Below are 72,089 nucleotides of genomic sequence, written 5' to 3' on the forward strand. Positions count from 1 at the left end.
TATGTTAATTATATATTAACTATGTTAATAATATATTAATTAATTATATATTATATTATATTAATTATACCATCTGTGTGTGTATGTGTGAGATATATATATCAAGAAAATGTGATATATATATAAATGAGATATATATATCAAGAAAATGTGATATATAAATGAGATATATATATATCAAGAAAATGTGATATATATAAATGAGATATATATATCAAGAAAATGTGATATATATATAAATGAGATATATATATATCAAGAAAATGTGATATATAAATGAGATATATATATATCAAGAAAATGTGATATGTATAAATGAGATATATATATCAAGAAAATGTGATATATATCACATTTTCTTGATATATATATCTCACACATACACACACAGATGGTATAATTAATATAATATATAATATATTATATTATATATTATATTATATATAATTAATATATAATTAACATAATATATCTCATTTATATATATATATATATATCACATTTTCTTGATCCATTCGTCACTTGATGGACATTTAGCATTTCTCCATAGTTTGGCTATTACAGATATTGCTGCTATAAACTTTGGGGTGTATGTATTCCCTTTGAATTAATATTTTTGTATCCTTGGGTAAGTACATAGTAGTATAATCTGTGGAATGGGAGAAGATATTCACAAATGACATATCTGATAGAGAGTTAGTATCCAAAATTTATAAAGAATTTATCAAACTCAACATCCAAAAAATAAATAATCCAGTTAAGAAATGGGCAGAAGACATGAAGCGATACTTTTTCAAAGAAGACATACAGATGGCCAACAGTTGCATGAAAAGATGCTCAACATCACTCATCCTCAGGGAAATACAAATAAAAACTAAGTGAGATATCACCTCACAGCAGTCAGAATGGCTAAAATTAACAACACAGGAAACAACAGGTGTTGTCAAGGATGCAGAGATAGGGGAACCCTCATGGAGTGTTGGTGGGAATGCAAACTGGTGCAGGCACTCTGGAAAACAGTATGGTGGTTCCTGAAAAAGTTAAAAAATAGAGCTACCCTATGATCCAGCCACTGCACTCTTAGGTATTTACCCAAAGGATGTATGCAGTTTTCTATCTCAGCACCCTATGCTCTTTGTCTAGAAGATGACATGCTGGACATTATTCCTTACATGCAGGAAAACATTCCTCATTAAAACTATAATACACGCCCTCTTAGGGAAAAGGCTGAATGCACAGGAATTCTTACAGGGATGTCAAGTAACATCACTTAAATGGGATCAGAACTATACAAAAAATAAATAGCTTTTTCTTGATTGCAAAATACAAATGGTAGCATGTCACTCTGTTAATAATGCCCATTTGCTACAAATCAAAACTACAATGAGGTATCACCTCAATTTGTCCGAATGGCTAAAATCAACAAGACAAGAAACAACAGATGTTGGTGAGGCTGTGCAGAAAGAGGAACCGTCTTGCCCTGTTGGTGGGAATGCGAACTGGTGGGGGTGCTCTGGAAAACAGTAGGGAGGTTCCTCAAAGAGTTAAAAACAGAATGACCCTACAATCCAGCAATTGCTTTGCTGTGTATTTACGCAGAGAACACAAAATACTAATTCAAAGGGACACATCACTCCAAGGTATATAGAAGCAGCAGCTACAACAGTCAAATTGTGCAAACAACCCAAGTGTCCGTAGACTGATTAATGGATAAAGAAGTTGTGTGTGTGTGTGTGTGTGTGTGTGTGTGTGTGTGTATCATTCAGCCATCAAATGAAATGCTGCCATTTGCAACAACATGGATGGAGCTAAAGAGTATTGTGCTAAAAGAAATAAGTTGGTTAGAGAAAGACAAACCCATATGATTTCACACATGTGTGGAAATTAAGAAAAATATCATTAAAAACATGAAATAAAAAATTATTTAATTAAAAAAAAAATCAAAAGAACCTGGAAGGGAGGAAGAGAGGGAGAGACAAACGAAGAACAGAAATTCAATTACACAGAAGAAATTAACAGTTGCCAGAAGGGAGGTGAGTGAGGTGATGGGTGAGACAGGTGATGGGGATGAAGGAGTGCACTTGCCATGATGAGAACTGGACACTGGATGGAAGTGTTGAATCACTATATTGTCACCAGAAACTAATATTACAGTAGGGAAAACTGAAGGGGAAGAAATCAGTGAGAGAGACAAACCATGAGAGATTGAACTCTGAGAAACAAACTGAGGGTTTCAAAGGAGAGGAGGGTGGGGTAGCAGGGTGATGGGTATTAGGAGGGCACGTGTTGTGATGAGCACTGGGTGTTATATGCAGTCAATGGAAAACTGAACACTACATCAAAAACTAATGATGTACTCGATGTTGGCTAACTGAACATAATAAAAAATAAAAAATAGTGATGAGTATTAAGGAGGGCACATATTGCATGGTGCACTGGGTGTTATATGCAAGTAATGAGTCATGGAACTTTACATCAAAAACTAGGGATGTACTGTATGGTGACTAACATAATATAATAAAAAAATAAAAATAATAAAAATAAAAAATGGTTTTTAAATAAAAACTTTAAAAAGTGAAAAAAAGTATAGAGTAAATAAATGATAAATAATTAAATAAAGTCCATTTGCTTGAATATTTATCTTTTTTTTTTCTTTCCTAGTGGTTATCTCCACCACATGGTACTACATAATGATACACAAATTTCAGAGTTTCTTCTTCTCAGATTTTCAGAGGATCCAGAAGTGCAGCCCCTCCTGTTTGGGCTTTTCCTCTCCATGTACCTGGTCACTGTGTGTGGAAACCTGCTCATCATTGTGGCCGTGAGCTCTGACTCCCACCTCCACACCCCCATGTACTTCTTCCTGGCCAACCTGTCCTTTGCAGACATCTGTTTCACCTCCACTACCATCCCCAAGATGCTGTGGAACATCCAGAATCAGAGCAAAGTCATCACTTTTGAAGGCTGCCTCAGCCAGATGTATTTTTTCCTACTGTGTGCAGAGTTAGATGACTTTATCCTGTCCGCAATGGCCTATGACCGCTTCATGGCTATCTGTCACCCCCTGCACTACACGGTCATCATGAACCCCCGGCTCTGTGGACTGCTGGTTCTGGTGTCCTGGGTCATCAGTGCTCTCAATTCTTTGTTACAGAGCTTAATGCTGTTGCGGCTGTCCTTCTGTACAGGCATGGAAATCCCCCATTTTTTTTGTGACCTCAATCAGGTAGTTGGGCATGCCTGTTCCGACACCTTTGTTAATGACATGGTGATGTATTTTGCAACTGTGCTGTTGGGTGGTGCTCCCCTGGCTGGAGTCCTTTACTCTTACTCTAAGATTATTTCCTCCATATATAAGATCTCCTCAGCTCAGGGCAAGTACAAAGCATTTTCCACCTGTGCATCTCACCTCTCGGTTGTCTCCTTATTTTATTGTACAGGCCTAGGAGTGTACCTTAGCTCTGCTGCTACCCAGAGCTCCCACGCAAGTGCAGTGGCCTCGGTGATGTACACGGTGGTCACCCCCATGCTGAACCCCTTCATCTACAGCCTGAGGAACAGAGACATAAAGAGGGCTCTGAAAGGAATCATTGGGGATCCAGTGATGTGAGGGCCCATTGTCCTGAGGCTTAAGAAGTGCCCATGTTTGAAGGACTCACAACCTCAGAGCTGGGAACTGTTATTCTTTGATCATATTATGGAAATAGAATCTGCTCCTCTGTTTATTTCCTGGAATTTCCATTTGTTTGAATTTAATTTCTTCATAAATTTAAGTAACTCACTTCCTTGAGCTTTTGCTCTGTCTCATATACAGTTTTCCCCTTTGTCCATTTCCCACTTTTCCGAAGTTTTCCCTAGCATTGATCAAATATATTTGGAAAGTCCCATTTATGTCATGGGGTACCATGGATTTCTTAAGAATACTTTCTACTCAAACAGCACATATCATCCCAAGTAATTTTTCTCTTGTTTTACTAAAAGGATAGCCATGAGTCATATTATTCATATAGAAAAACCACTTTTGGTAACCAAAGCCATTTATGTAATTCTACAATGAAGGAAAGCATGAGACCCCAATCATTCACTTTTGTGTCCATCAGTACTTTGTAGATCTCTGCCTTCATTGCTCATCCTGGTGATGTAGACTAACTTACCGTTTGTCCTATAGGGAGTCACTGAGCTTCATTCTCCTTATTATGATCATGTCCCCCTACGCAGCTGTGTCCACTATATCCACCACACTGATCGGAAAAGTGATTGCCAAGTACACTTGCCAAGTGGAGTCTGCGGAGATACATGTATTAGAATAAATAAACTAACTTCATATGGCCGCTGAGCCAGGGAAGATTGTAAATATGATGATGAAAAATTGAAAGTATACTTTGTATTAATGAGAAAAATATTTCATTTTACGTTGTCCAGCTACTCATTGAAGTATAGTTTGGTATCCCTGTACAAGAGTTGGTTTTGTTTTCCCAGTGGGATGAAGAATTGGTTGGCATATTTATGGTGTTCATATTGATTCATAATCACTTTCTGCTGCATAGACATAGGACTCTTTCCTCTACTCTAAATGAAATACCTCCTCTTTTCTAAATTTTGTCATAACCATGAAATGGGCAATGATCGAACAACATTGTTATCATCCATCATATGCCGTCCATATATATTCTCAAGATCAGAGGATGCCTCATTAGAGAGATTGAAATCCTGTTCAGTTCTGTGATTCAGGTCACATCTTTTGTGCAAAGAGGCATGTCCTTCCCATCTCTCTTGGTTACCTGGAAGGAACCCTAACTAAGACTCTCTATTACAGTCATCTCAGAAATGGATGTGTAGAAGCATTTTGTGGAGTCCAAAGGAAACATTCAAGGTTAGGAGTGTGACTATGTATGTGTGTGTGTACATCTGTACGCATCTTTTTCTCAAATAAACACATTCATACATGTTTATGTAGACACATAGAGACTTATTTATTTTTTTTATTTTTATTTATTTTTTTGATGTAATGTTCGATGATTCATTAGTTGCGTATAACACCCAGTGCACCATGCAATACGTGCCCTCCTTACTACCCATCACCGGTCTGTCCCATTCCCCCACCCCCCCCGAGACTGTGGACTCTGAGAAACAAACTGAGGGAGACTTATTTAAATACCATCTATTGTGTTGAAAGAAAACTTGAACGTTGGATGGGATACAAATGAAAAGAACAAACATTTGAATCAACATAAAATGGAAAGAAGGTAAAATTTTGACACAAAGATTTCCTTAATTTTAATAAGGAGTTGTTTTTCATCCCAAATTTTCAAAAACCTAGGGTCAAAACCACATTTACATTTATGCAGAGGGAAATGAGGCAGAATATCTCCAAACTAAAACTAATATTCTCCTTTGAGTTAAGATGGGATTTCAATACTAAATGCCTTTACCCAAGGGAAGTTCACTAAATGAGATGAAGGGCTCAAACTCCATTCCTACAAACAATAATTTTCTGAACAAATGTCTCTACTCGATTCCTACTCTTTCTCTTTTTCCCCTTTTTAATTTTTTTTTATTTTCAATTAGCCAACACACAGTACATCATTAGTTTTTGATGTACAGTTCAACGATTCATTAGTTGCATATAACACCCAGTGCTCACCACAACACTTGCCCTCCTTAGTAACTATCACCCAGTTACTTTATCCCCACACCCTTCCCTCTGGAATCCTCAGTTTGTTTCCCAGAGTCCAGAGTCTCTCATGGTTTGTCTTCCTCTCTGATTTTTTCCTATTCCATTTTCGCTCCCTTCCCCTATGGTCCTCTGCTCTATTTCTTACGTTCCATATATGAGTGAGACCATGTGATAATTGTCTTTCTCTGCTTGACTTATTTCATTTATCATAATCCCCTCCAGTTCCATCCATGTTGATTCCTATTCCTGCTGTAACAAACGACCACATGAGTGGCTTAAAACAAAGATTTATGCTAAGTTTCTAGAAGGGCAGAAGCTTGAAATGGGTCCTTTTGGGCTAAAATTAAGAGATCCACAGGGCTTCGATTCTTCTGGACACTCCAGAGGAGAATTCACTCCCTTTCCTATTTCAATTTTCAGTGGTTACCTGACTTTCTTGACTCATGGCGTTTCTTTCATCTTCATGTCCACATCATGGAGTCTGGAAGTGTTTCTCAGATTCCAATTATTTTCCTCCCTCTTCCATATTTAGAAGACTGTTGTGGTTACACTAGTCCTATGTGGATAATCTGGGATCATCAAGATCAGGGATTAGCAGCCTTATCCCATCTACCCTCTGCATTCTCCTTGCTAGGTAAAAAAAAAAAAAAAAAAAAAAAAAAAAAAAAAAAAAAAAAAAAAAAAAAAAAAACATTTTCAAAAGTTCTTTGGATTAGGATGTGGACATCTTTAGGAAGCACTTGTTCTGTCTACTACAAAGTCTTCTTGAAATATAAATTATGTCACTCAAGAGTCCTTATATATAAGACTTGAGCAGAGAATTTATCAAAACCTATAGAGTTATGTGGAAACCTCTTCTTTCAAAATTACACACACAGAAGATTCCTGATGGAGAAGACCTAAAACTACCTACACGTGACTCTAACACAGGAACACAGTCTTTTTCTCAAACTCTTGCCCACAGACCAAGAACTGCACATCAACGCCACCTGGGAGCCTGTTAGAAACGCAGAGTCCCTGGGCCCACAGGAGACCTAATGACTCAGAATTTCTATTTTAACTACAATCTTTGGTGAAGAAGTGCTGGTCTAGAATCGTATTTCTCACCTTCTCTCTGTAGAAACATGGGGCTGAATAAATATTTGTGTTAGGTGCTGTCTCAGGGATTATAAGTGTTCAGCAGCATCCCTCCAGCCATGGCCAAATATCCCCAGGGGCAAGATCATGTCCAGCTGAGAATCACTGTGACAGAGTTTGAGAACAGGATGCATCACGACAGAATTCCAATCAAGCTTTCATCCAATGCTACATATAAATGCACTATTGTGATTTATACTAAAAACATACATTTGGTCTTCATCCCCATTTCTGGGACAGAACAGAAGGGGGAATAAACCATGAGAGACTATTGACTCTGGGAAACAAACTGAGGGCTTCAGAGGGGAGGGGACTGGGGGAATGGGATAGGCTGGTGATGGGTAGTAAGGAGGGCATGTATTGCACGGTGCACTGGGTGTTATACACAAGTAATGAATCATGGAACTTTACATCAAAAACTAGGGATGTACTGTATGGTGGCTAACAATATAATAAAAATTATTATAAAAAAAAGAATTTCTAAAACTTCAAATTTCTTAAGTGATGAGAGCCATAAAGATGTCTTTTGTAGGTTAATGAGGTGACATTGGGAAAGCACCTAAGGAGAGGGGATGCTTGTCAAGGGGACCAACCATGTGATTAGAGAACTGGAACCTTACTTCTCATCACCTGACCACCTGGGAAGGGAAAAGGGCTGGAGATGGAGTCTAATAAGCAATGGCCAATGATTTAATCATTCATATCTTTTATGAAGCTTCCATGAAACCCAAAATGATGGTTCAGAATGCTTCCAGGTTGGTGAACACATGGAGACGGGTAGAGTGCATACCTGGAGAAGGCATGGAAGCTCCACACCACTTCCTCATACCTTGTCCTGTGCATCTCTTCCATCTGGCACCATCCCTCCTTTGAGGCAGCTCAGCTCAGGAGGGAAATACTCAAGAAGCACACATAAACTTGAGCATGCACAACCTCGCTTCTGGGAGTCCATCATGTGACCACCTAAGGTCAGTCCTGTGGGGAACATGAGGATTCTTGGTAGAGAAGGTTTAGAAACAACTATCCCTGACTCAAACACTGAACCACAGCCTTAGTACTCAAAGACTGTTCCACAGATCAGGGCTGGTGGCATCAGTAGCCTCTGGGACACAGTTACAATTATAGGCTCTCTGAGCCTCACACTTGTCCTGCCAAATCAGATCTGAATTTGAACAGGATCCTCAAATGATAAAATACACATTAATGTTAGAGAACTTCTGGTCTAGAATAGTGTTTCTCAACCTCTCACTGTTGACATTTGTGCTAAATAATTCTTTATTGTGGGGGCCCTCCTGTGCATTGTGGGATATGGAGCAACATCCCTAGTCTCAACCCACTAGGTGCCAGTAGCCCCTCCCTAGTTATGACAACCAAGATTTCTCCATTATTGTCAAGTTTTTTCTGGAGGCAAAATGGCCCCTGATTGAGAACCACTGACCTAGAGCATGAGAAATGGAAATATCTTGGTGGAGTTCCAGTCAAAGCTCATCCCTTCCTCAGCTCTTAACTCAGGACAGCTCACTCCAGACTTCTGAGCCCCACTTTTACAAGTGTCGAATAAGGTTCATTATAGTACAGACCTTACAGAGTGGAATTTTGTAAAAATGAAATAAAACAATCCACATAGGATTCTCACTCAGTGTATGGTGCATAAAATGATTTAAATATCTCATAACTAATGAACTTTTCAAAATGAAGCAGCAAATGGCAGCTCTGAATTTGTGTTATCAGCATGAGTCACCTAATTGATTAATCAAAAGCATCATGAAGACAAGGGCATAGTATCTATATGTTTATAGCAAATTAAGGTACCCCTCTCTCTTATTGATGTGGGGAGTAGCAATTTTCTAGATATATCAGGGGATCTTCTCTGTCATAAGATAGTACTTTGGAGGTCCATGAGACCTGGTTAGGCAGGTTCCTCAGTCTTAGATTGGAGAAAACATTAACTCAAAACTGGGATAAGATGTAAGGAGGTTGCATGGTGCACTGGGTGTTATACGCGACTAATGAATCATCGAACTTTACATCAAAAACCAGGGATATACTGTATGGTGACTAACATAATATAACAAAAAATATTAATAATAAAAAAAGATGTAAGGAGGTTGGAGCTCTTGAAGGCAGGCAAGATCGTGGAGAAGAAGTAAGAAAACCTAGATTCACCTGACTTCTAATCTGGTCTCCTGGAAACACAGAATTAGCAGGAAGAAATTTCCTTTCTGTCCAGACCAGTGGTCCATGGGGAAATAATATGCTCAGAGGTGAGGGTAACAATGGAAACAGTGCCTAATGAGCAGACTATAAACATCTCCTGTGCTACAGTCCCTTACCATGGTGCATCCTTGTGCAGGAAAGGACGTGGTTGTTGCCTTTGGGTTCCTAAGTCTGGCTGGGGGACCCATGCTTCACCGCTTCCTGCTGTCCTGTCTGGGAACAGGGCTTCGGTCTCCATCATCAACCATCCAGGGATGAATTCTGATCTCTACACACAGACTTTCATCTTATAGACCCCACCCACGAGGGTCTGAGAGTTCAGCAGGTATTTCAGGAAAGGATCGGTGAGAATGGAAACTGAGAACCTTTACCTGAGGTCCTCTGAGAGCCCAACCAGCCTATTCCAGAGCTGAGAGATTGCATGTTTGTTTGCTGGGTTGATGACTAAATTTAAAACTAGTTTATTTAATATATTTTAAAAAGTGGTTTTCACTGGACACAGCATTACAGGGATCATTGTTGACAATACATGGTGGGAACAGAAGTTCAGTTGGTTGAGACAGAGGAAGGACTGGGGGACATAAAGTGGTTCCAGTGAAATTAGAACATATTCAAGGAGCTTTGCAGCTAAGGGAGTAGGAAAACAGAGTATCAGACTTGGAGGTGTGAGCATTTTTTAATATGCTCAGACCGGGTACATTTAGCTTGTTCTGTATTTATTAGAAGGATTCAGGCCCATGGAGGTAAACGCTACCTTGTGATGTCAGTTTTTAAGACATACCCTTCACAGTATTGTCTCTCCCATTGATATTCACTGGGAAAAAATTACCTAATATGCGTGAAGGGATATGCCAAGGAACATTACTTTGCAATTTTATCACCAAGGCAGCTGAATATATTTTTAATGTTGTTGCCCTTTACTTAATATATGCAAATTGTTTCTGCAAGTACATTGCTTTTATGTACTGGGATTTGTATGTTTTTATTGTCTTTTGATCCCATTCTTTCAAAATAGAATGGCAATTTTTTTTCACCAACTTTGCTGTTTGCCAATTAATCCTTGTATTGTGTATAGATGTATGTACGGGATCTAGTGAAAGCCTACGTATTTTGTGAGGTCCCACCTGTCAGTTGGCCATATTGTGGTCTCCTCATTGCTTTTAAACATTGAAATTCTTCTGCATCCTTAGTAGTAAGAATTGCTTTTGTACATATTGCCATCTTATTTCACATCTAATTTTCTTTATTTCCTTTTTTTCTACCATTTTTTAAATTTTGGAATTAGATTCATTTTTTAAAATAACAATCCCCTCCTGTCATTATGTGAAACGTGTTCTTTTGTATTCAATGGAAGATCCCCTGCATCTTTCTCATAAGCATGATTGAGTCCAATTATGGTCACATATTATCAAATTATAACTTGAGCTACTGGTTCTAGCACTGTGTATTAAAAAGTATATTTTCCTATTCTTTTAGCCATTTCATCCTGAATTAGAGACCCACGTTGATGTGATTTTTGTTGTTGTGTATCTTTTCTCTAAGATGTTAGTATTAGATTATTGTTCAGTTTTGTTGAAGACAGTTATTTAAATTCACCATATTTAACATGAGTTTATTTTCCCCACCATTCCTTCTATTTAATGAATTCTCATTTTTAAAAAGCTTGTTTCTATACAAACGTGCACCTTTGTGAGCACAAGGAGTCAAACAAAGCAGGGGAGGCCCTGCTCCTTTGGATCATATATCAGAATGGAGAGCAGGGAACTAAGTGATCATATGATACAGGGTCTTCAAAGATAAATCATATACAGAAAGGGATAGATTGTCACGGAACATGCCAGATTCTGCAGAGTATGGTCTGGGAAGGCTTCTACATGGCAGACGAGGAACAGAGAACCAGAACAGGCATGTACCCATTGGATTTTGTGTCAAACAAAGATCAAACCCCAAAGCCCAAGGCAACAAAGGAATGAATGCCACCAAGGAAAGTCAGAGAAGAGCCAACCTCATCCACTCTTGGGCCACATAAAAACATGTGTGATCAAATAAACAGGGTATAGGGACAGAAATGACACTTAGATCAGGGGCCTGAGGTGGACCCCATTTGAGGCCAGTGGAGCAGTCAGCACAGGCTCCCTGGAGTCTGATGTGACATCAGCACCCATGCTGACCTCTGCAACCTCGTTTTCTGTAAACTCCTCATCCATACTGTTTCTCCCACGTTAGCAGCCACTGGCCATATATTAAACCATTTTCTTCCTTTACTGCAGTGGATTCCAATTTTTTTTTGTCCACAGTAAACATGTGTTTTATATTATGATCAAAAATGTGTGCACATGCAAACACATAAATGTATGTACACACACACACACACACACACACACACACACACACACACACACAAACATGACTGACCAGAGAATAACCATTCATATACTAACAGGAAGGAACTATGCTCAACTTTTTACACATATGGACTCAATCTGTCGACCACCCCGGGAGGATGGTACCACTACCCCCAGTATTCTGGTGAGAATGTTAACATTTTATAATGAATGTATTGTCTTCTCAAATTCAGACAGCGAACGTGTGGTAGATCCAAGGTTCAAAACTCATTCACAGATTCCAAAATGGTGATTTAATATCATTTAGTGGAGTCTTTTACCATTTCATCTTGGTAAATCCCTGCTATTTTTGCACATCGTGTATTTCCTTTGGTCAGTTGTGGATTTAGTCCTTTTTGCTCATATTTCTAGCAGATGTTCGTACATTAAGGTGACCTGACATCATAAATACATCACTCTTCTCTCTTTTGGAGAAATTGGTTTTTGCTGTTTTATTAGGTATTTTGGGCATTGAAGGGATATACCTAGCATTGGAATGCAGCCAGAATCAGGGAACGTTTCTTGTCATCACGATCTCTCAGGGACCATCAGGGCTTACAAGAACTTTCTCCCCTCTGTTCCTTTTCTCTTCCTTCTGAGTTTTTTATACCTCTCTAAATGCAGGACAAAATGTTCATATTAAAATGGAGCACCAAGTTCCAAGTTCATGGGAGTCTTACCAACTGGAATTTGTGTATTTTTCTATATTCATTAGGGTAATGATAATTTGATGTTGAGAGCATAACTAGTACATTTCTTTCCTAAATATTGTAGCTGGAGGTGTGAAGAGCCTGCCAGACACAGGGCCCCAGGAGTCTGTAGTGTGCCAATATGGGACCCTTAAAATACAGACACCAGGATGTTAACCAACACCTGGAAATAAGGAAGGGATCCATTTCTATTGACAGGATTCCTTGGACACAAATTAATGAAGTGCAAGGAACACCATGTGAATGAAGGACTCCCTGTGTCTTGACGTCTCACCTGCAGTGGGGAGGCCACCTCATTCCTCAACATTCCCTGACACCACTTCTCATCACTCTCCCTCTTGCTGCTGTCCTGACAACACTGGCTCCATTGTGAGTTCTGGATATCTGTCCAAATCAGGTACCTTTCTCAGGGCCTTTTCACTGGCTCTTTCTCCTGAAGGACACACATGTACCCAGATAATCTCCTGTCTCCTGTGCAGTCTTCCCTGAGATCTCTCTTCAACTGTCACCTTGTTTTAGGTCTTCCAGATCTTCCAGAAAAAATAATACCCCATCCACTTTCCTTCATGTCTGCTTATTTTTCCCCACGTCATTGGTAATTTTAGCATTTATGCCATGTTACTAATACCCAACTGTGTTAAAATTAATCATTTTTTCCTAACTTCTAGTCATCACAACAACCACATGGGACCAGGCAATGACACCCAAATTTCAAGATTTCTTCTTCTGGGATTATCAAATGATCCAGACCTGCAGCCCCTCCTATTTGGGCTTTTCCTCTCCATGTACCTGATCACTGTGTGTGGAAACCTGCTCATCATCCTGGCCATCAGCTCTGACTCCCACCTCCACACCCCCATGTACTTCTTCCTGGCCAACCTGTCCTTTCTAGACATCTGTGTCATCTCTACCATCATCCCAAAGATGCTGGTGAATATACAGACACAGAAAAATGTTATGACCTATCCAGGATGCATCAGCCAGACCTATTTTTCCACACTCTTTGCAGGCTGGGATGACTTTCTCCTGGCTGTGATGGCCTATGATCGCTTCGTGGCCATCTGTCACCCCCTGCACTACACGGTCATCATGAACCCCCACTTCTGTGGACTGCTGGTTCTGGTGTCCTGGATCATGAGTGTCCTGAATTCCTTGTTACAGAGCTTAATGTTGTTGCAGCTTTCCTTCTGTTCAGAGGTGGAAATCCCCCACTTTTTCTGTGAACTCCATCAGATGATCCAACTTGCCTGTTCTGATATCTTTCTTAATGACACAGTGTTGTATGTTTCCACTGTGCTGCTGGCTGGTGGTCCCCTTGCTGGGATCCTTTACTCTTACTCAAAGATTATTTCCTCCATACATAGAATCTCATCAGCTCAGGGCAAGTATAAAGCATTTTCCACCTGTGCATCTCACCTCTCAGTTGTCTCCTTATTTTATTGCACAGTCCTGGGAGTGTACCTGAGCTCTGCTGCTACCCAGAGCTCCCACGCAAGTGCAGTGGCCTCAGTGATGTACACGGTGGTCACCCCCATGCTGAACCCCTTCATCTACAGCCTGAGGAACAGAGACATAAAAGGGGCTCTGATAAGATTCTCCAGGAGGGCAGCTATAAAAGGCACACTTGTCCTAGTGGTGAAGAAGTGACCTTGATTGCAGGGTTCAAAGCTATGTGTTCTGTATGGATACATGCGTTTGTGGCTTGTCCCACATAACGGACCACCTGGACCTGCATGTACATAGGCAGGCTAAGGAATGTTGTTTGTGAGACTCCTGCTGTGGGAATAACCTTGGGAGCCTAGTTGTCTAAATATACTATCTCGTCTCCAGGTCAGATCTGAGCCTTCTGGTCTTGATGCCAAGAGCTACAAATCCTGTCTCTTGCCTCCTCCTCCTCTAGTCTGGACTGATCCCCCGAAATACAATCCAGGAGAGGAGGCAGACACACATAACCCAGGCTTTTTGAAAATACGGAAACATAATAACATGGAATCGCAGCTTGTTCCAAATGGCACATAGGCAATGCAGATGTTTAATTTCAAACCTTATTATTTGCCCTATGAATGTGGCCATTATGAGGATGGTCAGTTGCTCACCTGGGCTCTGCCCAGGCCTCTCAATCAGGACTCCGGTCTGGCTGTTTCCAGGGCCTTCCCCAGCTGATGAGATTGTATGTTGTAAGCACTGGGTTTAATGTAACTGCCTTATTCTCATTTACTGCCTACTATTAATTTCATCTATGTGTAGATTCCTTCTCTCTCCTGTCTATGTTAGGTTTCTATAATAATAATAAAGTTTCCATTCCTTTTCTTTTTTAAAATATTTTATTCATTTATTTGATAGAGAGAGGGAGAGAGAGAGCACAAGAGTGGGGGGGTGGGGAGATGGGGAGAGGGAAAGGGAGAAGCGGACTTCCTGCTGAGCAAGGAGCCTGATGCAAGCTCAACCCCAGCACCCTAGAAGCATGACCTGAGCCAAAGGCAGATGCTTAACCAACTGAGCCACCCAGGCGCCCTCCTTTCCTGTTCAAAACCAAAACATGGCTGCTGTAAATCTTTTGTGTAAAACTACTCTTTGATCACTATGAAATAGAATCTGCTCCTATGTATTTCCAGAAACTTCCATTTCTTACAATTCAGCTTCACTAAAGACAATTATTATATGATTTCACTCACATGTAGAATTTAAGAAACAGAATGGAGGATCATAGGGGAAGGGAGAGAAAAATAAAATAAGATGAAATCAGAGAGGGAGACAATCCATGAGAGACTCTTAACTATAGGAGACACTGAGAGTTGCTGGAACAGACATGGGTGAGGGGATGGGGTAACTCGGTGATGGGCATTAAGGAAGGCACGTGATGTAATGAACACTGGGTGTTCTATGCAACTGATGAATCACTGAACTCTACCTCTGAAACTACTAATACACTATATGTTAACTAAATTGAATTTAAATAAAATAAAATTTTAAAAAAAGAATTCAACTTCTCCATAAAGTTTCAAAAAACTCCATTGACTAAGCTTTCTGCACTGTCTGATATACATACTGTTTTTCCCTTTGTCCATTTTCATACATTCCCACAGTTTTTCCCAACCTTGATTCAGAAATATTTGAAAATTTCTGTATCATTTACAAGACCACTTTGATTTCTTAAAAATGATTTCTTTTCAAATGACATATGTCATGCCAAGTAAAATTTCCCTAGTCTTCCTGAAGGAATAATCATGAGTTGTATTACTCATACAAATAAAACTACACTTGGCATCTAAGGACATTTATGTAATTTCATCGTAGAGGAAAATGTGAAATCACAGTTTTCATGTTGGGTCTGTTGTCATTCTTTTTTATTCCTTGAGTGCTCTTCTGATGATGTAGACTATATCATCATCCCTTTTAAGCCTCAGCCTATGGATAGCGATGCTATAGGCTAAGAACGCCTGCGACACTCACCTGGGCCCACGATACTTGTGACTTAGCCCTGAGCCAATGTTATCAAAGAACTGTCCCTTGTCACTATTATTGTTGTTGTTGTTGATGTTAACATATAACTGACATCACGTTGCATTAATTTCAGGTGTACAATGGAATGGTTCAGTATTTGTATATATTGCAAACTGATCAGAGTAAGTTCAGTTAAATCCATCACAATATACAGTTACGAACTTCTTTCATGATGACAGTTGTGAAGCTCCCCTCTCCTAGCTACTTTCAAATCTACAACACAGTTTTGTTGGCTATAGTCACCATGCTGGACATGACAACCCTTTGACTTACTCGTTTTATAACTGGAAATTTACAGCTTTTGTCACTTTTGCCCATTTCACCCACTCCCCACACCCTAGCTCAGACTGCTGCCCATCTGTTCTGCATATCCACAAGCTTGGTTTGGTTTGGTTTTGTCTTGTTTTTAAGATCCCACATATAAGTGAGATCATATGGTATTTGTGTCTCTTTGCCTGACTTATTTCACTGAGCACAATGCCTTCAAGGCCACCCATTCTGTCACAAATGCCAAGATTTCATTCATTAGTATGGCTAAATTGTATACCATTACATATGTGTGTGTATAAATATATACATATATTTAAATATGTATGTATATATATATATGGCACAATTTCTTTTTTATTTTATTTTAATTCCAGTATAGTGAACATACGATGTTACGTTACTTTCAGGTGTACAATGTAGGGATTCAACACTTCCATACATCACCCAGTGCAGCACACTTTCTTTATCCATTCATCCACTGATGAAAATCTAGGTTGTTTCCATGTTTTGACTATTGTAATTACGCTGCCATGAAATGGTGGTGTGCATACCTTTTTGAACATGGGTTTTTGTTTTCTTCAGATAAATGCTTACAAGTAGAATTGCTGTATCATATGGTGGTTCTATTTTTAATGTGTCAAGAAACTTCCACAGTTTCCACAGTGGCTGCAATTTCCATTTTCACCAACAATGCACAGGGTTCCCTTTTCTCCACATCCCACCAACACTTGCTGTTTCTTATCTTTTGGACCATTCCAAGAGGCGTGAGGTGATATCTCATTGTGGTTCTGATTTTCCCTGGTGAGTACTGACGCTGAGCATCTTTTCATGCACTTGTTGGCCATCTGTATGTCTTTGGCAAAACTTCTATTCAGATCATCTGTCCATTGTTTAGTCAGATCATTTGTTTGTTTGTTTGTTGCTATTGAGTTGTATGAGTTCTTTATATATTTGGAATATTTACCACTTATCAGATACATGATGTGCAAATATTCTCTGCCATTCAGGAAGTTGACTTTTCCTTTTGTTGTTGGTTTCCTTTGGTGTGCAGAAGTTTTTAGTTTGAGGTAGAACTGTTTATTTTTGCTTTTGTTCCCTTGCTTTCGGTGTCAAATTCTAAAACTCATTGCCAAGACCAATGTTTTCTTCTAGGAGTTTTATGGCTTCGGGTCCTACATTCAAGCCTTTAATCCATTTTGAGTTAATTTTTGCCTATGGTATAAGATAGTAGTCCTGTTTCATTCTTTTGCATATGGCTGTCCAGTTTACTCAATACCATTTATTGAAGACACCATTCTTTCCTTGTTTTATATTCTTGCCTCCTTTGTTGTAAGCTAATTAACCACATATCTTTGGGTTTATTCCTGGGTTCTCTATTCCGTTCCATTGATCTGTATGTTTTTTATGTCATTATCATACTGTTTTGATTACCATGGCTTTGTGATATACTTTGAAATCAAGGAGTATGATGCCTCTAGCTTTGTTCTTCTTTCTGTGATTGTTTTGTCTATTTGGGGTCTTTATGATTCCATAAACATTGTAGGAGTGTTTGTTCTATTTCTGTAAAAAATGCCACTGGAATTTTGATGGGGATTGCACTGAATCCACATATTTCTTTGGGTAGTATGGGCATTTTAATAGTATTCATTCCTCCAATCAACAAGCATGGCGTATCTTTCCATTTCTTTGTGTCATCTTCAATTTTTTTCCAGAAACATCTGATAGTTTTCAGTGTACAGGTGTTTTGTCTCCTTGGTTAAATTTACTATTAGGTATTTTATTCCTGTTGTTGCAGTGGTAAATGGGATTGTTTCCTTAATTTCTCTTTCTGATTATTTGTTATTAGTGTATAGAGATGCAATCGATTTTTATATATTGACTTTATGTCCTGCTGCATTCATTAATTATAACAGATTTTTTCTTTTAAACAATTTCTTGAAATACAATGACATACAATAAACTAAACATATTTAAAACACAAAATTTTCTGATCATACAAAAATTAATAGTGCATATTGCAACAGTCCATTTATATATATGTCAAGAAAGTGCACCAAAGTTTTTTTTCTTTTCTCTAACAATTACTTTATTTTTATTTTTTTAAATAATTTTTGTTTTGTTATATCAGGCACCATAGAGTACATCCCCAGTTTTTGATGCAATGTTCCATGATTCATTATTTGCATATAACATGCACAAAAGTTTTAAGATTTTGTTATGGAATTGTAAAAACTGTAATAAACCAGAAACCTCTGTTTTCTTATTTCTGATGGTGATGTGGGATAATAAGCCTAATTCAGGTGGATGTTGTTAGGAATAAATACAGTGTTTGGAAATAGTTGCTGTCTATTAAGTCTTTCATGGGTAAGGAGCGAATGTACATATATGTATGTGTGCATTTGTACATTATTTCATACAAATACACTCTTACACATGTATGAACAACACACACTCAGTAATCCCATCTTTTATGTTGAAAGGAAATTTGAAAGAAATTTGGAGAGGATAGAAATCAAAAGAGTGAATATTTAAATTAGCATGAAATTAAAAGGATGTAGAAATTTAGACAGAAAAACTTAAAGTAGAATGGGCAAACGTAATTTAATTTTTGAAAGATTTCTTTATTTTAGAGAGAGAGAAAGCTCTAGTGGGAGGGGCAGAGGGAGAGGGAGAAAGAACTTCAAGTAGACTCCCTGCTGCACAAAGCCCTATGCGGGGCGCAATCCCACCACCTGAGATCATGATCTGAGCCAAAACCAAGAGTCTGATGCTTAACCCACTTCACCACTCAGTCGCCCCATGAACTTAATTTTAGTAATGAATTACTTTTTCTAATGTTAATGCACAAAGGGCTCAAAGTCAGAATTTATATTTAAAACTGAAGTCACAGGACCCCTAACTGGCTTAGTCAGTGGAGCATGCAACTCTTAACCTCAGGGTACAAAATTCAAACCCCACATTGGACATAGAGATTACTTATTAAATAAATAAATAAATAAATAAATAAATAAATAAATAAAATCACATTTATATGTTAGCAATGGGGAATTCACTTTTTCTATTCCACTTAAGCAATGGAGCAGAAGCTCAAATTGAATCTACTTTGTTTTTTTTTTTCTTCCATTTAAGCTTGAATTTCAATACAAAATGTCCTTACCCAAGAGAAGAGAAATGAATTAATTCGGAGACCAAAATTTGCTTTCCTCCAAAACAATTTTATTAGATAAATACCTGTATTTCATTCTTATTTCTGCTGTAACTAGAGGCTTCAAGAAACAAATTTATGCTCCTACAATTTTGGAGTTCAGAAGGCTGAAATAAGTCTCAATGAGCTAAAATGAAGCTGTCTGCAGGTCCTGGGTCCTTCTGGATGCTCCAAGAAAAACTCTGCTCTCTTGTCTATTGTAGTTTCTAGTGACAACAAGCATTCTTTGGCTCATTGCCCTTCTTAATCTTCAAAGGCAGCAATGTGCCATCTTCACATCTCTCTGATCCAACTATTCTGCCTTCCTCGCCCACATTCAGAGGACCATGATGATTACATTAGCTCCAAATGCATAATCTTGGCCAATCTTAGTTTAAGTTCAGATGGTTAGCAGCCTTATTCCATTTGCTACCTTAAATCTCTCTCTCTCTCTCTCTCTCTCTCTCTCTCTCTCTGTGTATATATATATATATATATATATATATATATATATATATATATATATATAAAACATAGTCAAAGTTTCTAGGGATTTGAATGTGGATGACTTCAGGAGGCTCTTATTCTGCCTACTAGAAAGTCTTTTGCCGGGTACCTTGGTGGCCTAGACAGTTAAACATCTGCCTCTTGATTTGGACTTGGGTCATGATCTCAGTGTCCTGAGATTGAGCCCTGCATCAGACATCATACTGGACGTGGAGCCTGCTTAGTCCCCCTGGCTCCCACAAACTCTCTCTCTTTAAAATAAAAAAAAAAAAAGTCTTTTCCAAAAGTATATCATTTGAGGCCACTCAAGGGTCCTTATATAAAATAAATAAACACACTCCAATGTTTATTACAGCATTATCCTCAATAGCTAAAATATGTAAAGAGCCCAAACATCCATCAACTGATGAATGGATAAAGAAGATGTGGTATACATCACAATGGACTATTACTCAGACATTAACGAATGAAACCTTGCCATTTGCAACAACGTGGATGGAACTGGAGGGTATTATACTAAGTGAAATAAGTCAGTCATAGAAAGAAAAATACCACATTTCGCTTGTATGTGGAATTTTAGAAACAAAACAGATGAACACAGGGGAAGGGAAGGAAAAATAAAATAGATAAAAACAGAGAAGAGAAAAACCACAAGAGACTCTTAACTCTAGGAAACAAACTGAGGGTTGCAGGAGGAGAGGTGGGTGGGGGGATGGGGTAACTGGGTGATGGGCATTAAGGAGGGCACTTGATGTAATAAGCCCTAGGTGCTGTACAAAACTGATCAATCACTAAATTCTACCTCTGAAACTAATAATACACTATATGTTAACTATTTAAAATTAAATTTAAAAAAATCTTGAAAGAAAAAATAAATACAAATAAAAGACTTTTTTTTGCTCAGGACATTTTATTTTTTATTATTGTTATTATTAATTCAAAGGCAAAGCTAGTTAGTGGCAGAAGTGGAACTTCAGAATGAGAACTTTCGCTCCCCAAGGCTTTTATTTATTCCCCTTCTATATTATACACGTTTATGCACTTGAATTTAATAGCCAAGAACTTCAAAGGGTGGTGGTTTTTTCTGTGCTGCCCTGTGGTACCCTGTGGTTAGAAGCAATCCATGGCTACGGGATCATCTTTTTTCACATAGCCAGATAGACCTGACTTCTAGGCCATGAAAGGAGCTAAGTTATAAAGCAAGTCCTAATTGCCTTCAGGTCTCCATACTCCATACTTCAGGTCTCTCTACTCCATGGGTGTAGTATCAGCATTCAAAAAACATTTCTATCTTTGTGAAACAAACAAACACACACACACAGAATTTCTCACAACCCCTAGAATGACTGGATATACTAGTCATTCGACATTTTATGCAAACACAATTTTTTTTTGTGAAGAGCACCTACAACCACCTGCACTTTACTCTATCACAGGACGACAGCCTTGCTACTCAAAGAGTGGTGCACAGACCATGACCTGCAGCATCAACGTCACTCAGGAGCTTGTTAGAAATGCTGAACTCCTGGGCCCACCAGCACCTGCTAAAGCAGAATTTGCATTTGAGTTAGAATCCTAGGTGATCCACATGCACTTTGATGTTGGAGAAGTGCTGGCCTAGAGTGCATCATCTCACACTCTCAATTTGACCTATGAGGCAGAGTTTACTTGTTTTGGGAGCTGTCCTGCTCATTGGAGGTGTTTAACAGCATCTCTTAGATAGTGCCAGATATGCCCAGGGGAAAGAACCACCTCTGGTTGGGACGACTGGCACAGAGGTTGAAAACTGGGAGCATCCTGAGAGAATACAATCAGCAGCCATCCCTTTCTGCAATGATAACTTTGAGAAGCTCACTAAATTCTTCAAGCCCCATTTCTCCATGGGGAATGGAGTTCACACTAGTGCTTCCTCACAGAATGAACTTTTATAAAAATTAAATAAGGCAACTCCTATAAGGTGCTAAACTTGGACCATATGGCATAAAATATCTCTTACATTGAACAAATATTTTATTTTTTTTATTTTTTAAAGATTTATTTATTTTTTTATTTGACAGAGATAGAGACAGCCAGAGAGAGAGGAAACACAAGCAGGGGGAGTGGGAGAGGAAGAAGCAGGCTCATAGCGGAGGAGCCTGATGTGGGGCTCGATCCCATAACACCAGGATCACGCCCTGAGCCGAAGGCAGATGCTTAACTGCTGTGCCACCCAGGCGCCCTGAACAAGTATTTTATAGTGATATTTTAAGTCATAGCCCTGAATTTGTGACAGAAGTCTGAAATTCCTAATTGTTTTGGCAAAATTGTCATGAAGCTACGGAGTGTAGAGTCCAGGGTTTTATATTAAAGGAATAAACATCATCCATTTTGAGAAAGGGAAAAGTAACTTTTTAGAGATATCAGGGGTTGTGTCTCCATCACAAGTCAATGCTCTGAAGAACCCAAGGGATCTAGTCAAGACAGATTCCTCAGCCTTAAAAAGGAGAAGATGTTCATTGAGCATTACATCAAAAACAAATGATGTGCTATGTGTTGGCTAATTGAATTTAAATTTAAAAATTAAAACAAAAAAAAAGAGAGAGAATATGTTCACTCGGGAGTGGGATAAGGGGCTGGGAGCTGAGATCTCTGAAAGGCAGACGGTCATAGAAAAAGAGTAAGAAAAACTGACTTCACCTGGCTTGTCACCTGGTCTCCTAGGAAGAAATTCAACAGGAAAACTCTCCTTTCTGTCCACACTAGTGTCCCACAGGGAAATCATGTGCCTACAGGTGGGAGGAACAGAGGGAAATGTGCCTAATGAGCAGACCGAACCAGCTGTAAATACTCCTCTGTTGCAGTCCTGCAGCACAGGCAACCTCGGGCTGGACAAGACCCGGTCATCTCTTGTGCAGTCCTGAGTCCGGATGAGGCACTGGAGTCTGACCCATTCCTGCTCTCTTGTCTGGGCACAGAGCTCCATCCTCCATCATCTACCAATCAAACAGGTATTTTGATGTCCATGTAGAGACCTTCCTCTCTGAGACCCCATCTAGATGAGTTTTACTGCCCAGTAGGGACTGCAGGAGAAGGTCAAGAGAATGAAAGTCAAGAGCATTTACCTGAGGTCACCTGAGGGCCAGTCCAGCCCAATCTAGAGCTGAGAGTTTGCTGTGGCTGTTTGCTGGCTTAAGAAATGTATTGATTGATTCATTTACGTATTTATGATGCTAAAAATAGAAGTGAATTTTGAACTCAGAAATGCAAGGTTCAAACTTACCCACTAAATAATAATAGAAACCCGATTAGACAGGGGATGGGAAGCATGAAAGAAGAACATGAGACCAAGGATTTTTGCACTTAACCAGTGTAGAAAAGTCAAGTATTAGCTCTGGAGGGATATGCAGTCAAGTGAGGACAAGCCTTTTCTCTTTTAAGATGGGGCATATTAGACTATATTTCCATACTGGGGAAAACATCCAGACAAAAGAATTCTCGCAGGTACTTCCCTGCAAGAGAAGTACATGAAACCTACGTATCACAGTGCCTCCTCTCCTTGTGTGTTCACATGAAATTTTTAAAATATATTATGTGAAAAGGGTGTGCTAATGAGCTTCCTTTCCTACTACCTCAGTACCTGTGAGCCTGAACATGGTCAGGGTTAGCTAGCCACACACTCTCTGTTGAAAATTGTCTGTGGGAGTCCTTGTGGTTTGCATAGTGGGTTTTATTTCTGTTTTTTATTATGTTCTTCCAAAGAATTGCTGTTTATTTCACGAATTTAGCTACTTGCTATTTTGCTTTTTTATGTATGTGTAGAGAGAATGTGTGAGAGTGTATGAATTTTGTGGTAAAATCTGTGAGATAGTCATAATATATTTCCTCCATTGATTTTCTAGAACTGAATGTCATCTTAATACCCTTTACTTGTGAATACCTGCTTTCTGAAAAATAAAGTGAATGTCCTTCTTCATCCTTATTGTTCACAAATTGCCCATTATACATATTTCCAACTAGTGTTCACATCTCTGTAGTCCTTATTGTTCCTGTGGACTTTTATGATTGGATCTATTTCTAAAATAGAAATGCCATCACTTGGAAGGGATTCTTCTTTATGTTTCACCAAGAACCACCTTTACCTTCCATAAACACACTGGTCCCATATCTCTTTATGTGACACGACACTAAAACTTTAGATACTGCTTCTCTCCACATTAAAAGACTTTTTCAAATTCTTTTATTCCCAAGTCCTTGGCAATCTTATTTGTATTTGGACACATGTCAATTTCATTAAATTATTACTCTTTTAAATCTTTTTGTTCAGAATTTGGTTTTGGGTCTTCTTTCAAGTTCTTTTCAGACAGTCGTTTTGAGCCACTCTGCTTAACTTCAGTGCATTTTCACTGTTCTTTCTTCAAAAGGCTCCATTACTTTTAAAACTATTCTGTGTTATACACACTTACACACTCATGCACTTCCAATGGACTGTACGAAAAGACACCTGTGCATATCGTAAGTTCTCTTTACGTTCTGACACAATCTTTTATTCTAGCTCCCCGCCCCAGTCCTTCTGACTCAAGAACACCTTCTACATGTCCCTTTACTCAACCAGTGTGATGCTGACTCATTTTTTCAGCACCTGCATGACATTACAGGGTGTGGCTGTGCCATTTACACTTCTGATGATCTTTCTTTTTTTCTTATTAAATTATGATTATATCAATGCTACAAAAATCTTCAAATAGTTAAAACTATATTTCACAACCAGAGGTGATATTGCCTCCAGGGAACATTGAGCAATGAAGACATTTTGGGCTGTCACTCCGGGAGGGGTGCATGGAGGCCGGGGATGTTCTAAACATCCTACAATACACAGGACACAGCCCAGCACAGAGAAGGTTCTTGCCCAGAACATTCGTAGTTCAGAGACTGAGAAATTGGGAGTTAAAGAATATCTGTATTTTTTTAATATTTTATTTTTTTAAGTAATCTCTACACCCAACATGGGGCTTGAATTTGACACCAAGCTCAAGAGTCCCATGCTTTACCGACTGAGCCAACCGGGTGCCCCAAAGATTATCTGTATTTTTAATATTTGTAATTGTCTTCAGAGCCTCCCCAAGACATTTTAACACTTCACAATTCTGACAACAAAATTAGAAAGTACCCTTCTGCCATTTATTTAAAAGTTCCAACCCCAGTCGATGTGACAACCCTGTGAATGTTTTCTAAGTGATGGTGTGATAGAGATTTTTTGCTGAGTTTTTAAACTATTAGTGGGCTCAGACGAAGATTCCTACATTTGCTCACCATGTTTATTTGCCTATTATTATTATTATATGTTCACATATTATATGTCTATCTATAATTATCAGCATTTCAAGTAATTGTTATGAATCACAGTTTCTCTAATGACTTTTAGCTAAATATTTTTGACTATCAACTACTTTTAAATTTTCATTAGTTAAATATATCTATCTTCTTACTTCTAAGATTTCTGCCTTAATTATGATGGTTTGCACACCTGTGGGCTTTATATGTAGGTTTCTAGATGTGCATCCAAAATGGAATGGTTACTCCAAAACTGAGGGATTACTCCAGATTTTTGTGAGATGTGTGAGATACGAAGCCACTGCACTTACTTCCACATAGAAAGCTATTTGTGCCAAGTCCCATCAACATTCCAGTCTTTTCCAACTGAATTGAAATGCAAATTTGAGTTGTATTAAATACCCATATATTCACTGGTGGTGGGAATGCAGGCTGGTACAGCCAGTCTGGAAAACAGTATAGAGGTTCCTCAAGATGTTAAAAATAAAGTTACCCTATGATCCAGCAATTGCACTACTGGGTATTTACATCAAAGATACAGATGTAGTGAAAAGAAGGGGGGCCTGCACCCTTATGTTCATAGCAGCAATGTCCACAATAGCCAAAGTGTGGAAAGAGCTGAGCTGTCCTTCAATGGATGAATGGATAAAGAAAATGTGGTTTACATATAAAATGGAATATTACTCAGCCATCAGAAAAGATGAATTTCTACCATTTACATTGACATGGACAGAACTAGAGGGTATTATGCTGAGTAAAATAAGTCAAGCAAAGAAAGACAATTATCATATGGTTTCACTCATATGTGGAACATAAGGAATAGTGCAGAGGACAATAGGGGAAGGGAGGAAAAGCTGAGGGGGAAGAAATCAGAGAGGGAGACAAACTATATGAGACTCTGGACTCCAGGAAACAAACTGAGGGTTGTGGAAGGGGAAGTGGGTGGGGGAATGGGGTAACCTGGTGATGGGCATCAAGGAGGGCACATGATGTAATGAGCACTAAGTGTTATAAGCAACTAATGAATCATTGAACATTATATCAAAAACTAATTTGATACATTGGCTAATTGAATTTAAATAAAAAAGAAAATATTTTTTTAAAAAAAGAGTAAAATCATGGAACACTACATCAAAAACTAATGATGTACTGTATGGTGACTATCATAACCTAATAATAAAAAAGAGTAAAATATAAATAAATAAACATAAATATCCATATATAATAAGACCTAATTCCTAATTCATTCAACAAATACTAAAAGGGCATCTGTTGTGTTCCAGAAATTTCTAAGAACGTTTTATGTTTTACTCTTCTATTTCAAAGTCTTGGGGAATTTTATCATTCATCCATGTTGATTTTGTGAAATTACTACTCCTGTAGATCCCGTTTCAGTTAGTTCTCTAAACTCCCTTCAATGTTGTTGAATATAATTGTACTGAAACTGCTTTCTTTAACCTGTTTTTATCTCCTCTGTCATTCTATGCATTTCATAATGTCTCATTTTCTTAAATTTGTTTCTATATAAGTGCATATACAGCCACACCCATAAAGAAAAAGATGAACAGCACAGGTGAAGTCCCTGCTCCTTTGGTCCTTGTGTCAGAGTGACAGACAAGAGAGCAGTGAGATAAATGTGAGTACAAGATAATGACTTGGATAAGTCACATGAAGAATATTCAGAGTAAAAAGGTGATTGACGAGGGGTGTTTAGGATTCACAGAGTGTGTGGGGGGAGGCTTTCGCATGTTGGACAAGGACCAGACCATGAGTACTTGAGTTTGTCAGACTTGCCAAGAAACTGACTAAAACACAAAGCCCATCCCATTCCCCCTGGTGATGGGTATTAAGGAGGGCATGGAATGGGATAGACTGGTGATAGGTAGTAAGGAGGGCACGTATTGCATTGTGCACTGGGTGTTATATGCAACTAATGAATCATCGAACTTTGCATCAGAAACCAGGGATGTACTGTATGGTGACTAACATAATATAATAAAAAAAAAACATTAAAAAAAAGGAGGGCATGTATTGCATGGTGCAGAGTGTTACACGCAAGTAATGAATCATGGAACTTTACATCAAAAACTAGGGATGTACTGTATGGTGACTAACACAATATATAAAAAAAAAAAAAAAAAGCCCAAGAATGTCAAATAAACAAAAAAAAAAAAAAAGATATCACGTAAGAAAAATAATAAAAGGGTTCACCTGATCCTCTGTTGGACCAAATAAAAACCAATTGGTCAAATAATTATGGAATAGGCACAGAAAAAACAGGTCTTCTGCTATCTGCTATCTGGTAATAAAAACACCTAATTTTGTGAAGTGTTGGTTGATTCTCTTTACTCATTTTTCTCTTGTGATGTTCAGTGCAGTCTGTAAGGTGTTTTATGTCATAGAGATGTCACTACTTTTGTCTTTTGGACAATTTATGTTTGCTCTTTTATTATTTTGGGTGGGTATAAATGGGATAAAGCCAGGATTGGATGCCACCAGCAGCACGGAAGTTTTCCTTCATCATAGTCTCCAGGACAACTGAGCTTATTAGATCATTTTACTCTTTATGTCCATGTCATTTCTCCCTCCCTCTATCTCTCTTTCCCTCTCTCTTTCTCTCCCTTTATTGAACACAATTATTTATGTTTCCTCACATGCAGATTGGAAAGTGGCCACCCCAAAATGGACCCCTAAGATGATTTGTCCCTGGGAAGGTATGAATAAGAATTTCTGGGTACTATTTCTACATTCCTTATGGGAAAGTTAATTTGATGTATATGCATTCATATCTTATACAGTGGGTTAGAGCAGATGGGGGAGAGGTGAGAAGGACATAGAAGTAACACACACAAACAGGACATGGTGTGCTGTGTTCTGTGTATGTGACAGTGTGTGTGTGTGTGTGTGTGTGTGTGTGTGTGCGCGCGCGCACATGCATGCATGCACCTTGATGAGTGAAAGCAGTCCTCAGAGTAGGGATACACAGCATCCTCTATTCTAAGATACCCTTATAATACACAGTCCAGATTCAATCAACAGATGATAGTAAGGCGGGATGTTCAATTGACAGGAAATTATTGCAACCAGATTCATAAAGTGCAAGAGGTATATAGTGTGGATGAGGAAGTCCCTGTGTCTTGAACATTAAGCAGCTGTGAGGTCACATGGTTCTACGAAATTCACTGCCACCACCTCCCATCACTCTCCTTCTTGTCCATTCCCCTCAACATGCTGGCTTCCTTCTAAGCCCTGATTTTCTTTTTTTTTTTTTTTTAAGATTTTATTTATTTATTTGACAAAGAGAGACAGCCAGTGGGAGAGGGAACACAAGCAGGGGGAGTGGGAGAGGAAGAAGCAGGCTTCTAGCGGAGAAGCCGGATGTGGGGCTCAATCCCAGGACTCTGGGATCATGCCCTGAGCCGAAGGCAGATGCTTAACGACTGCACCACACAGGCGCCTTTGAGCCTTGATTTTCTGATAGAAGCTCTTCCTCATGACCTTTGAACCAGTGGTCCCCTCTGCCAGGAAGACCTCCTGTCTTCCACCCTCTCTTGCTTGAGGTCTCAGTTCAAATGTCACCTTCTTAGCCAACCTTGACTAAGACCCAACCTAACACCCTACCCACCCTCTCTTTTAACCTGCTTCTGTTTTCTTCATAATGTCTGTCCAGGGGACAGATATCTATATCCACTTCTATCCTATGATCATCATTGCCTCTTTAGCACCCTCTAATTTATGACGGAATTTCCAAAACAGGTTGACACTCTATATTTTCCTCAAATGCTTCAAATAACTTCTTATTCAAACTGTACAATGACTGATCTTTTGGGATATATCTGATGTTGGGATGGAAATCACTAAAAGGAGAGGACATAGGGATCCCCTCAAGGGACCCAGATCCATTCACAAAATCTTGAAATGAGTTTCTTGACTGGAAAATATACATTGTGGCATTTCTAGAATCTGAGCAATGTGCATTTGTATGAAAATTTGTCCTGTTATTTTCCCCTGTGCTGGTAGTCACCTCCACCACATGGACACAGGAAACTATACAAGAATTTCAGAGTTTCTTCTTCTGGGACTTTCAGAGGAAGCAGAATTGCAGCCCCTCATTTTTGGGCTTTTTCCTCATCATGTACCTGATCACTGTGTTTGGAAACCTGCTCCTCATCCTGGCCGTCAGCTCTGACTCCCACCTCCACACCCCCATGTACTTCTTCCTGGCCAACCTGTCCTTTGTAGACATCTGTTTCACCTCCACCACCATCCCCAAGATGCTGTGGAACATCCAGACTCAGAGGAAAGTGATCACTTATGAAGACTGCATTAGCCAGATGTACTTTTTCATACTGTTTGGAGGATTAGACAACTTCCTTCTGGCTGTGATGGCTTATGACCGCTTTGTGGCCATCTGTCACCCCCTGCACTACATGGCCATCATGAATCCCCAGATCTGCAGACTGTTGGTTTTGGTGTCCTGGATCATGAGTGCCCTCTATTCCTTGTTACACACCTCAATGGTGCTACGGCTGTCCTTCTGTACAGTCATAAAAATCCCCCATTTTTTCTATGAACTCAATCAGATGATACAACTTGCATGTTCTGACACCTTTCTCAATAACATGGTGATATATTTTGCAGCTGTGTTGCTAGCTGGTGGTCCCTTCCTTGGGATCCTTTACTCTTACTCTAAGATAGTTTCCTCCATCCTTGGGTTCTCATCAGCTCAGGGCAAGTATAAAGCATTTTCCACCTGTGCATCTCACCTCTCAGTTGTCTCCTTATTTTATTGTACGAGCCTGGGAGTGTACCTGAGCTCTGCTGCTACCCAGAGCTCCCACGCAAGTGCAGTGGCCTCGGTGATGTATACAGTGGTCATGCCCATGCTGAACCCCTTCATCTACAGCCTGAGGAACAAAGACATAAAGAGGGCTCTGATGAGATTCTCTGGGAGGGCATCTCTAAAAGGGCTAATTGTCCTGGGGCTGAAGATGTGCACAGGATTACAGAGCCCATAGCTTGAGCCAAATATTGACATTTTTTTTTATCAGATTCTGGAAGTGGAACATGACTTTTCTATTTTTTTCTGGGAATTTCTATTTTTTTATTATTTTTCCCTCTCTGTATAATTTATGTAACTTACTTTATTAACCTTTGTGATATCTCTGATATCCAAGAGATTTTCCCTTTCCCATTTTCCTGCTCTCAATGGTATTCCTAACCTCACATGTGAAATATTTGGAAATTCTCTCTTATTCAAAGGACTACATGATCTGTTAAAAGTAATTTCTTCTTAAATAAAATACATTGTAGTATTATTTCTTATGTTTGACTGAACATTACTCCTGTGGAAAATACACTCTTGGTCACCACAGCTATTTCATAACAGAGAAAAATCTGAGGCTGTGCTTCACTTTTCTGAAGATCATTCCTCTGTCTATCGCTACCTTCACTGCTCTTCCTGAGAATGCAGACTTTGACGTACTGGTGGTTCTAGCTGCTCATGGGGATTTTTCTACACATTAGGATCCTGTCGTTACACAGCTTGTGTCCACCATGACTGCCATAGTCACTGGCAAAAGAAATAATAATAAAATACATGTCTCCAAGTGGAATCTACACAGAAAGACAAATATGGAAAATATTGATTGACATAATAAGACCTTAGAATCACACTTGACTTTAAGGATGATGAAGCAGAACATTAAATCATACATTTTTTTCTATGCAGAATATTTCTTTCTTAGCCACTTCATCTACTCATTGACTTATGGAATATCAGGATCCATTTGTAAGGTGTATTCATTAAGATGAAAGACTGGTGGCATGTTTGGGGTTTAGTTAAATTATTTTCTGGTTTCTGACTGAAAATTTCTAATGCTACATACAAATATGATTCCTTCCATTTCTTTAAGCAAAATATCTCCAATTCTCCAAAAGTTTGCCATAACTACTAAAGGGGCAGCGAGTGAACAAAATCAGTATCATCCACTGTATATGATCCTTATAACCACAGGATGACCCACCAGCAAGCTTGGTATCCTGTTCAGGTGTGACTCAGACTCACAAGTTGTGGACACACATATATGTCTTTCCCAACTGTGCATGTTACCTCAAAGGGGCCTCGATGCAGTCATTATTTTTAAAGATTTTATTTATTCATTTGAGAGAGACAGAGGGCACAAGCAGGGGGATAGGCATAGGAAGAGGTAGAAGCAGACTCCCCACTGAGTGGGGAGCCTGATGCAGGGCTTGATCCCAGGACCTGGAGAATATGTGCTGAGTCGAAGGCAGATACTTAACCATCTGAACACCCAGGCACCCCCAATGGAGTCATTTTTAATACCGTTACATGAAATAAACTTCAAGGACAGAGTAATGATGAAGGATACCTTCAATTATCAGAATGAACGCCTAGAATAAAAAAAATCAGATTATTACAAATGCTGTCAGTTCTGCCTGATTTGATTATTACATCAGTTAGCTATTACTGCATACAAAGCATCTTAAAATAAAATGGCTTAGTATAATCTCTTTATTACCAAAGGGGATCGCAGTGTAAGTATGGCAGGGGATTGTAGGGTAGACAGTTGTTCTGATCTCTGCAGAGAGATGTGCAAATCTCTACATTATGTTTGTAAGGCTCATTCACAAGGTGTGTGGTTGTAGCTCTTTTTTGTCTTGAGCCAATTTATGTCATTTTACTTCTTTTATATATGTAGGCTAATCTTTTAGTGATTGAAAGAAATGATTTTATCAAATGTGAATTGTCTCAATTTAATTCCACTCTTTTAAAATCCACATGTGAATCTTTGCTTTTTCACAATTGGAAGAGATCTTTCCCAAATCTTTATGTGTGACTCAGCTAACTGTGCTTGGGATCTGACCCTGAGTCATGCACCACTAGAATTTTTAAATTCTATTTATTTTAATGGAGGGACTGTTACATGCGATACACTGTACATATTTAAAGTATACAACTTTAGGACTTGAGTCATTGAAAAATCATGGGTACTGCCAGGTTCCATTTCCATAGAACTCCAGAAGGCTCACGGTTAAGTTCTAACTGCTTCTTTATACAAATGCTAGGAAGAAAACCCTCCAACCTTCTTTTCCTTCTGAAGGAAATGTGGAATCATAAATATAACTTCAGTGATGTTGTGAAGAAAGATGAAATGTGTGGAAATACTGTTTTGGGTCCAAAGAATGTTCAAGGGTTGTGTATATGCAGATGTATATGTACTTATATACTTTTTCTTTTGAACAAAAACACTCATGTGCATATATGTACATGCACAAGACTCATAACCCTCATTGTAACTCGTTATAAACTATCTATGTGTTGAAAGAAAGCTTGAGAGAAACTTGGAGGGTAAAGAAATGAAAAGAATGAATATTTCAATTCACATGAAATTCTAGGAATGTAGAAATTCAGATAAAAAAATTTAGAGTAGAACAGGTGGCCTTAATTTTAACAATGAATTGGTTTGCCCATCTCAATGCCCAGAGGCCTCAAAGACAGAACCACATTGACATTTATGCAAGGAGAAATTCTCTGTACCAGCTAAACGGGCTGAATATCCTCAAACTGACTTTAGATTTTTCTTCTACTTAAGGTAGTGTTTCAATACAAAATGCCCTTACTCAAGGAAGCTAAGTGAATGATTTGACAATAAAATAATAAAATAATAAATAAAAGTTTCTCCTTCCAGATGCCTCAGAGAGCAATTTCCTTCTTTGTAACTAAATGATTGATGGAGCTAAGAACTGTTGTATCACTGATGCTGTCTTCATGACATCCTTATGTAGATCCTGTTTTCCTATCGATTGACCTTTCTGGTGATATATTCATAATGATTTTCATCCTGGTACTGCATTTCTAATTTTTTGATGGGGACAGTTATTCTGGAAGGAGGTGACATTTGAAATGCAAATAGAAGACAGAGGCATAGGAATATTTTTCTTCTTTTTTTCAGTTTTATTGGAATGTAATTGACATATAAAACTGTGGAAGTTTAAGCATACAACTTGGTGATTTCATATACATATACATTGTGAAATGATCACCATGATAGTTTTTGAATACATCCGTCACTTCACATAGTTACCATTTCTTTTTGTTGTAAAAACATTTACTGGGTACTGGGTTAGCAACATTGAAGTCCATAGCACAATATAGTTAAACATAATGACCATATTGTACCTTACGCTCCCAGAACTCATTCATCTTATAACGGAAGTTTTGTAGGCTTTCACCAATATCTTCTCATTTCTCCAAACCCCAGCCACAGGCAAACATCAAACTACTCTCTGTTTTTATTAGCTCAGATTTTTGTATTTCACATATAAGTGAGATCATACACTATTTGTCTCTCTCTGTTTAATTACTTCACTGAGCGTAATGCCCTTGGGGTCCATCCATATTTTAGCACTGGAAAAGATGTCTTCCCTTTTTATTGCTAAATTTCATTGTACAGATATGCCATCATTATTAATTCATCTGTCAATGGATACTGGGCTGTTTCCATGTCTTGGCTATTGTGAATAATGCTGCACAAATGCAAGGGCACAGATATCGGAGATATTCACAAATACATGAGAATTAAACCACACACTCATAAGCAGCCAAGGGGGCAAGAAGAAACCAAAAAGGAAATTTAAAAATATTGAGTCGAATGAAAACAGAAACACAGCCTATCAAAACCTATGGGATGTTGCAAAAGCAGCTCTAAGAGGGGTGTTTATAGCAATAAATGCCTACATTAAGAAAAATAAAAGGCCTTCACAACCTCACTCTATGATTCAAAGACCTAGAAAAAGAAGAACAAACTAAGTACAAATCAGCCTAGAAAAAGAAATAACAAATATCAGAGCATCCATAAATGATATATGTACCAAAAAACCATGAGAAAAGATTAACAAAGCTCGGGGCCATTTTTTTTTTTAAAGCTAAGCAAAATTGACAATGCTTTTGTTAGAGTAAAGGAAAGGAGTGGGGAAGAAGACACAAATAAAATCAGCAGAAAAAGATGATACCTGACAACCAATACCATAAAAATACAAAGAATCATAGGAGACCACTATGGAGATTTTCACTCCAACAAATTGGACAACCTCGAAGACAAAGTTAAATCCATAGAAACATAAAACCTACCATGACTAAATCAGGAAGAAATAGGAAATATGAACAAACCCATAGTGAGTAAGGCTATTAAATCAGTAGTCAAATTCTCCGAGGAAAGAAAAGCTGAGGACCAGAGAGCTTCACAGGTGAATTCTACTAATCATTTAAAGAAGAATTAATGACAATCCTTCTCAAAAACTTCCAGAAATTTACAGAGGAGGACACATTCTCAACCTCATTTTATAAGGCCAGCATTACCCTGACACCAAAGCCAGAAAAGGTCGGTACAAAAAAACAAAACCATACAACAATATCCTGGATGAACAGGGACACAATATCTTTTCAGAAAATATTAGTAAACTGAATTTACCAGCACATTGAAGGAATTATATGCCATGATCAAGTGGGATTTATCCCTAAAAGACAAGGATGAGCAAAAGCAAATCAGTAAATGTGATACATCCCATTAACAGAACAAAATTTAACAAACATATGATCATCTCAATACATGCAGAAAAAGCTTCTGACAAAATACAACATCTTTTCATGATTAAAAAAAACCAAATACTTCAACCAACTGGGTATAGGAAGAACATACCTCATCATAAAAGAAGACCCTATATGACAAAACCACAATAACATCATACTTAATGGTGAAAGGTTAGAAAACTTTTCCTCTGAGATCAGGAGCAAGACAAGGGTTTCCACTCTCACCAGTCCTATTCAACATAATACTGTAGGTCTTGGCTAGAGCAATTCTGATGGGAGTGGCTGGGGCATGTCTTGCAGTCACAGCAAGAACCCAAGGGCTGGTGCAGCCACAGCAGAGGCTCTGGTCAGGGAAGCATCTGTGGGAATGTCCACAAGCACAGGGCGCAGGGGGTGCCCGGGCTTTCCTAGCCTGAGCATCCCTGTCAGGAGCCTGAGACTTAAACAGAACAGTGTTAGAGTCCACATTCTCAGGAAGAGGAGTGACAGTAGTGATGTAAAAAGATTGACAGTTTCTAGGTGAAAACTGGGATTTTGAATTCTCACCTACAATAAAGTAATGTGATGGGCTTAGTGGCCAAGTGTAATTTCTTCCACATGAAGAATACAGCTCATGATTATTCTTTGGAAAATTGAGGACAAATTTCCATGGAATGGAATAAGTCATATGAACCGAAATTAGTTTGTGTGTGTGTGTGTGTGTGTGTGTGTGTGTGTGTGTGTGTGTGTTATGTTAGTCACCATACGGTACATCATTAGTTTTTGATGTAGTGTTCCATGATTCATTATTTGCATATAACACCCAGTGCTCATCACAACATGTGTCCTACTTAATACCCATCACTGGGCTAACCCATCCCCCTCCCCTCCCCTCTGAAACCCTCAGATTGCTTCCCAGTGTCCATAGTCTCTCATGATTTGTCTCCCCCTCAGATTCGCCCCCCTTCATTTTTCCTCCTTCCCCTAATGTCCTCTGTGCTATTCTTTATGTTCCACATAAGAGTGAAACCATATAATAATTGTCTTTCTCTGAAATGAAATTAGTTTAAGAATTCCAACATGTTCCATGTAAGATACAGAAATTTTCAGGCATTTGCGATCCAAAGTTGGGGAAAACATTGAGAACAGATGAAAATGGACAAAGGGGAAACTACTTTTCAGACAAAACAAAAAGTTAATAAAGCAAGTTACTTAAATATATGGAGATGTTGAATTCAAGCAAATGGAAATTCTAGGAAATAAATAGAAGAAGCAGATTCTATTTTCATAGTCTGGTTGAAGAATAGCAGTTCCTGGTTCTGAGGTTATGAGCCCTGCAATCATGGGCATTTCTTCTGTCCCAGGACAATGGGCCTTTACATCACTGGAACCCCAACGATTCTTTTCAGAGCCCTCTTTATGTCTCTGTTCCTCAGGCTGTAGATGAAGGGGTTCAGCATGGGTGTGACCACCGTGTACATCACCGAGGCCACTGCACTTGCGTGGGAGCTCTGGGGAGCAGCAGAGCTCAGGTACACTCCTAAGCTTGTACAAAAAAATAAGGAGACAACAGAGAGGTGGGATGCACAGGTGGAAAATGCTTTATACTTGCCCTGAGCTGATGATATTCCACATATGGTGGAAACTATCTTAGAGTAAGAATAAAGGACCCAGCAAAAGCACCACCACCCAGCACTACAATTGCAAAATACATCAACAAGTTATTAAGAAAGTTATTGGAACAGGCAAGTTGGACTATTTCATTGAGTTCACAAAAATAGTGGGGGGTGTGCAATTGTATACAGAAGGAAAGCGCAACATCATTAAGCTTTGTAAGAAGCAATTCAGGATACATGTGATCCAGGACAGAAGAACAAGCAGTCGGCAGAGCTGGGGGCTCATTATTACCGGGTAGTTCAGGGGGTGGCAGATGGCTACGAATCGGTCATAGGCCATCACAGCCAGGAGAAAGACGTCCAATACAGCAAAGAGTGTGAAAAAATACATCTGGGTGAGGCAGCCTTCAAAAGTTATGACTTTGCTCTGACTCTGGATGTTCCACAGCATCTTGGGGATGGTGGTGGAGGTGAAACAGATGTCTACAAAGGACAGGTTGGCCAGGAAGAAGTACATGGGGGTGTGGAGGTGAGAGTCAGAGCTGACGGCCAGGATGATGAAGAGGTTTCCAAACACAGTGATCAGGTACATGGAGAGGAAAACCCCAAATATGAGGGGCTGCACTTCTGGGTCCTCTGATAATCCCAGAAGAAGAAATTCTGAAATTCGTGTATTATTTCCTGGGTCCATGTGGTGGAGGTGACTACCAGGGAACAAAAAATAACATGATTGATTTTCTCAATAATGAAAATTACAAAGATCATTGAAATTCTGTAACTTTTATTTTACATTCAAAAATTCAATATCCATAGTTTTTATATGGAACGTGTCCTCTTTTGGACCCCACATTCTAGCATGAAAAGGAATGCCATCCCACATTTGGCCTTTTCCCCAAATATTCGTGTATTCTATACTTTTAATGAGAAATTCTGCCACATATTTAAGGAAATATCTTGAGTACTGACTACCAGGCAAAGATAATAAGTGTCAAGAAAAGAGTGTCTGCACAGTTCAGTGATGGATAAGATAATCTGGTGCTCTGAGCCTGCCCCGGACATCAAAATGACCATGGTGTTTCTGAGACAGTAAAAATATGGAGACAAGCCCTGGAGGTCACAGCGCAGGGAAGCTTCCTCCACAAGCAGCACGTACTTGCCCACAAACGCCTAGATGCCAGTTTGTACCTTTGACTATGGCTGAGCTACCTACAAGATTATTGCATGTTTCATTCAGGGCTAGTCCAGAGGAGGGGGACAGTTGGGTGCCAGGTGTGGGTCAGACTGGCTATTCCTGGCAGCCTGACTTTCTGACCTCCGAGGCTGTTAGGCCACTCTCTCACCCTAGGATGGGTCACCAAGGGACACCTTGGCTAAGGGACAGGGAGCTGATATGTCAGGACGCCCTTATAGGCACAATTTTCTAACATGTCCAGGAACATACCAGAATCGCGAGATGGGAAAGAGCACATCCTTTGTGGGGACTCCTCTGGACTGTGTACTGTGAAACTGAGTAACTACCCCTTGTAAAAGTTTTCTAGTGTTTTCCATGAGTTAAAAACAGCAGGTTCTTCAAGGCAAGGTAAAATCAGGTGTGACCTTCGCACTGTGACCTCCCAGGCATGGTCTCATCTTTATTCCCTAGGACTCTCCCTTGGGGCGTCTTTTAACCCACTGGAAACAATTTCGATTGCAAAACTGAGGAAAGGACCGTGCTGCAGTAACACTGCATGGCCTCAGTGGGATCTGTCAGTCAGAGCTCTTCTGTAGAAAACAGGGCTCTACATCAGGACCTTTACCTAAGGACCTTTTCCAGAATATGTTTGCCCGAGCAAGTCTGGTGAGTAAATTCCCTCCTGACATTTTGGATGTTAATTATCCAAATAGGCCTCCTCAGAATAAACCCAGTTTGCTGGAGGAAACACAGGCCCTCCCTAGCAAAGGGGACACTGACTCTTTCTCACTGCTCTTCCTAATAGATGTGGGGGCTTCTCCCTCATTTGTTTCTGTGATTAATGGCTATAATTGGAACCCATTGTCTCTGATTAGTCTACCTTGGGACAGGGACTTTTCAGAATATTCCCGAGCAGCTGCTGAAACTCCCTTTGTTTCCCCGTCTTTTCTGGCTCAACATGGACTCCCTAATTCCACTTTGGTGGAAACACAAATGAACAAAAATCTGCATCTCCTCATCTGTCCAAGCTGACAGGCTTTAGAACTTGGAATCTTCTTTCTCTGCTTTCTAGCAGCACTCTGCCTCTTCTGCCTCCCCTTCCTCCTCCTCCTGTTTCTGCACCAACTTGGGCGGGACCTGTGGACACCACTCACTTCAAGTTTCCCCACCAGTGTTGCTGGTAAAAATTGGCAGTGCAGAACAAAACTGATTGACTTCTAAAAGGAATGAACCATGAGAGATGATGGACTCTGGGAAACAAACTGAGGACTTCAGAGGGGAGGGAGGTGGGGGAATGGGATAGGCCAGTGATGGGTAGTAAGGAGGGCACGTATTTCATGGTGCACTAGGTGTTATATGCAAGTAACGAATCATGGAACTTTACATCAAAAACTAGGGATGTACTGTATGGTGACTAACATAATATAATAAAAAGTTATTATAAAAAATAAAATAAAAAAATAAAAGAGAATCCAGGTGGAATATAATTCAGCATTTATGTGAATTTAAGTTTGTTGGTTTAATTAAGATAGAGACGTCTTTAAAGTTATCAGCGTTAAGTGTGAAACTCTTATTCTACCAAGATTTACTGAAGGTAAAATAAGCACATGATCTCTGTTGCAATTTGTCAGCAAAAAGATGGCTTAAAATGATGGTTAATTTTCTGTCTCAAAGTCATGGTAATTGTTAATATAGCTTTCATTCAAAGTCTTTAGTGACCTGAAACTTAAAAGTTTTGCTTGGATGATAAATTGGGATTAAATTCATTGGACATCTAGGTCTTCTACAAATAATATAAAGTGCTAAAGCATTGATTATTGGATATAGGTTTCTGCTTTTGCTTCTTACTGCAAATAAACTAAGAATATTTGGGTCTGTTGGTGAACATACTTTGACTAATGAATCGTGGAACTTTACATAAAAAACCAGGGATGTACTGTATGGTGACTAACATAATATAATAAAAATATTATTATAAAAAATATGGAAGACCTTAAAAATGTGAATAGCAGTCACTCTGTGAAATTGACATTAGCATTGAATAGATTAATTAGTTAATTAATCAAATACAAATAAAGTGATCACTCGTTCTGGGCTGTGTTGAATTGGCTCTCAGGTGGTGATGGGTCAATGTTCTTGGCTTCCATTCTCTCTGACCCTGTCATCCATGGTCCACTGGGGTGTTGGACTCACCTGGCTGGGGTGTCTGACAGGAAGCTGTCCTTGTGGAAGTCTGAATTCCTCCCTGGACAACAGATGATATGGACTGAAGCTCTGTCCTTAGCCGAGGCAGCAGGAAGAAGTGAAGCTTCGGCCCCAGCCAGAATTAGGAGTTAGAACAAACAGACGAAAAGCATGGACTTTCCCATCCAAGGTTGCACAGGCTGAGAGACTGGAGGACGTACTGACAGCTCTCTGTATCTGCTCATTATGTATATTTCCCTCTTGTGACTCCAGCATTATTCCCGGTGGAAAACTGGCACACAAAGGACATTTCTCTAATGAATCTCTGTTCCCAAAAGACCCGTTTAAAAACAGTGAATCCAGGGGCACCTGGGTGGCTCAGTCATTAAGCGTCTGCCTTCAGCCCAGGGCCTGATCCCAGGGTCCTGGGATCGAGCCCCACATCAGGGCGCCTACTTCTTCCTCTCCCACTCCCCCTGCTTGTGTTCCCTCTCTCGCTGGCTGTCTCTCTGTCAAATAAATAAATAAAATCTTAAAAAAAAAAACCACAGTGAAACCACTTGGGGGTTTTCATTCCCTTCCCCTGAACTTGCCCCCTATTTGACATGTGGATCTCCTAGCATTTTATCTCAGCTCCAAGTTATACTTTTCTCCAAGTCTATGACCAAGGAACCTACCTGGATTAGGTCTCTTATCTTCAAAGCATTGACACGCGGTGGGGACTCACCCTGCTATCTCCAGATGGGGTCTATTCTTTTCAGTATGGTGGAGAAGTGGGTTTTTCTGATAATAAACTTCTTTGTCTGCAAGAGACTTGTGCAATTACAATTAATATTTCTTACATCAGGGGTGCCTGAGTCCCTCAGTTGGTTAGGCAGCTAGCTCTTGATTTTGACTCAGGTCACGGTCTCACGGTCCTGGGATTGAGCCCAGCACTGGGCTCTGTGCTTATCTGGGAGTCATCTTAAGGGTTCTCTCTCTCCCTGTCCCTCTGTCCCTTCCCCACTCATGTGAGCTCTGTCTCTCTAAAATAAATAAATAAATCTTAAAAAAAGAATCACTTCATTTCAAATTAAAAGCTGTTACTTAGTCACTTGTTATAAAATATTTGCTAATTATAAGACATATACTTAGGTGTTTGTATGTACTATCACTTGTCCTGAGCACCCTAGATGGATTGTTGGATTTAATTTTTGTAAACATGTTATTCCTGAGAAGTACATTGCCTGACTCCATTTTCCATGCAGAAATGACTCTTGGTGGTGTCTAGTGATCTGCCTGAAGTTAATAGCTGAGTATGTGGTAGGGATTGAGTGTGATTCTCTCAGGAAGCTTCTAGTTCTCAAGCTCTGGGGCAGTGGTTCTCAACCAGGAATGAATTTTACTCTGCAGATGTCTGGTAAGGTCTCATGCTCTGAACACCTACATCCACAAGAAAGCACCCTCCCAAAATAGAATTACACTGTCCCATATGTCAAAGGAAACAAGTGAGAAGACCTATTCTAGACCAGCACTTCTCCAACTTCAAATTGTCTACAAGGTGTCCATGAATCCACACGGATCCCACTACAAATGCAAATCTGACCACAGGTCTGAGTAGCCCAGAGAGTCTGCGTTTCTAGCAAGCTCGCAGTTGCTGTTGATGTTCAGTCCTCGTCTGTGGACCACTCTTTGCTTAGCAAGGCTGTGATCCTGCGTTAGAGTTAGGTGTAGGGTGTTTTAGGTCTTGTGCACCAAAAACTATCGCTGCATGTAATTTTGAAGAAATCATGTATTCACTCATTATAGAGGCTATGTAAATTCTGTGTTTGTTTCTTTTATGTACAGGTCCTTGAGTGACACAAATTAATACACTTCTGAAAAGAACTTTTTAGAAAGCAGAATAAGGGCCTCCCAAATACATGCCCATCCTCATCCCCAGTACTTACGCACATGTTATTGTTTGTAGCAAGGGAGAATTAAGTTTACAGATTGAACAGGGTTGTCAATCAACTTACCTTCAGATAAAAAGATTGAGGGTTGGAAAAATTGGGACCCTTCTGTACTGTTGGTGAAAATGCATATTGGTGAAGCCACTGTGGAACACGGTATTAATTAAAAATAGAATTAACATATGATTCTGTAATTGTGCTACTGGATGTTTACCCAAAGAAAACAAAAACATTAATTGGAAAAGATATACGCACCCTTATGTTTATTCATAGCATTATTTACAATATCCTAGATATTGTAAGTGTCCATCAATAGATGAATGAATAAAGAAGATGTGGTACATATATATACAATGGGATATATATATTCAGTCACCAAAAAGAATAAGTTCTTCCCATTTGCATCAACATGGATGGACCTAGAGGGTATAATGCTAAGTGAAATAAATCAGTCAGAGAAAGACAAATACCATAGGATTTCACTGATAACTAGTATTTAAGAAACAAAACAAACAAGCAGGGGGAAAAAGAGAAAAACAAAAGAAAGGAATTCTTAAATATAGAGAACAAATGATGGCTGCCAGAGAAGAGTTGTGCAGGGGGACGGGGAAAATAGACAAAGTGGATTAAGGGGACATTTATCTTTGTTTCTTTTATGAAGTCCAAACAGGTTATTTTTACTTTTGTCTCCTTTGCCTCAGAAGACATATCTAGTAAGAAGCTGCTAGGGTCGATGTTGAAGCAGTTGCTGCCTGTGTTCTCTAGGATTTTGATGTGATTCCTGTCTCACATTTAGGTCTTTCATCCATTTTGAGTTTATTTTTGTGTATGCTGCCAGAAAGTGGTCAAGTTTCATTCTTCTGCATGTGGTTCTCCAGTTTCCCCAACACTATATGTTGAAGAGATTGTCTTTTTTTCCTTTGGATATTCTTCCTGCTTTGACAAAGATTAGTTGACCATGTAGTTGTGGGTCCATTTTTGGTTTCCTATTCTGTTCCATTGATCAATGTGTCTATTTTCACGCCAGGACCATACTGTTTTGATCACTACGGCTTTGTAATATAACTTGAAGTCTGTAATTGTGATACCTCTAGCCTCATTCCAACACAAGAAACAACAGGTATTGGCAAGGATGTAGGGAAAGGGAAACCCTCGAGCACTGTTGGTGGGAATGCAAACTGGTACAGCCACTCTGAAAAACAACATGGAGTTTCCTCAAAAAGTTAAAAATAGAAGTGCCCTATGACCCAGTAATTGCACTACTAGGTATTTACCCAAAGAATACAAAAATATTGTTCAGTCATCTTATCTTATTTTTTAAAGAAAGAAAATTCTTTACTTAGTAACTTAAAAAATTTAACAGCATTTTATTATTTAGGAACCTGCCTCAAGTTTTGCCCACGCACACATATCGTAGGTACCTTATTCACAGTTCCATTTCTGTGGGTAGAGTTGCTTCACTTCATATTGTGGTCCCAGGTCTCAGTGTTTGAATTCCCTCAGAATGCACCTTAAAATTTCAGTAGATGTAAGCATGCAGGAGTTTATTTATGATAGGCCCTAGGAATTCAAACACATGCATCTATGCTTCTTTATCTTCTGTGTAGCTAATGACCAGAGAAGTCTTGGCTTTGACATAGTTTGTAAATGAATATATAAAATTCTACTATTTAAAGAAAACAATTGTCGTTTTCAACAGAGGCTCACTCTTAGGTAATCTGCACTCCTTGGTACATGAAAATCTGGCTTATATAGATTATTATTTAACATTTGCTTTTCATACCCTTTGCAACTTTAGATTTAGTTGTTTATATTTTGCGAGACTAACATATTGTGTGTTGTAGCTCTGAATGCTTTCTTCTGATCCTCTTTGACTGCATTAAATTGTTGGCAATTGTATACTTGCTTTCAAGTTAGTAATTAAATAACATTTGTTGATACTTAGAAAATAAAAAAATAAAGATGTAAATGCGGAAAAAAAGAATAATTCCCTACAAAACATGTATCAACTAATATTCTTCATGAAATAATTATCTAAGTATTAATGAATGTTATTTAATTACTAACTTGAAAGTTATCTTTTTGACATTTTAATTTTTTTAATTGTTTCTTTAAAATTTTTTTTTTGATTTTTTATTATATTATGTTAGTCACAATACAGTACATCCCCAGTTTCCGATGTAAGGCTCAATGATTCATTAGTTGTGTATAACACCCAGTGCACCATGCAATACGTGCCCTTCTTACTACCCATCCCCGGTCTATCCCATTCCCCCACCCCCCTCCCCTCTGAGGCCCTCAGTTTGTTTCTCATAGTCCATAGTCTCTCATGTTTCATTCCCCCTTCTGATTACCCCCCTTATTTATCCCTTTCTTCCCCTACCGATCATCCTAGTTCTTATGTTCCATAGATGAGAGAAATCATATGATAGTTGTCTTTCTCTGCTTGACTTATTTCACTTAGCATTATCTCCTCCAGTGCCATCCATGTTGTAGCAAATGTTGAGAACTCATTCTTTCTGATAGCTGAGTAATATTCCATTGTATATATGGATCACAACTTCTTAATCCAGTCATCTGTTGAAGGGCATCTCGGCTCCTTCCATGATTTAGCTATTGTGGACATTGCTGCTATGAACATTGGGGTGCATATGGCCCTTCTCTTCACTACGTCTGTATCTTTGGGGTAAACACCCAGTAGTGCAATGGCTGGATCATAGGGTAGCTCCATTTTTATCTTTTTAAGGGACCTCCACACTGTTTTCCAGAGTGGCTGTACCAACTTGCATTCCCACCAACAATGTAGGAGGGATCCCCTTTCTCCACATCCTCTCCAACAATTGTTGTCTTTTGCCTTGTCTATTTTTGCCGTTCTCACTAGCGTAAGGTGGTATCTCAGTGTGGTTTTGATTTGGATTTCCTTGATGGCTAATGATTTTGAACATTTTTTCATGTGTCTGTTAGCCATTTGTATGTCTTCATTGGAAAAGTGTCTGTTCATATCTTCTGCCCATTTTTTGATTTGTTTATTTGTTTCTCGTGTATTGAGTTTGAGAAGTTCTTTGTAGATCTTGGATACCAGTCCTTTATCTGTAGTGTCATTTGCAAATGTATTCTCCCATTCCGTGGGCTGCCTCTTAGTTTTTCTGACTGTTTCTTTGGCCGTGCCGAAACTTTTAATCTTGATGAAGTCCCATAAATTCATTTTATCTTTTGTTTCTCTTGCCTTTGGGGATGTGTCATGAAAAAGGTTGCTTTGGCCGATGTCGTAGAGGTTGCTGCCTATGTTTTCCTCTAGGGTTTTGATGGATTCTTGTCTCACATCGAGGTCTTTCATCCATTTGGAGTTTATTTTTGTGTATGGTGTGAGATAGTGGTCCAGTTTCATTCTCTTGCATGTAGCTGTCCAATTTTCCCAGCACCATTTATTGAAGAGACTGTCTTTTTCCCACCGGATGTTTTTTCCTGCTTTATCAAATATTAGTTGCCAAAGAGCCGAGGGTCCATTTCTGGGCTCTCTATTCTGTTCCATTGGTCTATGTGTCTGTTTTTGTGCCAGTACCATGCTGTCTTTGTGATCACAGCTTTGTAGTACAGCTCGAAATCCGGCATTGTGATGCCCCCAGCTTTGTTTTTCCTTTCCAACAGTTCCTTGGAGATTCGTGGCCTTTTCTGTTTCCATACAAATTTAAGGACTATTTGTTCCAGTTCTTTGAAAAATGTCCTCGGTATTTTGATCGGGATAGCATTGAAAATATAGATTGCTCTGGGTAGCATGGACATTTTAACTATGTTAATTCTTCCGATCCATGAGCATGGAATATCTTTCCATCTTTTTATGTCTTCCTCAATGTCTTTCAAGAGTGATTTATAGTTTCTAGAATATAGGTCCTTTACGTCTCTGGTTAAGTTAATTCCAAGGTAACGTATGGTTTTTGGTGCTATTGTAAATGGGATGGATTCCCTAAATTCTCTTTCTTCGGTCTCGTTTTTCGTGTATAGAAATGCAACTGATTTCTGAGCATTGATTTTGTATCCCGCCACGTTACTGAATTGCTCTATAACTTCTAATAGTTTGGGAGTGGCTTCTTTTGGGTTTTCCATATAGAGTATCATGTCATCTGCGAAGAGAGACATTTTGACTTCTTCTTTGCCGATTTGAATACCTTTGATCCCTTTTTGTCGTCTGATTGCTGTTGCAAGGGCTTCTAGTACTATGTTGAATAATAGTGGCGAGAGAGGGCATCCTTGTTGAGTTCCTGATCTTAAGGGAAAGGCTTCCAGCTTTTCCCCATTGAGAATAATATTTGCAGTAGGCTTTTCATAGATGGCTTTTATGAGATTGAGAAATGTACCTTCTATTCCTATACTCTGAAGGGTTTTAATCAGGAAAGGATGCTGTATTTTGTCAAATGCTTTTTCGGCATCGATTGAGAGGATCATATGGTTCCTGAGTCTTTTCTTGTTGATATGATGTATCATGCTGATTGATTTGCGAATATTGAACCACACTTGCATCCCAGGTATGAATCCCACTTGATCGTGATGGATAATCCTTTTAATGAACTGTTGGATTCTATTAGCAAGTATCTTGTTGAGGATTTTGGTGTCCATATTCATTAGGGAGATTGGTCTGTAATTCTCCTTTTTGAGGGGGTCTTTGCCTGGTTTGGGGATCAAGGTAATATTGGCCTCATAGGATGAGTTTGGTAGCTTTCCTTCTGTTTCTATTTTTTGAAATAGCTTTAGGAGAATAGGTATTATTTCTTCTTTGAATGTTTGGTAGAATTCCCCAGGAAAACCGTCCGGGCCTGGTGTTTTGTTGTTTGGAAGGTTGCTTATCACTGACTCAATTTCTTCATAATTAATTGGCCTGTTTAAGAAATCAATTTCTTCCAGTTTCAATATTGGTAGTTTATAGGTTTCCAGGAAGGATTCCATCTCTTCCAGATTGCTTAGTTTATTGGCATATAGCTGTTGATAAAAATTTCTAATAATCCTTCCAATTTCAATGGTGTTCGTCATGACCTCTCCTTTTTCATTCATAATTTTAATAATCTGGGTCCTTTCTCTTTTCTTTTGGATAAGTGTTGCCAGTGGTCTGTCAATTTTATTGATTCTCTCCAAGAACCAGCTTCTAGTCCTGTTGATCTGCTCTACTGTACTTCTGGTTTCTGCTTGATTGATTTCAGCTCTAATTTTGGTCAACTGCTTCCTCGTGCGTGGATGAGGCCTGTTCCTCTGTTGCTGTTCCAGCTTCTTGAGGTGAGAATATAAAAACTGCATTTTAGATTTTTCTATTCTTTTGAGTGAGGCTTGGATGTCTATGTATTTCCCCTTAGGACTGCCTTTGCAGTATCCCATAGGTTTTGGACTGTTGTATTTTCATTCTCATTGGTCTCCATAAATTGTTTAATTTGATTTTTGATTTCCTGGTTTATCAAGTCATTCCTGAGCAGGATGGTTCTTAGTCTCCAAGTGTTTGAGTTTCTTCCAAATTTTTCCTTGTGGTTGAGTTCCAATTTCAGAGCGTTGTGGTCTGAGAATATGCAGGGGATAATTTCAATCTTTTGGTATCGGCTGAGACCTGTTTTGTGTCCCAGAACATGATCTATTCTTGAGAATGTTCCATGGGCATTAGAATAGAATGTGTATTCTTTGGTTCTCGGGTGTAGTGTTCTATATATATCTATGAGGTCCAACTTGTCGAGTATGGCATTCAAAGCCTTTGATTCTTTGCTTAGTTTTTGCCATGTGTTCTGTCTATCTCTGATAGTGGAGTGTTGAGGTCCCCTACTATTAATGTATTTTTATTTATATGTCTCTTTATTCTGGTTAAGAGTTGGCTTGTGTATCTTGCTGCTCCCCTGTTGGGGGCATATATATTTATAATTGTCATATCCACTTGTTGAATACTTCCTTTAAGAATAATATAGTGCCCTTCTGCGTCTCTAACTATAGTCTGTAGTTTAAAATCCAATTTATCTGATATGAGTATTGCTACCCCACCTTTCTTTTGAGGTCCATTTGCGTGAAAGATGGTACTCCATCCCCTTACTCTCAGTCTGAATGCATCTTTGGGTTCGAAATGAGTCTCTTGTAGACAGCAAATGGATGGGTCATTTCTTTTTATCCATTCTGCAACCCTGTGGCGTCTTATGGGATAGTTCAAACCATTTACATTAACACTGATTACTGAGAGATATGATTTTAATAATGCCATGTTGCCAGTAAAGTCTTTGTTTGTATTGGCTGTGACTTTCTGTTCTGTATCACTCTTGGGGCCTTTTTACTTTTATAGAACCCCCCGTAATATCTCCTGTAGGGCTGGTTTCATGGTTACAAAATTGGTTAGTGACTGTCGATTCTGAAATGTCTTTATTTCTCCATCAATTCTGAATGACAGCCTTGCTGGATAAAGGATCCTTGGCTGCATGTTTTTCTCTGAAAGAGCTTTAAAAATGCTCCCCCAACCCTTTCTCTCATTCCAGGTCTGTGTAGACAGGTCTGACGTAATTCTGATGCCTTTGCCTTGGTACGTGAGAAATTTCTTTGCCCTGGCCGCTTTCAATACTGTATCCTTGCATCTAATATTTGCAAATTGCACTATGACATGATGTGGCGTAGGTTTGTCGTGGTTGAGCTTGGGAGGGGTCCTCTCTGCCTCTTGGACATGAATGTTTGTTTCCCTTGCTAGATTAGGGAAGTTTTCAGCTACAATTTGTTCAAATATCTCTTCTAGACCTCTGTTTTTCTCCACCCCCTCGGGGATGCCGATGATTCTAACATTGGATCGTCTCATTGAGTCAGTAATCTCCCGTAACCTACATTCGTGGGCGTAGATTTTTTTAAGACCATCTTCTATTTTCATTTTTTCCTCTATTAACCCATCCTCCAATTCTCTAACCCGTTCCTCTGCTTCTGTGACCCTGGCCATCAGAGCCTCTAGTTTTGCCTGCATTTGGCTCATAGAATTTTTAATTTCTGTCAGATTCGCTCTCATTTCTGTCCTTAGGGATTCTATATTCTCAGTAACCTTTTCGTTAATAGTTTTTTCAATTCTATTCATCATTTTGACCATCATTACTCTGAATTCCATTTCTGATACTTTGGTTACATCCATATCCATTGTTTCTGTGGCAGAGGCCACAGACTCACTGTCTTTTCTTTGCTGGGGGGGGGGGGCTTCTCCTTCTTGTCATTCTGATGAAGAGAGGCTGCGGGGTTGTCCAGAGCCCAAATTATTGACTGGGTCCCAGGCCGTGCCCCTTGTTTTATAGGGATCTTAGGGATGTGGGCTTCTTCTTTAAAGAATTTATTTATTTATTTATGTGGCAGCCAACCAGCAAGAGAGGGAACAGAAGCAGGGGAGTGGGAGAGGAAGAAGCAGGCTCCCAGCAGAGGAGCCCGATGAGGGACTCCTTTCCGGAATGCCGGGATCACGCCTTAAGCCGAAGAAGACGCTCAATGACTGCGCCACCCAGGTGCCCGGGTTGTGGGCTTCTTGATTTTTCAGCCTGCCTTCTGTGTTCTGGGGGAGGGGCCTGCCACGCCGATACTCAGGCAACCCTGTTTGGGTAGAGTCTCCATGTCCCCTGCGAGGGGGGATGGGGATGGGCACTCTCTGAGCCGGTATTTCCAGGCTTTTGTTCTCTGGCAGCTTTCCCTGGCAGTCTGCTGTGCCTCTTCTGAGAGTCAGAGCAGCAGCGGCCGAATTTCAGCCTCTGTCACAGAGCAGAGGGATTGCGGCCCGTTCTCTACTAATGTTCTGGCCACTTTAACTCTTACTGTTGGTGCTGCTCAACCCTGCAGCGTCCCGGGATGTGCGCCCCACACCCGGCGTCCCAGCCCTCACTTCGAGGGCCGGCGCGTCTCTGTCCTTTGTGTTTCTTTTTTTTTTTTTTTTTTTAAGATTTTATTTTACTTATTTGACAAAGACAGCCAGCGAGAGAGGGAACACAAGCAGGGGGAGTGGGAGAGGAAGAAGCAGGCTCCCAGCAGAGGAGCCTGATGTGGGGCTCGATCCCAGAAGGCCGGGATCACGTCCTGAGCCGAAGGCAGACACTTAATGACTGCGCCACCCAGGCGCCCCTGTCCTTTGTGTTTCTAACGCCGCCAGCCGCCAGCCGCCCCGTGCATGCTCCGGAAGCTCCCGGTGTCAGTCTGGATCCAGTGAGCACACCGGGATTCCGGTGTTCCGCGAGATGCCTGGTGGCGCACGCACCCGGCTCACGGTCTCAGTCTGCTGTTTTGCAAGTGCCGACCGCGAGCCCGCCCACTCTCCCGTGCAAGTGGCTACCTCTTCCCGGCACCCGAATGCGGTGGCTCCCTCCCCCTTCCGTTTATCTTCTGATATCTGTGCACGGTTTCATGGCTCCCCACTTCGTACCTCAATACTCAGCGCTGGATATGTTCATTTGTAGAGATCCAGATGCATCTTCCTGTGTCTCAGGCTGGTTCCATGGTTGTTTAGGCTGGTCTGGTACCTATCCAGCTCGACTCAGGGGACCGGCTGTAAAAGGTGTCTCCTACTCCTCCGCCATCTTAACAGGAAGTCTTAAAAATTTTTTTTTAAATTTTTTATTATGCTATGTTAGTCACCATACAGTACATCCCTGGTTTTTGATGTAAAGTTCGATGATTCATTAGTTGAGCATAACACCCAGTGCACCATGCAATACGTGCCCTCCTTACTACCCATCACCAGCCTATCCCACACCCCCACCTCCCTCCATGAGAGACTATGGACTCTGAGAATTAATTAATTTAAAAAAAAAGATAAAATGCTTACTTATGATTGTCCAGGTGGGATGAAGGTAATGACAACAGTCCTGCAAATGTTGGCGAGAGCAACAAAAGAGTTTGTGTCAGAGAGACTTTGAAAATGCTGCCCTGCTGTCTCTGAAGGTGGAAGAAGGGCCATATGCCCAGGAATGCAGGCGGCCAGCAACAGAGACTGGAATTGGAGAGCAAACAACAGATCCTCCCTTGAGCCTGTAGAAGGAGCTCAGCCTGCAGACATCTTGCTATTAGCCCGATGAGACTCCTTCCAAGCTTCTGACTCCGCAACTGTAAGAGCACATGTGTGTTTGTTTTTAGCAACGAGTGTGGGGATATTTTACTGTGGCAGGAGGATTCTCATATGGGCATAGTCAACACAATTATTTGAGGTAATGTAGTTTAAGCCTCTCAATTCACTCATCAGCTTACCTTGGATAAGGACAACTTACATTAAAAACCCACAGTAGGTAGAAAGGAAATTTTAAATTGATTTGGAGATATTCTTCCCCATCACCTGGTGCAGTGAGTTCCTTGTGGCACCTGACTATGGGACCTTTGAGACAGTGACATAGGAAAGAAACTCATGATCAAAATTAAGGTCAGCCCTTGTAGTTTAAATCTTTGTATTTCTGCATCGTTTTATTTCACATAAATTTAACAGTTCATTCTTTTTTAGTGCTATCCTCTCCAGCTTTCTCAAGATTCCTTTCAACATAAAAGATGAGATCATAAATGCATCTGTGTGTGAACACATGTGATGAGCTTATTTGAAAGAAAATGTATGGAAACACACACGTATCCAAGACACAACCATTACCCTCAAATGTTTTCTTTGAAGTAAAAAAGGAAGTTCCACACATTGTATTCATTCCCCACAATGGCCTTATGAAGTCATGTTTAGAATCCCACGTTACCTTCAGAAATAGGGAATATGATGCTTGAGAGGCTTAAATGTTTAGTAATTACCTCCCAAAGCAGATAAAACTTATGTACAGTCTTATATCATACACAAATAGAAACTTGCAGCATGTACTCTTCATTTTTGTGGAGCTCCTTTAATTCACCAATGTGTACATTTCACATATGCAGGTTATTGTTGTAATTGTACACCAATGATTGATTCAGTGAAACAAGCCTAATGGTGCATGGCTACGGGTATGATCTAGAGCACAGGTAGCTGACACTCACTTAGGAGGGGTAAAAAAATACGTTTCTAATGGGGAAGAAAGCCAGGTGTTCACTATGGATATATGAACAACGGAATTAAATTTAAGTAATTCACATTATAAACTAATTTTTCTATGAATACAAAATTAACCTACATATGGAAATGTAGAAATAAGAGGCAATATTACCTGAAGACAGAAGAACACCACAACCACAAACAACATCATGGATGAGTCTTAGAAACCAATGTAGATGGGCACCTGGGTGGCTCAGTCAGTTGAGCATCTGACTTTTGATTTCAGCTCAGGTCATGATCCTAAGGTCCTGGGATTGATCCCTGTGTCAGGCTCCCTGCTCAGTGGAGAGCCTGATTCTCCTCCTCCCTCTGCACCTCCCCCACTCATGCTCTCTCTCTCTCGCTCGCTTGCTCTTACTCTCTCTATCTCAAATAAATAAATATTTAAAAAAATAAACACAACACAGAGATTCACTCCTGACTCCAGACCCATGAGGACCCAGCAGAGATCAGAAACGCTCCCCAGCACATAATTCCATTTGATTGTTAAGGTATTATGCTATCCCATTTGACAAAGACAGCCTGTTACACAGCAAGAGCTGACTGACACAGTCATCCAAGTGAAAAGATCTGAAGCAATTAGAACATGTACTGCTTTTTACTTGTGGCACATGATCTGACATTAAGGAGAAGAGTCATGATCTTTCTGTTACTCACGTTCATTTCCGATGACTTGATGAACAAGTGACTATATGTGGGCTCCCTTCCAGGTCACTTTGAGAGTACAAAAGACATGCACGTTCGTGCAGAAGAACCGGTGACTCTGAACCACAGGACTAGCAGGACATCCAGCTCTTGTGTGAAGCGTCCTCTGGACATGCAGGGGGAAGAGATTTCTGAGGAGGAAGAAGGTGCACAATGGGCACTACTGATATTGCTCATTCTCTATCCCTTAGCATTTGTTAGAAATACTAGGAATAGGGTGTTATTTCATGGAACAATAGAGAGAGTCATATTAGCAGGTAGCAGTGGAAGTTTTCAAGTAGAAACAGTAAGATAACTGTGATAACACATAGAAGAAACTAAGCAATCCTTCACCTCAATGAATAAACCCCTTCAGGTGTGGACACTAATCTTCCATGCTTCCCAATACATGCACAGCATGAAAAAGAAATATTTTGGATCGTAATAAAATGGGTGGTGTGAAATGTTGCATGCTTTTATTTCTTAAGTTTTTTATTATTTTAATTCCAGTGTAATTAACATACAGTTTTATATTAGCTTCAGGCGTGCAATACAGTGATTCAGCAATTCTCTACATTACTCAGTGCTCAACACGATAAGTGTACTCTTAATCGCCATCACCTATGCCACCCATTCTCCCACCCATCTCCCCTCTGGCAACCACCACTTTCTTCTCCATATTAAAGAGTCTGTTCTTTTGTTTGTCTCTTTTTTTCTTTATTTGTTTGTTTTGCTTCCTAAATCCTACATATGAGTGAAATCACACAGTATTTGTTTTTCTGTGACTGACCGATTTTACCTAGCATTATACCCTCTATAACCAACTATGTTACAAATGGCTACATCAAAATTAAAAGCTTTTCCACAGTGAAGAAAGCAGTCAACAAACAAAAAGATAACCTACTGAATGAGAGAAGGTATTTGTGAGTGATATAGCCAACAAGGGGTTAATATCCAAAATACATAAAGAACTTATACAACTCAACACTAAAAAAGTAAATATATAATAATTCAATTTAAAAGTGGCCAGAAGACATGAAAACATTTCTCCCAAGAAGACACACAAATGGCCAACAGACACGTGAAAAGATGTTCAACATCACTCATCATCAGGGAAATGGATTCAAAAACACAATGAGATATCACCTCACATCTGTCAGAATGGCTAAAGTGAAAGCCACAAGGAACAATAAGTGTTGCTGGGGATGTGGAGTAAGAGAAACCCTTGCACACTGTTGGTGGTAATGCAAACTGGAGAAGCCAACGTGGAAAACAGAATAGAAGTTCCTCAAAAAACTGAAAATAGAAGTACCATATGATCCAGTAATTACACTACTGGGCATTAACCCAAATAAAATGCATCCTCATGTTTACGGTCATCTCTGACACTGACACATATGAGGTCACGCTATTTATTCACATTTGTATTTCCATGTAGACTGCACTGGGAGATACATACTTGCTAACAGGTTTTGCCAGTGGCTATGGTGGGCATTCTGGACACACAGGACATAGAATAAAACAAGACTAGTTAGAAACACGGTACCATGTTTGTAGAGTAAGTGCCTGACATTAAGCTTGAGTTCTGAGGCATCCATTTCAAGGACGACCATGCCGAATAAACATATTGTCAGGTGTGGGACACTATCAGCCAGGCAGCTCCAGCCATGAAGCACCTCCTCAGAAAGCCCTGGGTAACCTCAATACTGACATATGAGTGACCCCGCTTTCCCTTTCCAAGCCAGAATTTCACTCCTATGTTTTAAAATCATAAATAGAGAGGGAACCTGCAAACTTCCAGGCACCCTCCCATGGACCCCAGTAAAGGCAGGACCCCAGGTCTGGCCTTCATCTCTCTCTGAAACTCTGCACTCCCTCTCCCCCCAGATTTTTCTGCCTCTGCCCTCCAGGACCTGTGAGTACTAAACCTGGTTTTGTTAGAGTCTCTGATGTGTGCTGCAGAAGCCTGTCTTGCAGTCACAGTAAGAACCCAAGGGCTGGTGCAGCCACAGCAGAGGCTCTGGTCAGGGAAGCATCTGTGGGAATGTCCACAAGCACAGGGGTGCAGGGGGTGCCCGGGCTTTCCTAACCTGACCATCCCTGTGAGGAGACTGAGACTTAAGGGGACAGTATTAGAGTCCACGTTATCAGGAAGAGGAATGATGGTAGGGATGTAACAAGATTGGTGAAACCCTAGGTGAAAACTGGGGTTTTTTATTCTCCTCTACAATGAAGTTATATAAAGGGCTTAGTGGCCAAGTGTAGATTCTTCCATATGGAGAATGCAACTCATGATTATTATTAGGGGAAATCTAGGGAAAATGTACTTGGCATGATATAAGTCATTTGAAGTGAAATTACTTTAAGAAATCCAACATGTCCCATGTAAGTAAGATACAGAAAGTTCCAGGCATTTGTGACACAAAGTTGGGGACAATATTGGGAACAGCTGAAAATGGACAAAGGGGAAACTGTGTATTAGACAGAGTGAAACCTTAATAAAGTGAGTTACCTAAGTGTGTGGAGAAAATGAATTCAAACAAATGGAAATTTCAGGAAATAAATAGAAGGAACAGATTCTATTTCCATAGTCTGATCAAAAATAATAGTTCCTGCCTCCAAGTCTGTAAGCCCTGCAATCATGGGCACTTATTACAACATTGGAACCCCAATGATTCTTTTCAGAGCCCCTTTTATGTCTCTGTTCCTCAGGCTGTAGATGAAGGGGTTCAGCATGGGCATGACCACCGTGTACATCACCGAGGCCACTGCACTTGCGTGGGAGCTCTGGGTAGCAGCAGAGCTCAGGTACACTCCTAGGATTGTACAATAGAATAAGGAGACAAGTGAGAGGTGAGATGCACAGGTGGAAAATGCTTTATACTTGCCCTGAATTGATGATATTCGACATATAGAGGAAACGATCTTAGAGTAAGAATAAAGAATCCCAGCCAGGGAAGCACCACCCAACAATGCAACTGCAAAATGCATCACCATGTCATTAAGAAACTTGTCAGAAAAGGCAAGTTGGACCACCTGATTGATTTCACAGAAAAAGTGGGAGATTTCCACCAATCTACAAAAAGACAGCCACGACACCATTAAACTTTGTATTAAGGAATTCAGGGCACTCATCGTCCAGGACACCAGAACCAACAGTACACAGTAGGTGGGTTTCATGATGACCATGTAGTGCAGGGGGTGACAGATGGCCACAAAGCGATCATAGGCCATCACAGCCAGAAGAAACTTGTCCAATCCAGCCAAGAGCAGAAAAAAGTATATCTGAGTGATGCAACCTTCATAGGTTATGACTTGTCTCTGAGTCTGGATGTTCCACAGCATCTTGGGGACGGTGGTGGAAGTGAAACAGATGTCTACAAAGGACAGGTTGGCCAGGAAGAAGTACATGGGGGTGTGGAGGTGGGAGTCAGAACTGACGGCCAGGATGAGGAGCAGGTTTCCAAACACAGTGATCAGGTACATGGAGAGGAAAAGCCCAAATATGAGGGGCTGCAGTTCTGGTTCCCCTGATAATCCCAGAAGAAGAAACACTGACATTTGTGTATCATTTCCTGGTTCCATGTGGTGGAGGTCACTACCGGGGAACAAAAAATAACATGACTAATTTTCTGTATAATGAACATTACAAATATCATTGAAATTCCACAATTTTTAATTTTACATTCACAAAGTCAATTTCCATAGGTTTTATATGAAATCTGTCCCCTCTCAAGACCTTCCCAGCTCTGAATAGGAACGTGCATCCCACCCTTGGCCTTTCCCCCAAGTACTCATATATTTTATACTTTCAATGAGAAATTCTGTCACACGTTTGAGGAATAAACTTGAGTACTGACTGACCCCCAGGCAAAGAGTACAGGTGTCAGGAAACAAGTGTCTGCACATTCAGTGATGGAGATGATAAGCAAATAAAAGATTGGACAGAATATCAGAAGGTGACAGGTGCTATGAAGAAATACAAAGTGGGATAAAAGGAAAGAATGGATGGAGGTGTTAGTTTCCACAGGTTGCTCGGGCAGGCCATCCCATGTTTACACAAGGTCTCCTTCACGGAGGAGACAGCAGGAGACACCAAGTTATCTGGGGAAATGTGTGCCCATCAGGGAGGACAACCAACACAAAGGCTCTGAGAAAATACTTGAGTTTTTTAAATTAATTTTTAAATCCTGTGTGGTTGGCATATATGTTACATTGGTTTTGGGTGTACAACACAGTGACTCAACAATTTAAATGTTACACCCTGCTCAACACATGTGGAGCTTTGCCATCTGTCACCACACAACACTATGACAATATCACTGACTATAGTCCCTAGGCTGTGCCTTTTATTCCCATGACTCAATCACTCTTTAACTGGAAGCCTGTATCTCTCACTACCCTTCACCATTCTGCTTTACATTTGTTCATTTATTGGTTTAAAAATCACTACCAGGCTATTGTCACCTCCACCACAATAATTAGGCAAACAGTGACACATGGCAAGCTGCAGATATCCAATTGTCTTTCTCCTAAAAATGTCAAACTGCATACAATTTCCAGGAGTTTAATCTCCCATGAGCCTATAGTCATGGGTCTCCATTTTAATAGGATCATTTTGTGTCCAGTATTTAAAGAAACATAAAAGGGGCACCTGTGTGCCTCAGTCGGTTAAACATCTGCATTCAGCTAAGGTCATGATCCTTGGGTCCTGGGTTCAAGCTCCACATTAGCAGGGAGTCTGATTCTCCCTCTCCCACTCCCCCTGCTTGTGATCTCTTCTCTCTCCCCCTCTTCTTCTCTCTCAAATAAATAAATAAATAAATAAATAAATAAATAAATAAATAGAAACAAAAAAATCAGTTGCAAAAATTTTGAGGAAGTAAAGTGGGGAGAAAGATAATAAGCTCAGGGGGCCCCTAGAGGTGGTGAGGAGGAGCAAAGGTCCTTGGTTCTGGCAACATTCCAACCCCAGGTACAGCTCCTAGATGGCCAGAACAATGAAGCAGCAAAAGGCGATTTATCCAAAAGAAAGAGTAGAGAGGATTTTACACTATCAGGTCATCTGACCCACTGAACATCCCACCAGAATAACAAGCAAGGGGAAGACACTCACAACTCACAAAAGGAAATACACACAGTACAACAAAAATGGGGGATGTTGAAAGATTATTTGCTAAAAGAACTTTTCTAAATGATATAAAATGCAAAACTTTTATAATCAGAAACTCAGATTTTTATTTTAAATCTCTGCATATTTTCTATTTGAACTTGGAGGGCCAAACTGTTCTAAATGTTAATATCACCCCTCCAAAATAGTAGGGCTAGAGGTGTCCGTCATCTCAAGGTGGTTGACAGAGTTAGGAAATATATGTAAAGAGCTTAGCATAGTTCCCTCTTGTTGATAATGAGTGCTCATCACTGGCAATGAGATTTGGCTGAGTTTTTTCTTCTCTCCAATGTCCCCATTACTCCCTCATGTCTGGATGTCCAGTTCCACAGCCTTCTTTCAGCTCCTTGTTGGCTCTCTACCTACCACAGACTGGCACCCTCTAGCCAATATTCACATTTATTTCTATATTGCATTTAAGTTACTATCTACCTCCCCACCTTAACCCCTTCCTCGTGACTCCCCACTGGAGACTGAACCCCAAATTCCCGCTCATGCTGCCTCGTCCACATCCATGTCACAAACACTGAACTTGAGTTGTAGCTTCACCTGAAGCCCCAGTCTCCAGGCTCAGAGACTCCATGTACCTCCATGTTGCCTTCTGCTTGGAGTCGCTCACTGGTCTCTTAGGGATTATTCACCTCCTTTCTATCTTCACAATCCCTTCACCTCTTTCAGACTGCAAGGAGTCATCTCCTTCACGAATGTTTGTTTTGTTTTCTTTTGTTTTGTTTTAACATTTCCACAAGAAAGGACACTTTCTCTTGCAGTAATTTACACGTGGGAGTTATCGCTGTGTAACTTTTATTTAATTCTATGTATGTTTCCCTGCTAAACTCTGAGTGCCCTGGGGTGTGTTATACAGACTCTTGACTACCCCCTGGCATAGTTTGGTTGGGAACAGTAGGAATAAATACATATTGCATGAAGGAATGAGAGAATCTGTGCTCACAGAAGTTGCCAGTGATGAGAGAACAGAAGCAGGGAGCCACTAGCACAGGGATGGAGGACATGGGAGAGAAATGTGGTTTGTATGAATAGGTAAATGGATAAAGAATATAAAGAATTATATATATATATATATATATATGAATATTACTGAGCCATCAAGGAGAATGAAATCTTACCATTTGCAATGACATGGATGGAACTAGAAGGTATTATGCCAAGCAAAATAAATCAATCAGAGAAAGACAATTATCATATGATTTCAGTCATGTGGAATTTAAGAAACAAAACTGAAGGGGGAATGAACCATGAGAGACTATGGACTCTGGGAAACAAACTGAGGGCTCCAGAGGGGTAGGGGGTGGGGGATGGAATAGGGCAGTGATGGCTATTAAGGAGGGCACATATTGCATGGAGCACTGGGTGTTACACGCAAGTAATGAATCATGGAACTTTACATCAAAAACTAGGGTTGTACTGTATGGTGACTAACATAACATAATAAAAAATTATGGTAAAAAACAAGAACAACAGAGGATCATAGAGGGAGGGTGTGGAAAATGAAATAAGAGGAAATCAGAGAGGTAGACAAACCATAAAAGATGGTGAACTCCAGGAAACAAACTGAGGGTTGCTGGGGGCAAGGACGGTAGGGGGTTGGGGTAACTGGGTGATGAGCATTAAGGAGGGCACTGAAGTAATGAGCACTGGGTGTTGTATGCAAATGATGAATCACTAAACTCTACTCTGAAACTAACAATAGACTAGTTAATTAATTGAATTTAAATAAAAAATTTTTTAAAAGAATAGAATAGAATAAAGCACAATAGAAAATATCAGAGTGCATTGTACATAGGGTGCATAGCAAATCATTTTCATGCTAAGTTCAACAGACATTTCTTTTTTTAATATATTAAATAAGTTGACTATAAATGAATGAGTTCACCACACCAAAAAAAAAAAAAAAACAAAAACAAAAACAAACAAAAATGAACAAACCACAAACACAATGGTCTCTTGGCCCCAGGCTTCACTGGTTAGACAGTCAGGTGAGCTCAGGTAAAAGCTTTCAGCTTCCATTCTCTCTGACCCTTTCCTGACATAACTGCTGAGCTCTGAGACTCACCTGGATGGGGTATCTGAGAGGGAGGTCTCCATGTGGAGGTCCAAATTCCTCCCTGGATGGTTGATGATGGAAAACAATGCTCTGTTCCCAGGCACGACAGCAGGAAGGAGTGAAGCATGGGTCCCCCAGCAGACTTAGGAATCCAAATGCAAAAACTATGTTTCCTCCAGCTCAGGGTTGAACATGTCCAGGGGTTGTAGCAGAGGGGATATTTACAGCTCCTGTGTTTGCTGTATCTGTTCCCTATACCTGCTCATTAGACACCTTTACCATTATTACTCCAACCCCTGAGCACATCTCCCCATGGGAACTTATCTGGACAGAATGGAATTTTTTCCTATAGATTCTCTGTTCCCAAGACATCAGGTTAGAATTCAGGTGCATCCAATGTTTACTACTCCTTCCTGAACTTCCCTAGCTTCCAGAGCTCCAACACTGAAACCTTCCACAGACCTGAGTGAAAGTTTTTTTCCAAATCTAAGACTGAGGAACTTTTCTTGACTATGTTTCTGGGTCTGTAAAACATTGACTTGTGGTGGGAGAACACCTCCTCATAGCCTTAGAAAATTGGTCTTCCTTCTCCAACAAGCAAAAGTGGGTTCTTTTGATATAAAACCATGGGCACAACCACCCTTGGATTCATAATTCTTTTGACAAATCAATTAAGAGTTTGCTGTTTTTCATACAGATTAAAATATGACATTTAGTCCTTCACTTATAAAACACTTGATGTTATAAAAGATCTCTTTAGACCGTTTAATGCACTGGGTTGAGCTCATAATCATATATGGATTGTCTCATTTATATTTTGCAAAAGGCATTCTATGAGGACCATAAAATGATGAGCCTCATTCCGCATTTGTAGAAATGTGACTTGAAAGGGTTGAGTGAACAACCCAGAATTATGAACTGGGTCATTATGAATGGATGTGCTTTGACTTGAAGGCAATGAGATGGGCCAGTGGTTCTCAACCAGGGATGATTTTGCCTCCAGATGACTTGAAAATGTCTGGATAAATTATTGACTGTCATAACGTGGGAAGTGTTGTTACTAATTTGGCATTTCAAGTGTGACCCAGAGAGTCTGCGTTTGTAACTAGCTCCCAGTCATTGATGCTGCCTGTCTTGGTCTGTACACATGTTTGTGTGTTAAGGCTGTGGTCCAGTGTCAGAGTCAGGTGCGTTCTTCTTCCCTCAGAATCCTCCCACCCACCTCAGATCTGACCTTAGGTGGTCAGACAAGTTTGCATGTGTCTCTTTTCCCTCAGGAAAGGAAATGAACCTTGGAAGCTTTGTTCCCTAACCTGTAAACTGGAGATTTACATCTAAAGATTTGGTCTGAGAACTTAGTAAAATTTTAGAGCTCACGGGAAATTCCCTGGCACAGAGCAGGCTCTCCCTCAGGAACTACTGTGACCATCTTTCCTAAGCTCATGATGACACCATTTATTTTCTGATAGTTCTGGAAGTCAGAAGTCTGAAATAAGTCTCCCTGCACTAAAATCACTCTGTCTGCAGAGAAGAGTTCAGTCTGAAGGTCTGGGGAGAACAGGTTTTCTTGCCTATTCCAGCTTTAGAGCCACCTGTACTCCCTGACTCATGTGCCCTCCCTTTATCTTCAAAGCCAGCAACATAGCATCTCGAGATCTCTCTCTGACTCCAAGTCTTCTGCCTCCCTCTTCCACATTTGAAGTCTCTTCTGATATATTGAGCTCACCTGGATCATCACAATAACTTTATCCTAGGTCAGCTGACCAGCAATGTTAATACTATTTGCAACCTTAATTCTCCCTTGAATACACAAGACATACCCAGAGATTCTGTAGATTAAGATGTGGAAATATCTTGCGGACATTATTCTGCCTACTAAAGTCTTTGTCAGAGGTATTTTTGATATCAGTTTAGGGGCCCTGCCTTTGAAGGAACAAACAGAATTTATTTCAGACTTTAAGGTGGATACTTGGACTTTTCTTTCAAAACCAAACATGAAAAAGATCACATGGCTTATTTATTAACATCACCCCAAAGCTATAAATAGTAAAGCAAACCCTCAACTAAAACAATTCAATATCATCTCAAGGTTAAGGGAAAGTGCAAGGAGGTTAGATCTCTGGAAGGCAGGCAAGTTCATGAGAAGGAGGAATGCAAACTGGATTCACCTGACTTCTACTCTGGTCTCCCAGGAACAGAGTCTCAGCAGGAAAAGTTTCCTTCCTATCCAGACCAGTGGCCCACAGGGAATGCAGTGCTCTGAGGAGGGAGTAACAATGGAAACAGCGCCTAGTGAGCAGACACAGGGAGCTGTAAATATCTCCTCTGCTTCAGAACTTCAGCATGTGAATCCTTGGACTGGCCGGGACATGGTTGTTGCTTTTGGGTTCCTAAGTCTGGCTGGGGGACCCACGCTTCACTGCTTCCTGCTGTCCTGTCTGGGAACAGAACTTTGGTTTCCATTATCAACCATCAAGGGAGAAATTGGGACCTTGAGATGGAGACCTTCATCTTACAGACCCCACCCAGGTGAGTCTGAGAGCTCAGCAGGTATTTCAGGAAAGGACTGGAGAGAATGGAATCTGAGAAGTTTTACATGAGGTCACCTGAGACTAGGTAGACTCATTAATTAATTTATGTAATGTGTTCAAAAGAGAAGTGTCCACTGGTCTCAGCAATACAGGCATCACTGTTGACAACACGTGGTGGGAATGGAAACACAGTTGGATGAGGAGGGGGAAGGAACTGGAAGACCTCAAGTGGTTCCAGGGAAATTAGAACATATCCAAGGAGTTTGCAGCTAAGGGAAGCAGGAAAACAGAGTATTGGAATGGAGATGTGAGCTGTGAACTTTCTAAGATGTGTGTTTTTGAGCGTGTTCCGTATTTATGGAAAGCCCCAGACCCATGCAGGCAGCTATTTCCTTGCAACAGCAGTTCTCTATTTACATCCACTTCTCAGCATCTTCTGTCAAGGTGAGTATTCCCATAAAATTGTGTTTCATATGCAAAAAGGGGTAAGCTAACTAGCTTCACTTTGTAATGCTTCATTACCAAGAGGTGTGGAAACTATGGGAATATGTATGAGGTGGAAGAAAAAACTCAGCCAAATCTCTTTACTTGTGTGATAATCACTCATTTACTTACAGGAAGGAACTATATGGTAAGCTTTTTACACATACTAACGACCGCTGTCTGTCACCCTAGGAGACAGATGCTGCTATCCCCACTAGTTCAGTAAAGATATTCACGTTTGGAATGGATTGCTTGTCTCTCCCAAGTTCAAACAGCTTATATGTGGTAGATCTGACATTCAAAACCTGGTTGTCTGATTCCAAAAGTTTTGCATTTAAAATCATTTGGAAAATCTCTTATTATTTCATCTTTTTAAAAAACCCTTCTATTATCCTATATTGTGTACTTTCTGTTGTAAATTGCAGGTTTATTCCCTTTGCACATTTTTCTACAGGGATATTCAATGACTAAAATATCTTGATATCATAAAAATATCACTCCTTTCTTGTTTGATGCATTGTTTTTTTTTCCTTCTTTGTTAATTATTCTGGGCATCAGGGGATGTGAAATGGGGCTGGAATGCTGCCAGAACCAGGGAAGATTTCTGCTGATCACCGTCTCTCAGGGACCCCCTGAGCTTATTAGATCTCTGCCCTCCTGTGTCCTTTTCTTACCTCTCTGTGTTTCTGGAATTGCTTTTTTATGTTTCTTTAATATAGGACACAAGATGATTGTATTAACATGGAGTGCATGTTTCCATGTTCTTGGGAGGCTTACTAACTAGAATTTAAGTGCTATTTACACTGTCTTCAGAGTAAAGGTAATCTGATGTTGACTGCTTGCCTTCTTCTTTTTTTTAATAATAATATTTTTTTATTTTATTATGTTAGTCACCATACAGTACATCCCTAGTTTTTGATGTAAAGTTCCATGATTCATTACTTGCATATAACACCCAGTGCACCATGCAATATGTGCCCTCCTTACTACCCATCACCAGCCTATCACATTCCCCCATCCCCCTCCCCTCTGAAGCCCTCAGTTTGTTTCCCAGAGTCCATAGTCTCTCATGTTTCATTCCCCCTTCTGTTTGCTTGACTGCTTGCCTTCTATCATTCTTTCAACATTATTGTGGCTGGGGTGAGAAAAGCATGATAGTAACACAGTGCCAGGAGATCAGAATGCACTCTGTGCATCTGTGTGTGAGTGTGTGTGAGTGTGTGAGTGTGTGTGTGTGTGTGCGTGTGTGTTGTGGGGCATGAGCAATCCTCAGGACAATGGTACCCGAATTCATATATTCCAATATGTGACCCTTAAGTGCCAGAATGTTCACCAACAATGGAAATTAGGAAGGGATCTATCTCCATTCCCACAACTCCTAGGAATACAAGTAATAGAATGCAAAGAACACCATATAAAGGAAGGACTCCCTGTGTCTTGAAGTCCCATCAGTGGCAGGAAAGCCACCTCGGTCCTCAACATTCTCTGCCACCACCTCTCATCTCTCTCCTCTTGCCAATTCCCTCACCGCACTGACTGCATGTTGAGATCTTCAGATCTGCAGTAAGTGCCTTCTGCAGGGCACACACCTCCCCCAGATATCCTCCTGCTTCCTGCTTCATCTTTCTTGAAGCCTCTGTTAAAATGTTACCTTCTTTGCAGGTCTTCCTGAACTCCTATTAAAACTTAGCACCCTCCCCATCCACTCGTTTTTATACCGACTTTTTTTTTCCTTTAAACCACCTGTCACCGTCTGACATGGCACATGATTTTATTTTTATAAAAAGTATATCTATCTTCTTTCTTCATCATTGGATTGTATAGACTTTTCTTTTTTCTCCATGTTTTTCTTTAAATTCCAGTTAGTAAAGATACGGAGCAATATTAGTGTCAGATGTAGAATTTAGTGATTCGACACTTCCATACAACACCTGGTGCTCATCACCACAAGTGCCCTCCTTCACCCCCATCAACTATTTCACCCATCCCCCTCACCCACCTCTCTCCAACACCCCTCAGTTTGTTCTCTATAGTTAAGGGTTGGCTTCCTTGTTTGTCTCTCCTTTTTTCCCTCTCTATGTTCATTTGTTTTGTTTCTAAAATTCCACACACAAGTGAAATTATATAGTATTTGTCTTTCTCTGGCTGACTAATTTAACTTACCATAATACTTTCTAACTCCATCCAGATCATTGTAAATGGCAAGATTTCATTCCTTTAGGTGGCTGAGTATTATTCATTTATATATATGCACCACATCTCCTTTATCCATTCATCAGTTAATGGACATTTGGGCTCTCTCCATAGTTGGGCTATTGTTGATAACACTACTATAAACATCAGGGTGCATGCACCCCTTTGATTAGTATTTTTGTATCCTTTGGGCAAATACCTAGTAGTGCAACCTGCAGTAATGGGAAAAGATATTTGCAAATGACATATCTGATAAAGGGTTAGTATCCAAAATCTATAAAGAAGTTTCGAAACTCAACACCCAAAGCACAAATAATCCAGTTAAGAAATGTGCAGAAGACATGAATAGACACTTTTCCAAAGAAGACATACAGACGGACAACAGACACGTGAAAAGATGCTCAAGATCTCTCATCATCAGGGAAACACAAATCAAAACTGCAATGACATAACACCTCACACCTGTCACCATGGCTGAAATTAACAACACAGGAAACAAGAGGTGTTGGAGCGGATGTGGACAAGAGGAACCCTCTTGCACTGTTGGTAGGAATTCAGACTAGGGCAGGTGCTCCAGAAAACAGTATGGAATTTCCTCAGAAAGTTAAAAATAGAACAACCCTATGATCCAGCAATTGCACTGCTAGGTATTTACCCAAGAATACAAAAACACTAATTCAAATGGGTTGCATGCTCCCCATTATAGCAGCATTCTCTGTAATAGCCAAACCATGGAAGCAACCCAGGTGTCCAGGATAGAGGAAAGGATAAAGAATAAGTGGTATATACATAGAAAATGGAATAGTATTCAGCCTAAAAGAGAATGAAATTTTGCCATTTGCAATGACACAGATGGCGCTAGAGAGTAGTGTGCTAAGTGAAATAAGTCAGTCAGAGAAAGACAAGTGACACATGATTTCAGTCATCTGTGGAATTTAAGAAACAAAGCAAATAAGCAAAGGGAAAAAGAAAGAGAGTGAGGCAAACCAAGAAACAGACTCTCAATCACAGAGACACAGTCCTGGTTACTAGAGGACAGATGGTGGAGGATGGGGGAAATAGGTGATGGAGATCGAGGAGGGCACTTGTAGTGAGCGCCGGGTGTTATATGGTTGTATTGAATCACTGTTTTGTGCACCTAAAACTAAAAGTACACTTTCTGCTAACTAACTGGAATTTAAATAAAAACCTACAAATAAAAAAAATAATAAATGTAACAAATAAATAAATGAAGCCTATTTGCAAAAATTATTGTGTTATTTTTTTTTTCCTGGTAGTCACCTCCATGGAACCAGGAAATGATACAAAAATTTCAGAGTTTCTTCTTCTGGGATTTTCAGAGAAACCAGAACTGCAGCCCCTCCTATTTGGGCTTTTCCTCTCCATGTACCTGATCACTGTGCTTGGAAACCTGCTCCTCATCCTGGCCGTCAGCTCTGACTCCCACCTCCACACCCCCATGTACTTCTTCCTGGCCAACCTGTCCCTTGTAGACATATGTGTCACCTCCACAACCGTCCCCAAGATGCTGTGGAACATCCAGACTCAGAGCAAGGCCATAACCTATGAAGGCTGCCTCAGCCAGATATTTTTTTTCGTTGTGTTTGGATGCCTGAACAATTTACTCCTGAGTGTGATGGCCTATGACCGCTTTGTGGCCATCTGTCACCCCCTGCACTACATGGTCATCATGAACCCCTGGCTCTGTGGACTCCTGGTTCTGGTGTCCTGGATCGTCAGTGTTCTGAATTCCTCGTTACAGAGCTCAATGCTGTTGCGGCTGTCCTTCCGTACAGAGGTGGAAATTCCCCATTTTTTCTGTGAACTCAATCAGATCATCCAACTTGCCTGTTCAGACCCCTTTCTTAATGACATGCTGATGTATTTTCTAATTGTGCTTCTGGGTGGTGGTCCCCTAGCTGGGATCCTTTACTTTTACTCTAAGATAGTTTCCTCCATACTTGGGATCTCAACAGCTCAGGGCAAGTATAAAGCATTTTCCACCTGTGCATCTCACCTCTCCGTTGTCTCCTTATTTTATTGTACGGGCCTAGGAGTGTACCTTAGCTCTGCTGCTCCCCGGAGCTCCCACACAAGTGCAGTGGCCTCGGTGATGTACACGGTGGTCACCCCCATGCTGAACCCCTTCATCTACAGCCTAAGGAACAGAGATATAAAAATAGCTCTGAAAAGAATCATTGGAGTTCCAGTGATGTAAAGGTCAATGGTCCTGTGGCTGAAGAAGTGCCCATGATTGCAGGGCTCACAGCCTCAGAGCTGGAACTGCTATTCATCAACCAGCCTGGGAAGTAGAATCTGCTCCTTCTATTTATTTCCTGGAAATTCCATTTGTTTGAATTCAACTTCTCCATACACTTAAGTAATTCACTTAATTAAGCTTCTGCTCTGTCTGATACACACACAGTTTCCCCTTTTTCCAGTTTCATATATTCCTAATGTTTTCCCCAATCTTGAATCACAAATGCCTGGAAATCTCTGTATCTTACATGGAACATCTTGGATTTCTTAAAAATACTTTCGTTCCAAATGACTTATACCATGCCAAGTAAGTTTTCCCTAGATTTCCCAAAAGAACAATCATGAGTTGTATGCTTCATATGGAAGAATCTATACAGTTGGCCACTAAGCCCTTCACATGACTTTATTGTAGATGAAAACACAAAACCCCCGTTTTCACCTAGAGTCTGTCCATCTTTTTACATCACTACCTTCACTCCTCTTCCTGAGAATGTGTACTCTAACACTGTTCCTTTTAAGTCTCAGGCTCCTGACAGGGATGTTCAGGCTAGGAAAGCCCGGGCACCCCCTGCGCCCTGTGCTTGTGGACATTCCCACAGATGCTTCCCTGACCAGAGCCTCTGCTGTGGCTGCACCAGCCCTTGGGTTCTCATTGTGATCGCAAGACAGGCCTCCTCAGCACCCATCAGAGACTCTACCAAAACCAGGTTTAGTACTAACAGGTCCTGGAGGGCACAGGGAATGCCCTAAGGCCTTTTGGAGAGGTTTCAGAGCGAGGGAGACGCATTAAGAGGGATGGAGAGAGTGAGCTGCCCTGAAGGATCTGCGTTTATTAGGGTCCATGGCCAGAATGGTTAGGGGATTGTGGGTTCAGGATTTATTGGAGAATTTAAATGAGCAGAAATTGGATGCTGAAGGGGAAAGCAGGGTCACTCATGTGTCCGCATGGAGGTGACCCAGGGCTTTCTGAGGTCGTACTTCATGGCTCGAGCAGGCTGAGTGCTTCCCTGGTAATTGTGTCCCGATTGACAATGTGTTTATTCACCATGGTTGTCTTTGAAATGGATGCCTCAGAAATCCAAAGCTTCATGTCAGGCACTTATTCCATAAACATCCTCCTGTGCTTCCTAACTGGTCTCCTGCTTTTACACTCTTGAGTCAGCTCCAGGAAAAAAGCTTCCACAGCCCCTGGCAAGGACTGATTAGCAAACATCGCTCTCCCAGTGGAGTCTCCATGGAAAGACAAATTTGAATAAACAGATCCACCTGATATGGTCTTAGTGTCAAAATGACCATAAATATGACCAAGCAAAATTTCAAAACATGCATTTTATTACTACTCAAAATAGTTCTTTCTTTATTTAAAAAAAAACATATTGTTCAAACAGAAGGGGGAATGAACCATGAGAGACTATGGACTCTGGGAAACAAACTGAGGGCTTCAGAGGGGAGGGGAGTGGGGGACTGGGATAGGCCCATGATCTGTATTAAGGAGGGCATGTATTGCATGGTGCACTGGGTGTTATACGCAACTAATGAATCATGGAACTTTACATCAAAAACTAGGGATGTACTGTATGGTGACTAACATAATATAATAAAACATTATTATTAAAAGAATAAATAAATAAATAAATAAATAAATAAATAAATAAATAAATGCTCTGATTGAGGGGAAAAAATAAATGTACAGTTCATACTGTGCATCTACTTATTGAAATATGGAAGATTAGTGTCCACAACTGAGGGGCTTTATTCACCCATTGAGGTGAAGCGTTGGTTAGAGTCTTCTATGTTTTATCACTGAATTAGGTCTTTCATCCAATATGAATTTATTTGTGTATATGGTGTAAGAAAGTGGTCCAATTTCTTTCTTCTGCAGGTTGCTGTTCAGTTTTCCAAACACAATTTCTTAAAGAGACTATCTTTTTTTTTTCCATTGGATATTCTTCCTGCTTTGCCAAAGATTAACCATGTAGTTGTATGTCCATTTTTGGGTTTTCTATTCTGTTCCATTGATCTACGTGTCTGTTTTTGTGTCGGTACCATTCTGTCTTAATTACTACATCTCTGAATCATGATGCCTCCAGCTTTGCTTTTCTTTTTCAAGATTGCTTTGGCTATTCAGGGCCTTTTGTGGTTCCAAACATATTTTGGGATAGTTTGTTTCTGCTTGATGAAAAATGTTGATGGTAATTTGATAAGGATTGCATTAAATGTGTAGATTTCTTTGGGTATATAGACCTTTTAACAAATGAAGCATGAGAGACTGTGGACTCTGGGAAACAAGCTGAGGGCTTCAGAGGGGAGGTGGTTGGGGGAATGGGATAGGCTGGTGATGGGTGTAAAGGAGGGCACGTATTGCATGGTTCACTGGGTGTTATACGCAAGTAATGAATCATGGAACATTACATCAAAACTAAAGATATATTATATGGTGACTAACACAACAAAATAAAAATTATTATAAAAAATAAATAAAATGTCTTCTCTTTACCACCACCACTTAAAACCACATTAAATAAATATTAACAAAAGTGAAATACTAAAACAGACAAACAAAAAAGACAACAAAACAAAACAAAACAAAACAAAAACAATGTTTGTTCTTCCAATCCATAAGCATGCAATGCTTTTCCATTTCTTTGTGTCCTCTATGATTTCTCTCATAAATGTTCTATAGTTTTCAGAGTACAGATCTTTTACCTCTTCAGTTAGGTTTATTTCCAGCTATCTTATGGTTTTGGTGCAATTGTAAATGGGATCAATTCCTTGATTGTTCCTTCTGCTGCTTTGTTATTGATGTATAGAAATGCGACAGATTTCTGTGTTGATTTTTTTTAAATTTTTCATTATATCAGTTAGCCAACATATAGTAAATTATAAGTTTTTGTTGTAGTGTTCAACAATTCATTAGTTGCATATAGCACCCAGTACTCATTATATCTTGTGCCCTTGTTCTCTTTTTTGAGGTTTTTCCGTCTTCTCATTCTGTCCAGAGAAGAATAGATGAACAAGAGAACAAATACTAAAACGGCAACAATGACCCCAGAGAAATATACACTAAACAAATCAGAAGAGACCCAAACCCGAAAAAATAAAAATTTAAATTTAAAAAGAGAGAGAGAGTGAATATGATCAAACATGTGAACAGAACAGAGCAATACACCAGATCCCGTGTGTATTTTGGTCTGTTTGTTAGAAAAGTAGATCCCAAAATTGTAAAGAAAGAAAAATGTATATAATAATAATAATAATAATAATAAAAACACACACAAAAATAAAATTAAATACAATGAAAGGTTAGAATGTAACAGTAAATGAAAATTAAAAGAAAAAAAGGAAAAAAATATATAAACAAACAGGTGAACAGAATAGAGCAATACAGTCTATCCTGGGTGTATTTTGGTCTGTTTGTTAGAAGAAACTATATCCCAAAATTATAAAGAAAGAAATATATAGATATAGTTTTGCATATATATATGCAAAAATAAAATTAAATACAATGAAAGGATAGAATGTAAAGATAAAAATTTAAAAAGACTTTAAAAAAAGAGAGTGATTATAATCAGACAGGTGGGGAGAAGAGAGCAATACACTAGATTCTGGGTGTAATTTGGTCTGTTTGGTAGAAGAAATTGCATCCTATAATTGTAAAAAAAGAAAAACTTATATACACACAAAAATAAAATTAAATACCCTGAAAGGATAGAATGTAGCTATAAAAATGAAAATTAAAAAAGACTAAAAAAGAGTTGATAAGAAATTGGTTGAAAAGGAAAGAGAAAAAACATTAAAATCGAAAGAATAAAGAACCATGAAAAAAAACCATGAATTCTATATACTGTTTTCCCCCAGTGCTGGAGTTTTGCAGTGTTGTGTGATCTGTAAACTTGGTCTTAGCTGGATGTTCTTGCTGACCTTCTGGGGGAGGGGCCTGTTGTGCTGATTCTCAGCTGTCTTTGCCCAGAGGAGCTGTGCTGCCCTTGACCCTGGGCCAAGCTAAGTAATCTGCTCTGGATCGCACCCTGTGGTTTTTGTTCCCCAAAGGCTTTCTGTGCAGTTTTAGGGGATGGGAATGAAAATGGCAGCCTCCCAATCTCCAGCCCCAGAGCCAGAAGTTTGCAGCATCCACTCCTCAGTGCACCCTCAGAAAAAACTGTCAGTCACTCCTGTCTCCCTGGTCTCCATCTGCACTCTGCACTCACCCAGCCTGTGACCGAGCATTTCTATCTCAAGCACTAGACCCCACTTGGAGTCTCCAAACCCTGCAGACTCCTGGGCAGCACACCTGTACCACTCCTGCCAGGGGGAAGGAGGGAGTTCTCGCTGTCGTTCTGCTCCTCGCTGGTCCCCTGCTCAGAGAGCGGTCTCCGGATTCTGCTGCAATTCCTAATTTATGGCGTGAGTAATCTGAAAACCCAATCCTGGGCTCCCTGATTGCAGCCTGCTTCCCCTCTCAGATGCCTGGGAACTCTGCCTCCCTCAGGCTCCCCTGTTCTTTCTGTGACCTTGGGGATCCTGAGACCACTCTGTCCCACCTGGGATCCCACCCTACTTCACCACCTGAGCGCCTTTTAGGTAGGGAAGTCCCTCACAGAGGTAGACTTCTAGAGAACTGACTTTGTACTCGGCTGCTATTTCACTTTCTGGTAGCTGGTTTACAGAGGTCCTCCCCCCGCAGTTTATCTTCTGATAGATTACCTCGGATTCCCTTCTCGGCACCTCCTACCTTGCAGAAAGGGCTCGCTTCTCTATTTGTAGAATTGCCACAGTTCTTGTCTTAGATCTCTGGTGGAGTTTGCAGGTGTTCAGAATGACCGGATAGGTATCTAGCTGAATTCCCGGGACCAGACAAAGCTAAGGTCTCCTTCTCCTCTGCCATCTGGGAAAGTCCCAGGAGCGTATGGTTCTTACCCTTTATTTTATTAATGTGGTGTATCACATGGATTGATGTACGGATACTGAACAGCTCCTGCTGGCCTCACTCCTGCTCACTTTGATTATTGAGTCAGTTAGCTATTGCTACATAACCAGCCAACCTAAAAGAAAACGATTTAACATAACGCCTTCGTTATCAAGGGATACGTACACTGACGAGTTGTTCTGAGCTGCGCTCTTCTCCTTGTGGGTCTGCAGTCAGCTGTGGGTCTCTCCATTGTGTTTCTGCGGCTCCTTCATGATGTCGTGTGTGTAGCCTTGGTGCTTTTCTCTCCTGAGCCGTATATGATCAGTCAACCCTATTTCTGCGTGGATTTTTATATTCTATTTTGCAGGGGAGAAAAG

At 40.0% G+C, this 72,089-nt stretch overlaps 4 protein-coding genes and 1 pseudogene across 4 annotated transcripts; 4 read left to right on the plus strand and 1 right to left on the minus strand.

The window, feature by feature from the left end:
• The first annotated feature begins 2,656 nt into the window (after positions 1-2,656).
• Positions 2,657-3,610, plus strand: LOC123792306 (olfactory receptor 7A17-like). Its single transcript, XM_045797476.2, has one exon. It carries the CDS (start codon positions 2,678-2,680, stop codon positions 3,608-3,610), a length of 933 nt encoding a protein of 310 aa, XP_045653432.2. The 5' UTR covers positions 2,657-2,677.
• A 9,199-nt stretch (positions 3,611-12,809) lies between these two features.
• On the plus strand, positions 12,810-13,772 carry LOC123792300 (olfactory receptor 7A5-like). The gene has a single exon (XM_045797470.2). The coding sequence runs from the start codon at positions 12,810-12,812 to the stop codon at positions 13,770-13,772; it is 963 nt and encodes a 320-aa protein (XP_045653426.2).
• A 15,155-nt stretch (positions 13,773-28,927) lies between these two features.
• LOC123792328 (olfactory receptor-like protein OLF4) lies at positions 28,928-29,918 on the plus strand (annotated as a pseudogene).
• Positions 29,919-54,754: 24,836 nt separating this feature from the next.
• LOC123792307 (olfactory receptor 7A5-like) lies at positions 54,755-55,708 on the minus strand. Its single transcript, XM_045797478.2, has one exon. It carries the CDS (start codon positions 55,685-55,687, stop codon positions 54,755-54,757), a length of 933 nt encoding a protein of 310 aa, XP_045653434.2. The 5' UTR covers positions 55,688-55,708.
• A 10,121-nt stretch (positions 55,709-65,829) lies between these two features.
• On the plus strand, positions 65,830-66,762 carry LOC123792302 (olfactory receptor 7A5-like). The gene has a single exon (XM_045797472.2). The coding sequence runs from the start codon at positions 65,830-65,832 to the stop codon at positions 66,760-66,762; it is 933 nt and encodes a 310-aa protein (XP_045653428.2).
• The last annotated feature ends 5,327 nt before the right edge of the window (positions 66,763-72,089 follow it).

Source organism: Ursus americanus, chromosome 14, assembly GCF_024610735.1.
Source record: "Ursus americanus isolate L20-20 chromosome 14, mUrsAme1.1.p, whole genome shotgun sequence".
NCBI lineage: Eukaryota > Metazoa > Chordata > Mammalia > Carnivora > Ursidae > Ursus > Ursus americanus.

Coding starts and splice junctions, on each gene's coding strand:
- LOC123792306 (XM_045797476.2), top strand. CDS start 2,678: ATGGTACTACATAATGATACACAAATTTCAGAGTTTCTTCTTCTCAGA.
- LOC123792300 (XM_045797470.2), top strand. CDS start 12,810: ATGGGACCAGGCAATGACACCCAAATTTCAAGATTTCTTCTTCTGGGA.
- LOC123792307 (XM_045797478.2), bottom strand. CDS start 55,687: ATGGAACCAGGAAATGATACACAAATGTCAGTGTTTCTTCTTCTGGGA.
- LOC123792302 (XM_045797472.2), top strand. CDS start 65,830: ATGGAACCAGGAAATGATACAAAAATTTCAGAGTTTCTTCTTCTGGGA.